The sequence below is a fragment of the Microtus pennsylvanicus genome, chromosome 5 (assembly GCF_037038515.1).
Source record: "Microtus pennsylvanicus isolate mMicPen1 chromosome 5, mMicPen1.hap1, whole genome shotgun sequence".
Taxonomy (NCBI): domain Eukaryota; kingdom Metazoa; phylum Chordata; class Mammalia; order Rodentia; family Cricetidae; genus Microtus; species Microtus pennsylvanicus.
The window spans coordinates 46465462-46535970 of NC_134583.1; the positions used below are offsets into that span (position 1 = coordinate 46465462).

The 70509-nt window shown below is 47.7% G+C and overlaps 2 protein-coding genes across 6 annotated transcripts; one reads left to right on the forward strand and one right to left on the reverse strand.

Annotated features, from left to right (window-relative positions):
- Positions 1-25658: 25658 nt before the first annotated feature.
- Positions 25659-30039, forward strand: Smpd1 (sphingomyelin phosphodiesterase 1). The gene is made up of 6 exons (XM_075971762.1): positions 25659-26101; positions 26512-27284; positions 28203-28374; positions 28591-28667; positions 29012-29157; positions 29276-30039. Exons 1-6 carry the CDS (start codon positions 25796-25798, stop codon positions 29683-29685), a joined length of 1884 nt encoding a protein of 627 aa, XP_075827877.1. The 5' UTR covers positions 25659-25795; the 3' UTR covers positions 29686-30039.
- Positions 30040-30140: 101 nt separating this feature from the next.
- Positions 30141-53872, reverse strand: Apbb1 (amyloid beta precursor protein binding family B member 1). Of its 5 annotated transcripts, none has more exons than XM_075971763.1 (15): positions 53777-53872; positions 53451-53609; positions 45731-46465; positions 39306-39481; positions 39152-39208; positions 38988-39073; positions 38812-38875; positions 38298-38447; positions 37815-37942; positions 37296-37410; positions 37066-37150; positions 36742-36825; positions 31097-31212; positions 30777-30953; positions 30141-30695 (listed from the first exon to the last, which is right to left on the reverse strand). In XM_075971763.1, exons 3-15 carry the CDS (start codon positions 46449-46451, stop codon positions 30528-30530), a joined length of 2127 nt encoding a protein of 708 aa, XP_075827878.1. In that variant the 5' UTR covers positions 46452-46465; positions 53451-53609; positions 53777-53872; the 3' UTR covers positions 30141-30527. The 5 variants fall into 5 exon arrangements, with proteins under 5 accessions (XP_075827878.1, XP_075827881.1, XP_075827880.1 ...); XM_075971766.1 differs by lacking the exons at positions 45731-46465; positions 53451-53609; positions 53777-53872 and adding exons at positions 40245-40284; positions 40420-40503; positions 40863-40914; XM_075971765.1 differs by lacking the exons at positions 53451-53609; positions 53777-53872 and adding an exon at positions 53112-53269.
- Between the last annotated feature and the right edge of the window lie 16637 nt (positions 53873-70509).

The following is a 70509-nucleotide window of genomic DNA, read 5'->3' on the forward strand; positions in this document are numbered from 1 at the left end:
AGGTTAGACCCTGCCAGAACCTCGGTTCTAACCTCAAAAGACCAGGGGAGCCTAGAGGGAAAGTTGAGAAAACTTTTTTAGTGGTGGTGCACACCTTTAATCCCAGCACTGCTCACAAGGAGGCAGGAAGATCCGGAGTTCAAGGTGAACCTCAGCTGTTTAGAGTATTGGAGGCTAGCCAGGACCACAAGGCACACTGTCTAGGGAAGAAGAGGGAAACCAGACAGAAGACTGGTCAATTGCCAGGCAGTGCTAGCAGGAAGGGGAGCTTGACTCCACCACAAACGCCTTTGAAATGTGTCTACATAATTCTTTCTTTTCCAGAATCTTTCTTGGGTTTCTCTGTGTAGCCCTGGCTGTCTTAGAACTCACTCTGTAGGCCAGCCTGGCTCCAAACTCACAGAGATTCACCTGCCTCTGTCTCCAAGTGGTGGGATTAAAGGCATGTGCCACCACCTTAACTGCTGAGCTATCCCTCCAGCCACCACCAGCACCAGCACCAGCACCACCACCACCACCACCAGCAGCAGCACCGGCACCTCCACTGCCACACAGATGGGGAGACTAAGGCTTGAGGTGTACTTTCCCAGTGTCCAGATCCCAAGAAGGGAGAGATGAAACCTGTGTCAAGAGCACATCACCTTGAGTTGTTCTTTTCCTTCCTGGGGGAATCTGGCTCTCCTGGAACTTGGCACTTCCTGGTTTCACGCCACCCCACCCTCAGCCTGAGTCTCTGTTAGGTGACATTGACTCACCAGAGTTCTTAGACTGGCTTAGTCCTGGGTCAGACCCTGGATCTCTCCGGCCATATATGGTTTTGTCTTTCTAAGTTCTCCACCCATTGACCATTACAGCTCAATGAGCTCATAACAGTCATCAGGGCCTAGACACTGCTGCAAGCATTTGTACCAAAGCCTCAGTACAATTTGTACCATTGGGATCACAGTCTTACTGGGAGTTTTATGGGACTGGAGTTGTCATCTCTGCAGGGCATGACCAGGACCCACCCATATGGCTGCCATCTTTCCCATTCTCCAGACCCCTACGTCCCAGTTGGTCACCATCACCTCACCCCAATGCTGTGCCACCATAAGCAAACTAGACTTTATACCATCACTATTCCAGGTGTGGCCTAGGCACCACTGACAGTCCTTACCTGTTTGCTATCCATCATTGTAAGTTCAGAGGTTGATAGCTGCGTGTCCCAGAACCCGGGAGGCAGAGAAAGGGGGATCTCTGTGAGTTCAAAGCCAGCCTGGTACACACAGTCAGTTTCAGTATGCAGAGCTACATAATAAAGAGACCCTGTCTCAAATAAACAAATAGCTCAAAGGTTGAGAGTAAATATTAAGAGACTTGTATAAAGCCAGGTGTGATGGCGCACACCTTTAATCTCAGCACCAGGGACATAAAGGCAGGTGGATTTCTGTGAATCTGAGGTTAGCCTGATCTACATAGCGAGTTCCAGGACAGCCAGAGCTACATAGGAAAAAGGGGGGGGAGAAAAGACAAAAAGAAAGAAGTTTGTATAAAAAAATTGATAGACTAATAGTATGTGGATTCAGATGTGGTGGCCCATGACTGTAATTCCAGCACTTGGGAGGCTGAGGCAGGAGGATGCTGAGTTCAAGATTAGCCTTATTTTCTACATAGTGAGCACCAGACCAGCACCGCATAGCAAGACTGTCTCAGAAAGAACAAAAACCATGATCTGGGGTTACAGCTCATCCTGTGGGTGACTTGACTAGTGTTGTATAAAATCCTCAGCATCTTGAAAACTGACATGAAGACACATATCTGTGATGCCAGCACTCGGGAGGAGGAGGAAGGTAGACCAGGAGTTCAAGGTCAGAGCTGGGGATACAGCTCGGTTGGTAGAATGCATTTCCAGTGTGCAAAAAAAACAAAAAAAAACTGATTGCCAGCAACACATAAAACTGAGAAAAGCAGCGCATGCTTGTGATCCCAGTGCGCAGACACAAACCCTGCTCCATGTGGACCAGCCCAGGATAGACAGATCCTGAAAAGACGGTCAAGGTCATCCTTGGCTTCATGTTGAAGCCTTTGACTCAAACTAAAAAGACTAACAGTATGTAATTTGAATCTTATAATTTAAAATTCTTCTAAATGCACTCTAGAATTCCAAGATCCCAAAGGAGAAAGAGGGCATGGTGGGAAAAGCTGCTGATCTCTGAACCCAGTCTGCAGATACACCAGGGCTAATTTGTCAGCCTTAACAGGTGTGTAACAGTTACACATGATTTCATCTTAGCAGAGCTGAGGGAGGGGTACACAGCAACATTATACTCTGAAAATTCCCTTTAAATCTATGCTCAAAGTTGAATTTTTAATTTTTTGAATGATTTATTTTTTATTTCATGTGTATGAGTGTTTTGCCTGTATGTCTGGGGATGCCAGAAGAGGGAGTCAGATCCCCTGGAATTAGAATTACAGGCCATCGTGGGCCTCCTAATACCGGCTCTGGGAGCTGAATTCGAATCCTTAGAAAGAACAATTTGTGGTCTTAAGTGCAGGAACATTTCTCAGACCTTAAAAAGGAAAAAAATTTTAATGAAACTAGTCTTCTACGACAAAGTTTTGGAAGCATGTTCATACAATGGATTTGTCATGGTACCTTTTATGAATGAACACCATGAACACTGGGTATCAAAGGCCAGACAACAGAGCCATTGCACCATACATACAATAGCTAAAGCCACAGCACACAGGGCTAGAGAGGTGGGTTGGTGGTTTAAAGTACTTGTTTCTTGTGCAGAGGACCTCAGTCCCCAGCACCCACATGGTGACTCATAACCACAGAATAGACCCTGTCACAACTCTGGACCAAGTATGGACAGCAGCAAGAGACTGGGGCATCCCAGTGCGTAAGGACGGGTGCTGGGCCAGCCTGAATATCAAAGTGCCTTTATTTGTAGGCTGGAAGAGCCCCTGTCTGGCTGTGTCAGGATAGGACAAAGCCTGGGTATGTGATTCGGCCCCTTTCTCGAGAGTTCCGGTGGTGCCGGGACATGGGCTAATTCTGTTTCCCAAGGTCTGGCACAGACATCCCAGGAGGATCCTAGCTTTTCTGGGGTGTGTGGATGGCAAACACCGCTGATTCAACCATAGAGGGTAGCTAGGCTACACTTGCAGAGAGGTCTGTCCAGACCTCTGGGCTGCTGACCCTTCTGGGATATTTGCAATGGACCCAGGCAGCTTAAGCCACACACAGAATCCTGTCTCCAGAGGTTCTGCCTGGAGACATCTCCTCAGAGAGTCTTGTGAGAATTCATCTCATTTCCCCTCCCTGATCCCACTGTAACCACAGAGGCAGAGCCTGCAGCTGAGCCTGTCTTAACTGACCCTTCTCACCCTAGGGACAGGCCTCCTGTGCCGCCATCTGGTTCAGGCTTCACGCGAGGCCACAGTGCCATCTGCTGGCTTTTGTGAGCCTTGCTGGCCATGCCAGTAACAGGCTGGAGTTGGCCAATATGAAAAGCCTTCTCCATTTTCAGTTCAGGATTAAAGAAAGCGGTTCTCCCTCAGATGCCAGGCTTGGAGGATCAGAGCGGCCCTCCAGGTCTTTCATCACCACGGCTTCTTCCAGTCATCTGCCCTGGATGTACACACTCATACTCCAGCCCCACCCCAATAGTGACCAGGGCTCCCTAGGTCGTGAACCCTGTGGTCAAGACCTCTTACTGAGCACCCACAAAAACCAGAACTCCTTGTTCCAGCTCCGCAATGGTAAGGGAGCTGCAGTCAAACTTCCCTCCAAGACAGTCAGGCCATGCAATGACAGAGACCTGTGCTCAAAACCACTAAAGGCCAGGACCCCTCAATGAGACTCTGTAACCCAGTGACTGAAGGACTGAAGAGCCCACTCTGTTAGGTACCTAGAGGTCAATACTTGAAGGCCACTGCACATTCAGACTGGCATATAGGACTGACAAGGTCCTATTTGGTTCCCTGTCTATCACCCTGCCCCTGGACTCAGCGGAGACCAGTGCACAGGGGTACCAGTGTACAGGGGTCCCAGCTTGTCCTTTCTGTGCTCTTGGCACCATGCCTCAGAACTAGTACAAGCTGTGCTCCAGTCTCTCTGCTAGAATGATCTATCCCTTCGTAGGAAGTCTGGCTGGAGAAAACCAGACTGCATCTTCCAGCCACCTGTTCCTGCTGCTACCTAAGCCTGACATTTGCTGGCCTTTGTCTCCTAGTCCCAGATCTCTGTACTGTGTCAGCTGGCTGCCCAAAGAGTCCATCAAACCTCAGATGCCTTTTTACAGAAGCCAAGAACCTGTCAATCCCAGCACCCCTGCAGTGCCTCCTACCTGCTTCTGGAGCTGGCTTTTCTCCTCTTTTCCCTACAGATCCTAGCACATGCAGGCTTTCTTCCCCAAACCCTCATCCTGCTGAGTTCACTTCTTTATTCAAACAAGGGTCAAGCATGCACCACGTGCTAGGAATCCACCAGTGCAGCATAGGAATGCAAGGAGCAGCAACAAAGCAGGGACATCGGGGTTGAGAGTCAAAGGATGAAGAGGAGTTGACTAAAATATCAAGGGGTAGGGAAGTATTTGCAGAAGGAACCACAGATACAAATGCACAAATTCAGAAATGATGTCCCGATGTGTCTAGGACATAAACTGAGGGCTAGGGAGAACGGAAGAAAGATTGGAACAGGAGCAGGTAGACAAAGGTTAACATTGTCTGAAATGTCTTGGAGGAAATAGTATGAATTTTTTTAATTTTTCATTTGATCAGTCAAATGACATTGTGGAAGTTTGGAGAAGAAGAAACACAAATACAGTCAGGTATATCAGTCGGTTCAGCTACTCAAACCATGAATATTCACTGAGTGTTGAAGTGAGTTCAGTGGTAATCCCACCTCCTCCAAACTATGTGTTCTAGAGCCTGTGATTGCGACTTGCTGGGAAAAGAGAGTCTGCAGAAAACTAAGGGGGCCCTAAAGCCAATGACAAGTCTCTTCACACGAGACACCCACCAAACTAACTTTGATGGTCTATGCCTGTAATCCCAGCACCTGGGAGGCTCAAGCAGGGGGATTTCCATGAGTTCAAAGTCATCCTGGACTATACACCAGGCAATAAATGGGGCTACATATAACAAGACTATACCCCCAAAACAGGGCAGACCAGGATATAATTAGATCTGCTGATCAAGTGCTTAGAAAGGATTCAAAAACCTTGGGTGAAATCTCTAGGGCCGCGTAGACCCAGTGTGGGGGTGCACACCTGTGATCCCAGCATGGAGGAGGAGAAGGCAGGAGGTTCTGAAATCCCAAGTCATCTTGCTACACATCACATTTTAGACCGGCTCAGCCTACATGAGACCCTGTCTCCAAAACAAACAACAAAAGCAGGCTCACAACGGCATAGAGGGTCAGGCAAGGACAGTGGAGAGATTGGCACAGCCATACCACAAACTACAGAAGGCCAAGCGAAGGGTCTTTCCTTGTGCCCTTTGGAGGGATGTGGCTCTGATAAGTCTTTTCTGTTTTTAAGCCTGGACCTCAGAACTATGTGTGAATAAGTTTCCACTGCCTGAAGCCACTGGGCTGTGGTTATTTGTTACAAAGTCCTCAGCGGCTGCCCTGGAGCAACCATGTGCTGGGATTGGCACTGAGCATGCAATCCACACAAACGCACACTCTGGATCTTATCGTTGAACAAACTTCATTTGCTCAATAAATATTTGCTTTAGTGCCTATTAGATGCCAGCTACTGTTCTAGAAACTAGGTTACATGAGAGAACAAAGGCTCCACTTCCACGCAATTAATTCCACATTGGCAACTCCTTCATTTATTAATCTCTGGGTGGCCTGATTCTGGTTGGAGACTCGGTCCTTTCTCTGTCTTCTGTGGTGCTAAAGATTGAATTCGGGGCTCTCAAAGGCTAGGCAGGCTCTGCCACTGAGATCCACCTCCAGCCTTCTTTCCACTGTTTAGGACGTTGTCACAGTCTCTCTCTATTGCCCCAGATTGGCCTTGAACTCACACTGTACTTGAGATTCCCCTGCCTCAACTTCCTGAGTATCTGGGTGCCTGGCCACCAGGCCCCACTAAAGATTCAGCCTTTCTCACCACCCATGTGACCTACTCCTTATATTGAACTCTGTCTTGGGGCTGGACTGACGACTCAGCAGTTACAAATTCTTACTGTTCTTGTAAGCTCCAGCGCCTAAGTCAGGTCGCTCTAAACTGCGTGTAACTCGAACTCCAGAAAACCTAACACCCTCTTCTGGCCTTCTCAGGTAGCCCCACACACAGTGAGCCTACCCCCTCACGGTGAGCCTACCCACTCACGGTGAGCCTACCCACTCACTCACGGTGAGCCTACCCATTCACGGTGAGCCTACCCACTCAGGGTGAGCCTACCCACTCACTCACGGTGAGCCTACCCACTCACGGTGAGCCTACCCACTCAGGGTGAGCCTACCCACTCACTCACAGTGAGCCTACCCACTCACGGTGAGCCTACCCACTCACTCACGGTGAGCCTACCCACTCACTCACGGTGAGCCTACCCACTCACTCACGGTGAGCCTACCCACTCACTCACAGTGAGCCTACCCACTCACTCACAGTGAGCCTACCCATTCACGGTGAGCCTACCCACTCACTCACAGTGAGCCTACCCACTCACTCACGGTGAGCCTACCCACTCACTCATGGTGAGCCTACCCACTCACTCACGGTGAGCCTACCCACTCACTCACGGTGAGCCTACCCACTCACTCACAGTGAGCCTACCCACTCACGGTGAGCCTACCCACTCACTCACAGTGAGCCTACCCATTCACGGTGAGCCTACCCACTCACTCACGGTGAGCCTACCCATTCACGGTGAGCCTACCCACTCACTCACGGTGAGCCTACCCACTCACTCACAGTGAGCCTACCCACTCACGGTGAGCCTACCCACTCACTCACAGTGAGCCTACCCACTCACTCACGGTGAGCCTACCCACTCACTCACGGTGAGCCTACCCACTCACTCACAGTGAGCCTACCCACTCACGGTGAGCCTACCCCCTCACGGTGAGCCTACCCACTCACTCACAGTGAGCCTACCCACTCACTCACAGTGAGCCTACCCACTCACTCACAGTGAGCCTACCCACTCACTCACAGTGAGCCTACCCACTCACTCACAGTGAGCCTACCCATTCACGGTGAGCCTACCCACTCACTCACGGTGAGCCTACCCACTCACTCACAGTGAGCCTACCCATTCACGGTGAGCCTACCCACTCACTCACAGTGAGCCTACCCACTCACTCACGGTGAGCCTACCCATTCACGGTGAGCCTACCCACTCACTCACGGTGAGCCTACCCATTCACGGTGAGCCTACCCACTCACTCACGGTGAGCCTACCCACTCACTCACGGTGAGCCTACCCATTCACGGTGAGCCTACCCACTCACTCACAGTGAGCCTACCCATTCACGGTGAGCCTACCCACTCACGGTGAGCCTACCCACTCATGGTGATCCTACCCACTCACTCACGGTGAGCCTACCCACTCACTCACAGTGAGCCTACCCACTCACTCACGGTGAGCCTACCCACTCACTCACGGTGAGCCTACCCATTCACGGTGAGCCTACCCACTCACTCACGGTGAGCCTACCCACTCACTCACAGTGAGCCTACCCACTCAGGGTGAGCCTACCCACTCACGGTGAGCCTACCCACTCACTCACAGTGAGCCTACCCACTCAGGGTGAGCCTACCCACTCACGGTGAGCCTACCCACTCATGGTGATCCTACCCACTCACTCACGGTGAGCCTACCCACTCACAGTGAGCCTACCCACTCACAGTGAGCCTACCCACTCACTCACAGTGAGCCTACCCACTCACTCACGGTGAGCCTACTCACTCACGGTGAGCCTACTCACTCACTCACAGTGAGCCTACCCACTCACGGTGAGCCTACCCACACACAGGCACACACTGATACACATAATTTAAAATACAATATTTATAAATAAATTCTATCTTACTAGTACACACAATGTGGTTCATTTTCTCACAAGACCCTAATCATCTAGATGTAGGATGAGGTATTGCATTCAAAACTGTGTTGAGAGAAGATCCATTGAGCACCAAGAGGTGCAAAGGGTTTCAAACCATAGGATAAAGATCTGTACATGCCTGGCACAGTGTCATACACCCTTAATCCCAGCACTCAGAGGGTAGAGGCAGACATCACTGTGAGTTCAAGGGCAGCCTGGTCTGCACAGCAAGTTTTGAGCTACAAAGTGAGACTCTGTCTTAAAAAAAGGAAAAGAGACAGAAAGACAAGAAGAAAGGAAGAGAGGGAACGAGGGAGGGAAAGAAAGAAGGGAGTGAAGGAAGGGAGAGAGAAAGGGAGAGAAGGAAAGGGGACAGAGGGAGGGAGGAAAAGATCTGGGGCTAGCATTGCATTTCAGGGAGAAAGAGGATGCTGTGGAGTCCTGAAATACATCTGAGGGTATAAAAAGAACAACGCATAGCTTCTGGTCTGGTGGCACAGGCATGTGATCCTGGCCACTACGGAGAGTGAGGCTCAAGACCAACCTGAGCTACCTATTCAAACTGTCTCTAAAAATGAAAAATAAAAAGGGATTTGGGATTCGCTTCTGTGGCAGAGCACCTGTCAAACATTTGGGAAGAACTGAATTATGTTTCCTATAGTCCTAGAACTTAGGAGATAGAACTTGGGAGATCAGAAGTTCAAAACTAACCGCAGCTCTCCAGGTCATCCTCAGTTATAAGAGACCTTGTCCAAAAAACGTTACGGACGGGAATATAGTTTAGAGTACCTGTTAAGGTTTTGGCCCCTGGTCCCTTTAAGAGACAAGCTACGCTCACTCCCTCCCCATCCACTGAGGCAGGCTGATCTTCAGCTTCCGACCTGAGCTCACTCTCTTTTCCATCTTCCTCTCAGAGAGGCAGCTTTGCTTCTGCCTCTCTCCCCACTTCTCTGCTTCCCCCCTTCTGTCTCTCCTCTTCTCCTCTTCTCTCTCTTTCTCCCCCTTCTCCTTTACCCCTTCATAACCCCCTGAATAAATATTCAACCTCACTCTGCAAATTATGTCTATCCATGTTTCTGTCTTCTGCCTGCCTGCCATGTGTCTCCCTGCCTGAAACCAGCCATTGTTCAGGGACCAGCAGCCATCTCTGCCTGGGACTGGCTGCTCTCAGGGACTGCTGCCTGCCACCTCATGGCCTGCCACCACTGCTTGGGCCACTGCTCTGGGACCGGCAGCCATCTCTGCCTGGGATTGGCTGCTCCCAGGGCCCCTTGTCTGCCGCCACATGGCCCGCTACCACCATTTGGGACCTACAGCATTTCTGCTGCCTACTGCTGCCAGGGATCTTGAAGCATTTTTTTTTTAAAAAAAATATAAAAGTACAGGTTTGGCCTAGTAAGAAAAGAAAGGAGCCAAGTAAGCAAAGTTGTGGGGTAGATGGGGCTATCTCTCACTCAAACTCTTTAAATCAGGAGTTCTTCACCTGTAGGTCTTGACCCCTTTATGGAAGGAATGACCTTTCCACAGGGGCCACACATCTGATCTCCTGCATATCAGGTACTTACATTAGGATTCACAGCAGGAGCAAAACTGCAATTATGAAGTAGCAACAAAATTTGATCTTATGGCTGAGGTCACCACACATGAGGAACTGTATTAACGGGGTCACAGCACTAGGAAGGGTAAGAACTGAAAGACCCCAGGTGTAGGGAGACTCTCACTCAAGATAACATGACCACCCCAGTAACTCACGAGAGACCGTCCTTGCTGCAATCACAAGAGGTTTATTTGACAGGTACCAGTGCACTGGGGCCGAGACTCATAACCCACGCAGGGGAAGAGTTCGACCCCAAGTCACTGGGAGAAGAGGTTTTTAAGGGAAGAAACCACAACCCAGTAATCCGAAGGGGGTAGGGAGGGCATCATAGAAAATTCCAAAAACACAGTGATGATCACAAGGGGGCAACTCCCTGTTTCTCAAGATTATTCTCAAGATTATAATCAGCTAGTTCCTGAAACAGAGTATTCCAAAAACACCAATGATAATCACAAGGAGGAAACTCCCTGTTTCTCAAAATTATTCTCAAGATTATAATCTAACTTTATCTTCAGCTAGTTCCTGAAACTGTACCCGCTAATCCTAGATTTCTGATTCTTCTCTCCCTGCTTAGATTTTTGGCTCTATTTTTTCCTGCTAGGGGGGTCTGGATTTATCCAGGTCTTTCAGAACCACTGCTTTAAATGGCTCCCAACTGGGACCTTTATAGTCACTGCCTCCATCAGTTCTTCACTTGGGCTCACTCCATTTCTTATCCATTCTCAGCTGTCCAGTTGTGATTTCCTCCAAGGTCTTCTCCCTTGCTGTTCCCTCTGCAGGAGTATTTCCCCCAGTTAGCTCATCCACAGCTCCTTTGACTCTTGAAGACTTCTAACCCATCTGCTTGACCTGAATACACACTGAACTTCCCCTCCCCTCCCCCACCACCCCAAAAGCCACACTGTTTCCTCCATAGCAGTTATCACCCTGCTGAACACACACCGAGCTCCCCCCAGCCACACTGATTCTCACCCCACTGAACACACACCTGGTCAGCACCATGGTAACGAGGATTTCTTGATATTTGTTTACATATTCTCAACACCGAGAATTGTGTCTGTCGCATTACAGGGTTCTCTTCTAATTTACCAACTCAAGAAATTAATTCACTAGGAGTGTGATCTGATGTATAGACCCTATATACATGTCTCTTTCTCTCTGTGTGTGTGTGTGTGTGTGTGTGTGTGTGTGTGTGTGTGTGTGTGTGAGAGAGAGAGAGAGAGAGAGAGAGAGAGAGAGAGAGAGAGAGAAGGGAGGGAGGGAGGGAGGGAAGAAGGAAGGGAGGGAGAAATGCTGCCAATTAAACCCAAGACTTCTTACAAACATGCTATCACTAAACTATATCTTCAATCTGATATCCAATTTCAAATAAGGCCAGCCATGATAAGCTAAGTATGGGCAGGTCACCCAAAAGGAAGTTCTTTATTTTTAACTATTATCACCTGCCAGAGTAGAACTCAGCCCTCCATAAATTTAACAAGAGGCCCGAGTCTCAGTAGTTTACCCTGAAGCAATACCTGGTAGCAGAAAATCACAAACTTAGATTACCCGACCCCCACTCAAGAGCAGACCATTCAAAGGAAATGCCTGGCATTCCCAGGGCTGTAGATGGGAACACCTGCCAGCACACATTGACCGGGACACCCTAGACAAATGTCAGCCAATCAGGGGTCCTGAACCTCAGAAACCCATCACCCCCACCTTTACTACTGTAAAACCCTATTCTAATTGAACTCAGGGCTCTTCAGTTATTCCAATAGATTGGACATGCGGAGAGAGTTAAGGTAGGTTTTGGAGAGGGTACGGTGGTGGAGCACGCCTTAGTTCCAGCACTCAAAAGGCAAAGGCAGGAGGATCTCTGTAGTTCGAAGCCAGCCTGGTTACATAGTGAGTTCCAGGACAGCCGGGAATATGTAGAGACCGTCTCAAAACAAACAGATAAAAAATAAGATAAATTTTGTAGGCAGAAAAAATACAATTCAGTAATGAAGTAAACTTAGAAATAAAAGAGAGAGTGTTAGTGTCTCACAGGATAAGGAAGGCATCTCATCTCCAAACAGGGAAGACTGTACTGGCATCAAAGTCAGAGAGGGTGCATCGTTACCAGCCCACGCACTAAAACTGACTGGAATGACATGGGGAATATTAGCAGGGTTCATGCATGAGAATGAAGTTCAAATTCATGAAGTGTTCTGTATTTTAAAAAAGAAAAGCAGGGCTGGGTGTAGCATCACACACCTTGAGTTCCGGCACTGGGGAGGTAGTTCTAACAACCTTGAGGTCAGGAACACTTTGCATAGGAATTTGTGGCTAGTTTAGGTGACCAGAGATTTTTACCCAAGACGGTTTTAGCACTTAAAGTATTCTAAGGAATACTTTCACAAAATGGCATAACTATAGCTCAGGGGTCCACTACACCAAGAGACTTCAAGGTATATATATATTAACTCTAGCTACGAGGTCTAGCAGAAGTCCCAGCCTCTTAGGAGGTAAGAAATATTTCCATAACATTAGTTCATTACTAATGCACATAATCCTCGGAATCTCTGGTGCTTGCAGCCAGCTGCTGCGGTCCAATGTGTCACGCCACGTTTAGGTGAGGGTTCACACTAGCAACAGCTCCTGTTTTCTTTCTTATTGTTTTTTGAGACATTCTTCCATAGTCCAGGCTGACTTAGAACTCTCTGTGAAGCTGATGCCCTTAAGCTTCTGCTCTTGCTGTCTCCAGCTCCCAAGTGCTGGGTATAACAGGCATGTGACAGACACCACATCTGGTATTGGCATTCCTGTTTCTTCTCTTCTGAAAAAGGAAGATCGATATGGGGAAAAAAAACAGAATCCATAAAAGAAGAGTTAAACTTAAAAAAAATGCATTCCAATAGCTGCCAAAAGGGGAAAAATAAAACTAGAAAAAAAATAATTGAAACATCTGTTTTGGTTTGGTTTGGTTTGGTTTGGTTTGGTTTGGTTTGGTTTGGTTTGGTTTGGCTTGGTTTGAGACAAGTTCTCTAAAGACTTAGGCTGGCCTTAGTTAAACTTGTTGTGTGACTGAGGATGACTTTGAACTCCTAACCCTCCTGCCTCTGCCATGTGCTGACTAGCTCAACATGGGAACTACTATCAAAGGTTAGTGTCTTTAGTAGAAAAGAAATTCTTAGAAATTTGTAACACCAACAACCAGGCTGGAGAAGTGCCTCAGGGGTTAAAGAGCCCAGACAAAGCCCGATTGTGGCCTCTATAATCCCAGAATTCCTACAGAATGGAAGACAGAGAGAGAAGCTGGAAGGCCAGTAGCAATCAACAAGAGACCCTGTTGCAAAAAGAGTGGCAGATGTTAGCCAAAACCCTGCTTGTGCTCTTACCTCTCTGTCTGCCTCTCTATACATGCATACATACATACATACATATATGGTTGAATGAGGTTTTCTGTCCTGCCCAGTTCCCGCAATCGTTAAGTCTCAAAGAAATCACACAGAGGTCTACATTAGTTATAAACTGATTGGCCCATTAGCTCAGGCTTCTTATTAACTCATAACTTATATTGACCCATTATTCTTGTCTATGTTAGCCACATGGCTCGGTGCCTTTTTCAGTGAGGCAGTCACATCTTGCTTCTTCTGTGGCGGGGTCACAACTGCATCCTCTTCCCAGAATTCTCCTGTTCTCATTGACCCACCTCTACTTCCTGTCTGGTTGTTCTACCTATACTTCCTGCCTGGCTACTGGCCAATCAGCATTTATTTAAAATATAATTGACAGAATACAGACCATGATCTCACACCACATACATACATACATATGTATACACTCATATACTATATTTTGCAAGAAGAAGAAGAAGAAGAAGAAGAAGAAGAAGAAGAAGAAGAAGAAGAAGAAGAAGAAGAAGAAGGTGGTGAGAAAAAACAGGAAAGCAGGGAAAGCAGAGAGGAATAGAAGTAAGTGAAGAGAAGGGGAGGAGAAGAGAAGGAAGAGGAGAAGAGAAGGGGAAAGGGGAAAGAAGAGGAAGAAAAAGGGAAGGGAAGGGAAGGGAAGGGAAGGGAAGGGAAGGGAAGGGAAGGGAAGGGAAGGGAAGAGGGAGGAGCAAAAAAGGGAAACTTCACCTTCATTGCCAGCCTTCATCATCTGCATGATCTTTGACCTTCCATTCATTTCCCCGCCTCTCTGTCCTACACAATGTTTGGCTTTCAACATGCAGAAGAGCCTTATGAGGCATGAAATGAAGATGAAGTAAGTTCTGCCTGCCTAGTTCCCTTGCACACAGGTCCGCCTGCACACGACGCTGCAGTAAAGCTGAACCGTGTTTCATCACCCCCATTTGGAATCATTCCTCAAAGCAGATGGTTTTACTTATTCTGACTATGACACCAGCGTGGAAGTAGAGCAATATCCCCACATATTCAAACATTTCCAAATATCACTAGGCTTCCCTAATCAGTCGGCCTGTGTCTGCCCAGGGTTCTGTTTTCTATCTTTGCTCAAATCAGCAACTTCTCAGCCCTAATGTCTGCTTGTGTCTTTTGTGCTAGAGCAGTGGAAACCTGTCATTCTATGATGTGGGAGGTTCTTCTGTATATGTGTTGCTTTTATTGGTTAATGAATAAAGAAGCCGCTTTGGCCTGCAGCAAGGCAGAATAGAGCTAGATGGAGAATGCTAGGAAAGAGAAGGCAGAGTCAGTGAGAAGCCATGTAGTCATTGCAGGAGACAGAATGCCAGATGAAATCTTACTGGTAGGCCACAACCACGTGGTAATACACAGATTAGTAGAAATGGGTTAATTTAAGATATAAGAGCTAGCCAATAAGAAACATGAGCTAATAGGTCAAGTAGTGATTTAATAATACAGTTTCTGTGTGGTTATTTTGGGTCTGGGTGGGCAGGAAACAAATGAGCAGTCTCCACCTACAAATCTAAAGATAGGAATTAAAGCCACACTTGTAAGATAAGGAACTAGATCACTTCCTTGGTTATTTAAAATACTTTTTAGATTTATTTATTTTATTTTATGCGTATGGGTGTGCTGCATCCATGTATGTCTGAAGTACTCAAAGAAGTCAGAAGAGGGCATCTTAGATCCTCTGCACCATGACCCCCAGCAAGCACCATGCCATGATTGGTACAGAAACATCCAAGTGAGGTGAGAAGAAAACTCAGTTCAGCTTGACTTAGACCAGCTAGTTCAGTCTTCTGGAGTCTGGCACCAGGCAGTTTATTTTAAACATATTTATATTAAGTACAGTTTTGAAAAAAGGCTTCCTGGTACCCCACATGCACAAAAATGCTTAAGGCATGACTATATCAAAACTCTTGCAAATCACATGTGACCTCTACCATAAAGATGGGCTCTTTGGTTTAAGGGCCTAGGATCTGGTGTAGTGTACAACCAAGAGAGTGTAGAAAGTATCAGGCTATCCAGTATATGTGGCATCTCCCTAAGGATGGGTTCCACTGACTGAGAAACAAAGCTAAAGATAAATGCCTAGGGAAGGAAAGTCTAGGGTAAGTATTCTGGGAGATTTGGGTGAGGATTGCACTTACGTATAGCAAAGGTCACCAGGTGACAAACAAGATCCACTCCCAGCCTTCTGGTTGGAAAATGGGTACACATTTCCTCCATTGAGGAGATGATCCTTCATGACTAATGGCCCTGGTTTCTTTAGAACCTATCTGTGAGCACTCATGATGTATGTGCTGGGAAACAAACCTGGGTCCTCTGCAAGAACAACAGGTTCTCTTAACTGCTGAGCCATCGCTCCACTCCTCACACCAATACTTCAGTCATTTTTTGAATGTCACCAGGTTACTTATTTTCTGTTATTGTTTCGGGGTTTTGTTTTGTATTTTAGACAGGGTTTCTCTCTTTAACCTTGGCTGTCCTGGGACTCACTCTGTAGACCAGGCTGGCCTTGAACTCAGAGACCTCCCAGCCTCTGCTTCCTTGAGTGCTGGGATTAAAAGTATGCACCACCACCGCCCAGCTCCAGTTTACTTCTTAACCACGCAAGGAGTGGAAGAAATGTCTCTGATTCTGGTTTCAAATTACCCATCCTAAAGGCCAGAAAGGTAGTGTTAATCCCACCAAGAGAGAATAAGTCCACTATTACAGTTTAAACTCAAATTTGAAGCAAACTTTAATTAAATATTGGCCAGGTTGATTGACTTTCTGGCCAGATCCATCTCTGGTTTTCCAGAAAATGGCCGCAAGTCACAGTGTGAAGGGGCTTAAAAGACAAAATCCACAATTTGCTGGAAGCAAGCATTTGTCCTGATGCATTTCCTGCCTTTAACCTCCTGCCCACATGTGATCAAACACATCCAGTGTGGCTGCTTAGGAGTGAAAATGTGTGTCTTGTTATCTTACATAGTCTCCAGCATTGCAGGAACTGTCTATCCTGGGAAGGGGGCTTGCAGATCAGAGGCATTTTTGTTTCATGGATCTCTTAGGCACAGTAATTAAGACAAAACTAACTTTGGCTCTCACTGTGGTTCATCAGCTAAGAGTATTTGCTGCTCAATCATGAGGACTAGAGTTCAAATCCCAGCACCCATGGAACAAGCTGGGCTTTCTACAAACACCAGCCCTGAGGGAACCAGCTTTTGGTCTGTGGCATGCTCACCCTGCACATATCTGTACACAAATAACAATAAATAAACCTCTTTAAATGATAACAAAATGAACAATTCCTTGGTTGTTTGCAGCGTGACATATTTTCCACTTTCATAGTCATGTCTAACCTCTGAGGCATGCTGTCTGAAAAGGTTACGTGGCATCTTCAGATCTGTGACTTTTTCATAAACTTGAACTAAATCGTGGCTTGGACAAGAGTTTCACAATGAGTTGTGGGGAAAGAAGATGGGACAGAGTCACACAGAGGGAGTAAGACATCAATACTGGGTTCAAGACAGAAGCTTGGGCAACCAGGAGGAACCCCAGACTTGGATTTCTCCATTGACTGACTGTGGGACTTAAATGAACTTAAATCATAGTCTCTCTGGAATGTGGTTCCTAAAAATTTAACCTCCTTTAGGGACTTGTGACACTTTTATTAAATTTTCTGATCCTTCCTTTTGTTTTTTTGTTGTTGTTGTTGTTGTTTGCTTTTTTTTTTTTTGCTTTATTTGGTTTAATTTTGAGAAATGCTTTGCTGGATAGTTCTGACCATCCTCACACTCAGTGCCTCTTTAGATGAGACTAGTGGGGTACAGGCGCCGCTACACCCACTTCCCCACTTCCTCTTTCAGAGATTCTTTTCTAAATTATTAGTGTGTATATGTGTGTACCTGCACCGGGGGAGGCAAGGGTAGGTGCGCCAGTGTATGTGGAGGTCAGAACACAGTTCAGCCACATTGTGGGATCCAGGGGTTGAGGTCAGGTTATCAGGATCTCATGTAAACATCTTTATTCTTTTGTTTTTCTGTCTGTTTTATGAAGTGCAGGCTCATAACTTGGAGCTTTAAGCACGCTAAAGCAAGCACTCTAGTAGTGAGCCACACCCTGAGCCCCTAGCTTTGCTTTCTTTTCATTGGGTTTGTCTCTGTGTTTTTGAGTGTGGTCTCACTATGTAGCTCTGGCTGGCACGGAACTCACAGAGTTCTTCCTACCTCCTGGTTGCTGGGATTAAAGGTGTGCACTTATACTCCTAACCCTCAAGGTCACTGTTAATGGTAAAAAGTAGAGAGGAGCCAGATGGTGTCACAGGCCTTTGATTCCAGCACTCTGGAGGCAGAGGCAGTGCATCTTTGAGTTCGAGGCCAACCTGGTCTACAGAGTGAGTTCCAGGACAGCCGGTGCTGCACAGAGAAACCATGTCTCAAAAAACAAGAGAGAGAGAGAGAGGGAGAAAGAGAGAGAACAAGGGAGGGAGAACAAGGGAGGGAGGGAAGTGGGTGTGTGAGGAGGAGCTGCTAGCTGTCATTTTCAGCTCTCTGTTACTCAACATGGAATGTAATACTAAGGGGGAAATAACCAACAGAGCCCAGAGAGAACAAAGAGTGAGACATAGAACATCGCCAGCACTGCTGGGAACAGTGTTTTCCTACTTCCTGGCTGTGTTATTCGAGACAAGTTACTTAAGTCTCTGAACCTGTTCTGCCATCCGTAAGAAAGAGGCACGCCACACAGTGGGTGTCGTGTGTGACTTCTAGGGCGTTAAGGCAGGAGACATGGAGAGGATGACTATCACGTAGGGCTTATTTGTTAAAACACTGGCATTTTAATCTGCGCGGTTCCTAAATTATCTGTCACATAGAAGGCAAAAATCACTGTGGGTGTTGCCAAGGCAGAGCGGGTGTTGTGGTGGCAGAGGAATCAGAAATATGAAAATATCTACCGAGTTGTGAACCCATTACGGTAGACAGGCTTGATCCTGGCAACCTGAAACATGGCGACGTATGGAAGCAGAGTCCGTGTGAAGCCGTGATTTCATGAGGAGCATCACTACATCCTGCTCTTCAGCCCCAGAGTTCCTGCTGTTCAAGTCCAGGAGTAAAGACGGAGGACTGGGTCTCCCCTGTTGGTGGGGTGCTCATCTACCACGTGTAAAGTCCTGGGTTTGATCCCCAGTGCTGCACAAATCAGGCACAGTGGGCATGGTGGCACATGCCGGGAATTTCAGCATTTGGAAGTGGGAGGCAGGAGAGAGGAGTGGGAGCTGAAGGTCATCTTCATCTACATTAGAGCTCAAAGACTGGCCTACGAGGGAGCCTGTCAGTGGAGGAAGGGAGGGAGGGCAAGAGGCCCAGGAACTGAGAGTATCTATGGCAGAACTATAGTGTTCGATTATACAGTATGGTTTACATGGACAGGAAGCCATGGTGGGATAGATACCCAGGAACAAAAGAAAGGGAGAAGGGCTGGGCATTGGAAGGTGTTTGTGGTACTGACATTAGACCTAGGGCCTTTCTCATTCTGGAGGATCCCTAGCCCTGCTTTTACTTTTTTTGTTTGTTTGTTTGTTTTTGGCTTTTCGAGACAGGATTTCTCTGTGGCTTTGGAGCCTGTCCTGGAACTAGCTCTGTAGACCAGGCTGGTCTCAAACTTACAGAGATCGGCCTGCCTCTGCCTCCCGAGTGCTGGGATTAAAGGCATGCACCACCATCGCCCGGCCCTGCTTTTACTTTTTATTACGACACAGGGTATAAGATTTTTCAGGCTGCCCTTGAAGTTGAGTTTGTAATCCTCCTGCCTCAGCTTCCTGTGTAGCTGGAATTACAGGCCTTTCCTAGCACACCCAGCTAGACTAGATGGATGAGGTCAGAAGACAATGGTGGAAAAGTACCTACCTCTAGGGCTCAGCTTCTTCAGAGACTAGACACGGTGAGAGATTAAAACTCTCTGGCTTTACCAACTGGATCTCCCCTTGTTCAGCCCTCGGGGTTGAAACATTCTTTTCTACATTATGCTCCCATTACACATCTCTGAGTCACTAAAAATGAGCTGTCTTCATGAAACTGTGTGGCTGGCGAGAGCAATGTCTCAAGACACAGGGGAGCATCTCAAGCCATACACCTGTGTGAGGCAGCTCTGCATTGACAGCCTCCTCCAGCAGTGACTGGAGATCATCGGCAAATACTGGGGACATCGTCTGTCCATGTGAGTGCTGACAGGTACCAGCTGGGCTTGGCTTCTTTGGGTGACTGACAGAGGAGGCACAAGCTACCCAGTCATTGTGATGCCAGCTGTGACAAGACTCAGGGCTGACCCTCTCTTTCTGGATCCCTCTCCCAAAGTAAAGCAGATCTACACAGATGAAAAGTACCTCACTGAACCTTCTGCCCTGGGTTCTCCATCTACATTCCCACCACTAGAGCAAGTCCAGTTTTCTTTAAGATAAGGTGACTACTCCCAAACCTAGAACAGAATTTAGCTGGGTGTGGTGCATGCCTTTAATTCCAGCACTTCAGAAGCAGAGGCAGGAGAGCTAGCCTGGTCTACAGGTTGAGTACAAGTCAGTCAGGACTACATAATGAGACACTATTTCAAAAAAAAAAATTAGAACAGATCTTATCACATATTTTCTATAAAGCTATATATTTCTATATATTTCATATATTTCTATAAAGAGCACAAGTACTTCAGGTGTTGAGACTCATCCCATCTGTGTTGTGATTTCTCATCTCCGACACGAGTGTCAAAGCTGATACAGGTGATGCATAATGAACAAGATGGCAGTGTGCAAAAAAAAAACTATTTATTGACACTTAGATCCAAATTTCATATAATATTTTGTCTCTGTTCTCTCCCACCCCTGCCTGATAACTATGTGACATTTAATACCAATTAAATCATGCCATGTCCACTGTAGGCACACACACCTATAATCCCAGAAATCAGAAGGTTGGGGTGATGACATGCTTTGTTTGATCACACAAACAGTGACAGAACTAGGGTTCAAACCCAGGTGGTCTGAATACAAAACTTTCCTTAAGAGTTCCAGGACCAGCTTTCCTGGAGGGGAGTCTACATTCCTGCCCTGGAGTTGACTGCTTATAAATGCAGTCTCATTTCACTGGTACTCCCTAAAAATTCCACAGGAGGGAGACCTTTCCCCACCCAAACCCAAAGATGCAGGTTTTCATTTGTGGTCTCCTGGGCAGTTGAAGAGTTGGTTGGCCACCTGTATAGAATTTACACAGGTCTCCTGACAAAGAGACCCAGGGACCATAAGCGGGTACTCAACCAAATTATCTCAAGGTAGGAATTAGCTCAGGTGGGAGATTACTTGGCTATCATGCACAAAAAGTCAGGCTTGAATCCCAGCACTGCACAAAAACCAGGCCTAGTGGCACATACCAGCAATCCCAGCACTGGGGAACGTCAGGCATGAAGATCATAAGTTCAGGTTAATCCTGGATACATAGTTTGAAGTCAGCCTGAGCAACGAGACCCTATCTTTAGAAAACAATAATAAAACAAACAAAGACAAATAACCCAAATTTAACTAGAAACTTTTCAGCCCCAACCACTCTCAGAAAGTTGCACCAATCCCTGTATTGATGTTTTTTCATGTATGTATATGTATGATTATGTATGTATAACATCACATGCATGCCTGGTATCTGGGAGGTCACAAGAGAATGTAGGATCCCATGGTAGAGTTACGGATGGTTGTGGGCAGCCATGTGGATTCTAGTTTTCTGGAAAAAACAATAGGTGCTCTCAACCACTGAGCCATCTCTCCAGACCCCGAAGCCTTAAATCTTTATGCAATGACCCTTCCCCGAGAGCTGCTCATTGTGCAGACAAGCCCACAGGAGGTTCCAAGGTCCTAACATGTTGGAGAGTAAGGCAGTTCTCACCACTCTCTACACCAGCCTTGTTCATGATGACCTAAGTTTTATACTGGAACCCTCTCCTGGGACTGAGGAGGGTGTGGTGGGTACCCACGTGCAGCCCAGATTTCCGTCTGCACGTGAGAGGTGCTGCCACTCTATGGGTCATGACCCTCGGCCTCTAAGGAGCCTCTGCATAGAAGAGTCACCTCATCTGTGGCCACATCCCTTCCTGAGGCAGCACACATCCTCTGATGGACCAGTTTCAAGAAGACTGAAGCTCTAGCGTCCTTCCCTTCGCTTGGAACAGCTCTGAAGGTCGTCCCTTACGATCTGCTGTAGGATCAGCTGAGGTCTCTGGAGAGACTCTCCTCACCCACCGCTCTTTCCTTCCTTCCCTTCTCAGGTGCAGATTCTAAATGCAACCCATAATAGCCCTCCTGCATGTTCAGCTCCAGCATGTGGTCCAGAGAAGCCTGATCTCCAGGTGTTGGTACTGGGAGTTATCTAAGAAAGCAGATGCTGGATTGACTAGGGGTGAAAGGGATGGGTGCTCACCACCCAGCTGGTAGCAAAGACAGTATCCATCCCCAGCGAAGGAGCACTCAGGAAAGGTCCTGACAAACAGGGTGACTTGGTAGTGTAAGGGAATGTATTCTCTGGCTTAGTGCATTGTACTTCCTTGGTTGTTTTGTTGAGACAAGGTTATATTATGCAGTTCAGGCTGCCCTGGAGCTTACTGTGTAGCTCATGCTGGCCATAAACCCACAGCAACCCTCATGCACTGAGATTACAAACACGAACTAGAACATCTGACTTGTGAACCAGACCTTTTAGAAAAATGCAAGAAAAATGCTAATTATAAGGATAAGAGAAATAGCTAGCTATTGCTCAGCCCTGTCAATATTCTGAGGGGAAAAACGCAATAAAATGAAAGCAATTGATTGACAGAAAAATTTGAAAATGATACTCTAAGTGAGTTAGGTACGCTTCAATTGACAGAAATGATTTGAGGCCTTCACAAAGCGGGTTTTGAGAAGATGTGTATAAAGCCAGAGTCACCACAAAGTAACTGTGCCATGGACTCCACAGGACATGAGGTTTACTAAAGCAATCAGGAACTTAAGGCCAAGTAACTGTTCTGACTTCAGAGGACATGAAATTTACTAAAGCAATCAGGAATGTAAGGTGAAGGGGGAACCAGAAGGCCCTGAGAGATTATACAGGTTCTTCTATACAGGCCAAGGCTGGCCTAAGGAAATACCACTATTCAGGTGGACTCGTAGACAGCAAGAGAGAAGTTACCTTCCAAAACAGAGAGGAGGCGGCAGCATGTAACCATCTGAACATCAGAAGGCTGCTAGCATAGCCCAGCTACATGAGAACCAATCACAAAAATAGATACATGATAGATAGATAGATAGATAGATAGATAGATAGATAGATAGATAGATAGATGATAGATAGATAGATAGATAGATAGATAGATAGATAGATAGATAGATAGATAGATGGGGGGGAGGGAGAAGGAAGGGGGAAGGAGTGAAGAGCTTCTAGGGTTGAGAGTTATTTGTTTTGGTTTTTTTCATGTATCGCAAACAGTTTTTAAGACAACAAAGGTGTGTGAGGTGTAGTATCCCATGCATTTAATCCCAGCACCTGGGAGGCAGAGGCAGGTGGATTTCTGTGAGTTGGAGGCCAGCCTGGTCTACAAAGTGAGTTCCAGTAAAGCCAGATTTGCACAGCAAGACCTCGTCTAGTGGAGGATGGGGGAACAAAGATGTGTTAAAGTATGTGTTTATCTTCACACCTGTGAGAGCAGTTTTGATGGCCTCTTTAGAACTATAACACTTCTTTGAAGTAAGTGTCTGCGGTTAAGTTTACCTCAGTCTCCCCTGTGAACAGATGTACCATCTCCATCATGCCCAGTGATGGTGCATCACTCAGTGAGGTGGTCCTCAATTCTTAGAAGTGTCTGCTTTAGTCTAGCCACCAGCTTCGCGAAGATCTTTGGGCTACGCTGAAACATGCGCCTTCGGGTTTAAATAGTCTTTATGTTTATCCTGGAGGTCTTAGTGTGCTGGTCTCAGGTTCAGGTCTGAAGTTTGGGCGCTGAAGACATGGCTCAGCAGTTCAGAGCATTTGTTGCTTTTGCAGAGGACCCTGGTTTGATTCCAGGTGCCCACATGGAAACTAGCAACCATCGGCAACTCTATTTCAGGAAACCTGTCACTTTCTTCTGACCTCCCCAAGCACCATGAGGCATTCTCATGGCGCATATACATACACAAAGTCAAAATATGCATTTACATAAAATAAATAAACACATCTAGGTTTTTTATTTGAAGATTCAAACAGTCACTGATCAGAAATAACGTGGGGGTGGGAAGAATAACGCCTGCACTAAATGTATCCTTTTTCTTGTTAGCAATACAATGTAACAACTATAGTTATTATTAGGAATAAGCAGTCTAGCTGGGATTTAAAGTATATAGATGTGTGTGGCTTATATACAAATGTAGCACTATTCCTGAGCATCCTTGAGCTTTGGTATACAAAAGTATCCTGGAAAACACAGCAGTAAAACTGTACCTAACTCAGAGCCCTCAGGAAACTCCAGCACGCTATCTTGTGTGGTCATTACCATGATTGTCTGAGATGAAGTCTGCAAGGCAAGGGGAGTCCCTTGAAACTGTCCTCTAAGGAAACTGCTGGAGGGGTTTATAGCCTGGGCTCTTAGCTGGTGCAGGAGCCAAACAGATTAGGCTGCTCTTTGCTGTTGTAAAGGGCCTTTGTCTTAGCCTTTCTCACCAGCAGAAAGGAAATAGCAATAGTTTTATTTTACTTTGCTTGGAGGCAGGGTCTCAAGCAGTTCAGACTGGTCTAAAACTTGACCACAGACAAGGGTGACCTTCAGCTTCTAGTTCTCCTGCCTCCACCTCTTAAGTGGTATAGATTACAGGCACGTGACACCACACCCAGCTCAAGAATAGTAGTATAGCTATTTGTGGGATTAAAGTGAGAATTGAAAATTAGTCATTGTAAAGTACACAGATCAGTGTTTAGCACATTTAAAGAATTCAATAAATTGAGCTTTTTAAAAAATTTTTAAGTTTTTAGACATAGTTTCATGCAGTTCAGGATGGACTCAAGCTTCTCAAATTGACTTTGTAGCCAAGGGTGGCCTTTAATGCCTATTCCTGTTGTCTCCAACTCTTCCTCTATTAAAAAGGAAGAAATGGCATCCTTCTGTGAGCTCAAAGTCCCTTCTATCCAGATAATTCTGAATCAGATTCTCAGTTAGAGCTACACTAGGAAACTTTTGGCTGGCACCCACCAGTAAAGCCAGCCAGCACTGTGGAGGCTGAGCCAAGACACAGCGAGACCCTGTCTCAAAGTAAAATAACCAAATAAGATTTAAAACACTTAAGTAACTGCTTTCTGACTGGAGACCCCCAAGAGGTAAGCTAGAAACTATACCTGGCTCCATTACCAGGGCTAAGGACCTGTGGTCACAAACCCTAGGAGAGAAGCCCCAACTATTTACTCTGCTAAATAGGCACAGCATTTAAATGACTCTGGTGTCTGATTTCTGTACCCGTAGATCACAGCACATCTCAGCCCTCAACAGAGAAGCTTCTTAAGGCAGATGAGAGTTCATACAGACACCTACTCAGAGAACAAGAGACTTCCAAGTCATCTACCCTGACTAGGGTTTAAATCACATCTCTCCTCATAAGGCTAGGGGACTGAAAGAGGAGGTGAAAGATCGAAAGAGCCAGAGGCAGTGGATGACTACAAGCTGTTTTGGGGTGCAACAAGGAAGTTGTACGCAATGAAGTCACAGCGATTGTGACAACATGCACAGGATGTTCAAGCTAGACAAAATTCCAGCCTGGGTGTTGGAGCACCCAAGTCCCACACCTGGCTAAGGGAGCTGATGGCATTGGATAGCTACAAGGAGAGAAGAGTCAATTCTCTTTAAGAATATGTCTTCGGGTAAGTCACCAGACTCCAGGGCAGGCCGCACACCTAATAGTGTTGCTCTTCTAGAGGACCTGGTCCAATTCCCAGCACCCACATCTGTAACACATCAAGACATCTGTAACTCCAGTACTGAGGGATTCTACGCCCCCCCAGCAAGCATTGCACACATGGTGCACACACATACAAAATACCCATGCACATAAAATTAATAATAATAACAACAACAATAGGACAAATTTTTAAATTAAAATAAAGTAATATTAACAAAACCTCAAGTGACTCAAGGGTGTTGTAATGCTTCTAGAGCATATGGAAACCCAGGGGAGGGACATCTATGGCAGATCAGTCGGCTCAGTGAAAAGATCTCTACCCCAGCCCTTTTTCCTTGTCTCCCTTCCAAGTCAAATGGCTAGCCGAGCCTGGTATCTATTCTAGGAATCTGAAGGTAAAAAACGGGGACCGAGAAGGCTTCTAGGAGTCTCCTAAAGGCTTCCACCAGTTCCAGTCCGAAAGCCCCGGGCAGTCCCTGGCCAGCGCGCCCCGCACAGCAGTGGCTCATGGTGGCGGCACTGGTCACCGCAAAGTGCACCGGTCCACCTCCAGCGACTCCGGGCGGCCCGCAGAGATGGGGCGTGGCAGGGGCGGGATCGGGCAGGCCGACGAGCCCCCTTTTACTCCGCCCCCCAAGCTTTGACAACACTCTCCGCGGCTGCTGGGGAAATAAGAGGAACAGGAAGGGGAGGAGCTGTCTTGTGGCTGGCTGCTGAACGATCAGTCAACCACAACGAAGGGTAATCGGGTGTCTCCAGCGCTACCTGGGGCCCGAGGGCCAGTGTGGGCCTCGGCCTGTGGGGCCTGGAGGGGTATCCACTCCGGCCTACGAAGTCTAGCAATGCCCCACCACGGAGTGTCATCCGGCCAGGGCCATCTCAGAGCCGGCTGGGAGCAGACGCTGGAGAGGTCCTTACCGGCACCCAGGGTGAAACTCCTTTGGATGGGGCTGGGCCTGGTGCTGGTGCCGGCTCTGTTTGACTCCGTGGTTCTCTGGGCTCCTGCCAGAGCTTATCCTCTTCCTGCCCAAGAACATCCCGTCAAATCCAGTGCCAGTGTGTCTCCGCTCCAGAATGCCTTCGGGTGGCGGAACCTCACCTGCCAGGCCTGCAAAGTCTTTTTCACTGCTCTAAACTATGGGCTGAAGGTGAGCACTAGAAGGGAGGATTGTGGTGGAATGCTGGGGGCAGGGTGAGGGGCACTGATCTGCCCCGGGGCTCATTATACTCTCGGTAGAGGCTGCTTCCTCTGTGTTCACGGCAACCACTTCCCCACTGTGACCTTTACCCCACTATGACCTTTGTAAAATAAGAGTAAAGAACAATGCCTTGAGAAATCCTGGGCTTGAAATGATACCAGAGCTGAGCTAAAGAGTGGATAGGTGAGGGCCTGGTGCTGCCTGTCGCAAGGCACTGTGTAGGAGGCACTGAGATCTCTTTATCATGGTGCCACTGAGTTCATCCTAGCCCTGATTTAGACATGGAAGCCTGTGGAGTGGTGGCCGGGGTTCACTTGGTTCTATGTCTGACCTCTCGTCTTTGGTTCCTTCCACCACAGCAGGAGCCCAATGTGGCCCGGGTAGGCTCTGTGGCCATCAAGATGTGCAAGATGCTGAACATAGCACCACTGAACGTGTGCCAGTCGGCTGTCCATCTCTTTGAGGGCGATATGGTGGAGGTGTGGAGACGTTCGGTTCTGAGCCCATCTGAAGCTTGTGGCTTGCTTCTGGGTCCTTCCTGTGGGCACTGGGACATCTTTTCAACGTGGAACATCTCTTTGCCATCAGTGCCGAAGCCACCCCCCAAACCACCGAGCCCACCGGCCCCAGGTGCCCCCGTCAGCCGTGTCCTCTTCCTCACTGACTTACACTGGGATCATGACTACCTGGAGGGCACAGATCCTAACTGTGCAGATCCACTCTGTTGCCGCCGGAGCTCTGGGTGGCCGCCCAACTCCAGGGCAGGGGCTGGGTACTGGGGCGAGTACAGCAAGTGTGACCTGCCCCTGCGAACACTGGAGAGCCTGTTGAAAGGGCTGGGCCCTGCCGGCCCTTTTGAGATGGTGTACTGGACAGGAGACATCCCTGCCCATGATGTCTGGCAACAGTCTCGCCAGGACCAGCTGAGGGCCCTGACCACCATCACAGACCTCGTGAGGAAGTTCTTGGGGCCTGTGCCAGTGTATCCTGCTGTGGGCAACCACGAGAGCACTCCTGTCAATGGCTTCCCTCCCCCCTTCATAAAGGGGAACCAGTCTTCACAATGGCTCTATGAAGCAATGGCCAAGGCCTGGGAGCCCTGGTTACCAGCTGACGCTCTTCACACCCTCAGGTACTTACAGTCTGTGGAAATTCAGGAAGGGAGAAGAAAGATGGACAGAGGGAAAGGAAAGAACTGGGTAAACTCTGTTCTAATAAGTGTCCTCAGCATCTCCAGCCCGCCCTAAGCTGACCCCACCTTCCCTTAGAACTGGGTAAACTCTGTTCTAACAAGTGTCCTCAGCATCTCCTGCCTTTCCCTTAGAACTGGGTAAACTCTGTTCTAACAAGTGTCCTCAGCATCTCCTGCCCTCCCTAAGCTGACCCCACCTTCCCTTAGAACTTGGTAAACTGTTCTAACAAGTGTCCTCAGCATCTCCTTTCTTCCCTTAGAACTGGGTAAACTCTGTTCTAACAAGTGTCCACAGCATCTCCTGCCCTCCCTAAGTTGACCCCACCTTCCCTTAGAACTTGGTAAACTGTTCTAACAAGTGTCCTCAGCATCTCCTTTCTTCCCTTAGAACTGGGTAAACTCTGTTCTAACAAGTGTCCACAGCATCTCCTGCCCTCCCTAAGCTGACCCCACCTTCCCTTTCTTATCTCCAGCCACCCTCTTTTAGAAGTAGCAGTGCAACCTCACCACATCCCAGCTCTTGTCTGCTTAGGGCGGCTCTCTCTTAAATGAATTCCCCTCATCTTTAAATATCTCCCATTTTCCTCAACTTGACTAGGCTCATGGCATCCCCGCCTCAGAAAGGCCTTTGCTCTCTGCCTTCCTTGAATCTCTGTCCCGAATTCCCGGAGCCCTCAGCACTCTGAACCTTCTTTACTGTCGGAGGAGGCCTGTAATTACCGCTGCTTTGGTCTTCAGCTGGGATGGGAGCTCCTGGAGGTGGGGGATGACGTCATGTGTGCCTCTTCCTGGCACAGGACCAGGGGTGCAGGGCTAGGATTGTCCAAGTAGTGACACCTCTTGCTTACTTTGTTTCAGAATTGGGGGCTTCTATGCCCTTACCCCACGCCCTGGCCTCCGCCTCATCTCTCTCAATATGAATTTTTGTTCCCGTGAGAACTTTTGGCTCTTGATCAACTCCACAGATCCTGCTGGACAACTCCAGTGGCTGGTGGAAGAGCTTCAGGCCGCTGAGAATCGAGGAGACAAAGTAAGGGGGAGTAATGACCCCGGTGGAGTAGGTGCTGTGGGGGCTGGGGCCTGTGGACAGGGACAGGGGAGTGTCACTTCACTTCCTGGAACCCAGTGTTCCCTGGAGTCCATGGTCACCCTCTGATGTCCTTCAGGTAATCAATCTTCTGGCCACTCCGCCCAAGGCTATCTGTTGTTCCTAAGGTCTGCTAACTGCCCCTAATTCTCCCTTCAGGTGCATATAATCGGCCATATCCCTCCAGGGCATTGCCTCAAGAGCTGGAGCTGGAATTACTACAAAATTGTAGCCAGGTAAAAAAAAACTAGAGGGCTGGAGTGTGGAGCGCGAAGGGTTGAAATCCACTCAAGAGCAGAGTGTGGTGGCACACACCTTGATCTCTGTGAGTTCAAGGCCAGCCTGGTCTACAAAGTGAGTTCCAGGACAGCCAGGGCCATTACACAGAAAAAAAAAAACAAAACAAAAAACTGTCTTTGGGAGGGGGGAGCAGTTTTCTCAGGCACCTCACAGTCTTCTTCTCCATGGGGCGAAGGAGCTATTTAGCAAGTTGGAGAAGGACCACCCTAACTCCCCAGATCTACCCACCCTCATTTCTGTCTCCCTACAATCTAATGTCACTGTGTCTGTCTCTGGCCAGGTATGAAAACACTCTGGCTGGCCAGTTTTTTGGCCACACTCATGTGGATGAATTTGAGATCTTCTATGATGAGGAGACTCTGAGCCGGCCGCTAGCTGTAGCCTTCCTGGGGCCCAGTGCTACAACCTATATCAACCTTAATCCTGGTAAGTGAAGCAGAAGGGAACCTTCCTGAGGCTCGTGCGACAGAAAGGGAAGTCAAGACAAGAAGGTCCTCCCCAGAGTTGCCTTTGTTCCTTTTACCATGTCAACCCTTTCTTGCAGGTTACCGAGTCTACCAAATAGATGGAAACTACCCCGGAAGCTCTCATGTGGTCCTGGACCATGAGACCTACATCCTGAACCTGACTGAGGCCAATGCACCAGCAGCCTCACCACACTGGAAGAGCCTCTACAGGGCTCGAGAAACCTACGGACTTCCAGATGCTCTGCCTGCTTCTTGGCACAACCTGGTCTACCGCATGCGGGACAATGAGCAACTTTTCCAGACCTTCTGGTTTCTCTACCATAAGGGCCATCCACCTTCAGAGCCCTGCGGCACACCCTGCCGCCTGGCCACGCTGTGTGCCCAGCTCTCAGCCCGTGCAGACAGCCCTGCTCTTTGCCGCCACTTGATGCCCAATGGGAGCCTCCCAGAGGCCCATAGCTCGTGGTCACGGACCCTGTTGTGCTAGAATTCCAGGGCCCAGAGTGGGGAAAGTTCGTGTATTAGGAAAGGGACACATTCCTAAGCACTGTTGAGTCAACCAGGCAAAAACTTCTGGGGAAGGAGCCCTGTCAGCCCAGGGAGCAAGCCTTCTCATGGAGAGCTTGTTTGGCTGGATCTGGGGGAGGGTTTGGCTGCCCTACCTATGCCCAGTGTCTGGATTGCCCCTGAGGCTGATGTCCTCTCAAGGCCACAGAGCTGAGGTCTCCAGTGCTCTAAGGATCCAGACAGGACCTGTCGCCCTAGGCCTGTGCTACCCTCCAGTGAACCCTGTTGCTATCTGATCCTACCAGGCTGCTAAAATAAAGAGACTTGGACTCCAGATTCCACTGGCCCAATTTCTTCTTCCCAAACAGGGAGGACAAAGGTAGCCTGGTAGCAAGATCCTTACTGAGGAGTTCATGTGAGCTGGGGAGACACACAGCAGCGCAGACAGACTTTATTAGTGATATCAGTACAGCAGAGGTGCCCGCAGGACAGGGGAGAGGGGATCCATGCCGAGACCAGGCCCCTCCTGCCCTGCTGGGCCTTTGAGGGTGGGGCCTGGCTTGGACCAGTTCCTCCTGCTCCACCTCAAACACTGGGGATGGAGAGCCCAGGGCTGGCCTTGCTTCTGGCCCTCATGTCATCAGCTCAGTGTAATGACTTCTGTGAAGGAATTCAGTTTCTCCCGGCTCCTAGGTAGGGAACCCCAGCTACTGAGGAGGGGCAGCCTTGGGGACATGAGGCCTAGGAACAGTATCCAGGGTCCCCTAACCCCTGAGTTCCCTGGGGCCCAACACAAGCAGATGGAGGAAGGATGGGATTTCTTCATGGGGTCTGGGATCCTAGACGTTTGGGCTTGAGGGATCCCCACAACGACTGAACACCCCTGCGGACAGTCCACCCTACGCGTCTGGCAACTGACTCCGCAGGGGGTGCTGGGAGGCAGGAGGTGGAGGTCTGGGAACGAGCATCCAGACACTTCTGGTAGCGGAGCTGCAGAGAAGCAGAAGGGCAGTCACTCTCCATCTCAGCCCCTTAAGGTCACAGCGCTGTCCCACTCCCCTCCCTGCTTACCATGCATGCAGCCTGCACAGCCTCGGAGAGGCTGGCAGCATTGGGCTCGCACCAAAACATGTGGCAGCAGAAGGAGGCTGGGCCAGCAGCCATGATGAACGCAAAGGTGTGCACATCTCTGCCCACAGCCAGGAAGGAGAGGAACCGCACCCGGCACTCCCCCAGCACTGCCTCTGTCTGCAGGGAAGGCACCCAGTTAAAAAGGAACACCCCGGCCCTATCCCACTGAAGCACACCCTTCTGATAGCCAGTTCTCCCCCCCACTCGATGCCCCTCCATGGCAAAGCTCAGTCACACTTTCTCCCACCCCCGCCCTTTACCTGCTGGTGTAAGATGGTGAGAGTGGCGGGGGCCACACTGACGTGACTTGGGGTCCACTGTTCACGGCTACTGGAGGACAGAACTGACTCCAGGGCTCCATTAATCACATCCACCCCTGGAAGACACAGACACAAACATGACAGCTCTGCCAGTCAAACCCATCTCAGCAGCCTGTGGCCTGAGGATGCTGCTGTCTAGGTACTCCTCCTTGACCTCAGTGACTCCCGACCCTTCCTCTTTCTATCCTGAATCTCCAGCTTGGTTTTCTTCACTGACTCTCGCTTCAGTCCCTCTCCCCAGAGAGCTGCGACTTCCCCATCTGTTACCATGCATATTCAAACATCACCTGGACTCTTTGATACAATAGTGGCTTCCTATCAGCCAGGTTCGTCCTCTCTCTCCAGACCCAAACTTTTTTTAATCTTTAATTAATTAATTATTGTATTGTGTATTTATGTTCACTGAGGTCAAAGGACAACAGCAGGAGTCAGCTCTCTCCTTCCACCATGTGGGTCCAGGAGACTGAACTCAGGTTGTCAGGCCTAACTGCAAGTGCCTTTACCAGTTGATCCACCTCCAGGCCCTAGTTTTTTGTTTGTTTGGGTTGGATTGTGGTTGTTTTGTCTGTGAGACAAGGCTTCACTGTGACTTCAAAACCTGGTCTAGACATGGAGTCCAGGTCAGTCAAATCTACACAGTGACACCTTGACATGAAAACAGAAGAATAGTAGCTGGAAAGAGGAAGAGGCTCAGCACTGGGGTCAGATGCAGTGGTGTGTGTTTACCCAGCACTGTGGAGGCACAGGTAGGCAGATCTCTGTGAGTTTCAGTCAAGCCTGATGTACACAGTGAGTTCCAGGACAGTCGGAACTATGTAGAAAGACCCTATCTCAAAACAAACAAAAAACAACAACAAAATACGCACGCACACAAACACATCAATCAGTAAATTCAACAGGAGTGAGAGGAGAAGATATGATAATAGAAGGTGAATATAAACAAAATACATTATATACATGTAATGAAATATCATAGCAAAACTCATTATTATATATAACTAATATATGCTTATAAAAACATTCAAATAAAAAAAAGGTCTCTCTGGGAATGGTGGTGCACACCTATAATCTCAGTACTTCCACAGAGACAGAATGAACTATACATACTGAGATCCAGATCATTCATAGCTACCTTGTCTCAAAAACCAAAATCAAACAATCCCATAATGGTCTCCTTTACTTCAAAGTCCTATAAAATCACAGACGTGGAAGGCAGAGTCAAAAGGTTCGCCACAAGTTCAAGGCCAGTCTTATCTAAACAACTTTCAGTAAAAGCTACTAGTAGAGATGGGTGTGTGTGTGTGTGTTGTGGGAGGAGGGTGATTTGAGGGGAAGGATGCCCTGAAGGACATTTATTACTAATAGCCAAGTCCCCACGGGCTCTTTTCCAGTGTCCACTTTCGTCTTCCTGACTACCATCCTAGGTCTCACCTGGTAAGCCTTCTCCAGGGCATGGAAAGGACACTCTTTTTGTTGTTGTTTTGGGTTTTGTTTTTGTTGTTTTTTAAGATATATTTTGTATGTATTTGTGTGTGTGTAGTCCTAGCTGTCTTGGAACTTGCTGGTCCTGAATTCACAGAGATTCACCTGCCTCTGCTCGGGAATGCTGGGATCAAAGGTGAGCACCACCACACCTGGTTTCAGAGATAACTCTTATCAAGGTGTCTGAAGAAACCCTCTTTCTACTGTGGATTTTACGGTCATTTCAAGGACAGAGACCAAATGTGGCGGGATTCTGTTTCTCAGTCTGATGCAGCTCATTTGCTGAAGGTTTCAGATTCACAGGAATGGCATCTGAAATGGCACACTAAGGCAGCAGGGGCATACGCGTGGAATGGGAAGTCTAATAAGGCAGGAGTGCACAGGAGGATGACGACACAGGAAGGAGCAGACGGGCAGAGTCACGCTGCAAGTCGCCAAAGCAAGGCAGAATGGTGTGATGTCTCCGGCATTTAAACTGAAGCGATGGGAAATTTCAAAGTTCATGGGGGTGGAAGAATCACCAAAGTCAAATGAAAGAACAAGCGGATGATCTTGCAGTGGAGCCTGGCTTCTGAGTCGGTGGTGGGTTGAGGGAGGTGATCTAGAAAAGGCAGCTGGCTGAGTGTAGTGGTAAACACCTTTAATTCCAGCTCTTGTGAGGCAGAGGCAGGTGGGTCTCTGAGTTCAAGGCCAGCCTGGGATACAAAGAGAGTTCCAAGACGACGAGGACTACACAGAGAAACTGTCTTGGAAAAAAGAAAAAGAGGGGGGGGGGGTGGAGGAAAGGAAGGAGGGAGGGAGGGAAAAGGGGAGGGAGGGTAGCTAAATTTCATAGGTCAGGGTTAAAAACCTGCATTCCTATTCCTTATCCTGCTCATCTCTCCCCTACAGCCGCTGTCACTTTCAGATACACCGCCAATGTACGCCTCTTTGATTGTCTCTCCTCGCTGGAGTGTAATCCACTCGAATGCCAGACCATGCTCAGTGCTGTTCACTGATATATGCTGAGATTAGAACGATGCCTGGCACAAGTAAGGTATGCAAGAATAACCTAGTGGATAGATGGGTAAACCCTGTAGCTTCAGGGAGGACACTGTTTAAAAAAGGGTAGGGGATAAAGAGGGAGCACAGGGTTGGCAAGATAAATCAACAGACTTGCCACAGAAGCCTGATGACCTGAGTTTGATCCCCAGAACCCACGTAAAGGTGGAAGGAGAGAACTAACTTCTCAAGGTTGTCCTCAGACTTCTATAGGTTAACACATGCACACACACATGCACACACGAACGCATACATGCATGCATGCACATTTTTACAGGAGTGTACAGATGAAAAGGAGTAAGTAACCTAAGAACCCAATGGTCCAAAAGCCCTGTCTTTGAAAGGACAGACCCATGGAAGTGACAGGGTAGCCAAGGATTGCTTTGGAATTGTGAGGTCCTGTGTACAGCGTCAAATGAAAGGGAACAGTAATGAGTGGGGGCTGATAACTGGAAGAGTCAAGGGGGGGTTAGAAGTTGTGGGTAAGAAGGAAACCAAAGCCAAGCAAGTCCCCAGGTCCCCTACCCGTTTCTGTTCTGAGAACCTGTTTTCACCTCCAGCTCCTGTTCATTATTCCTTCATTCCTTCTTTCTTCCCCTCCTCTCTTCCTCCTACTTTGATTTCTTTTGGAAGGAGGGTCTTACTACACAGCCCAAACTAGCCTCAAGGTCACAATCCTCTTTTCTCTGTCCCTCGAGCTGGGACTGCAGGCACGCACCAGGATGTACCACGACAGCCACCATTCCTTGGAGTCCTCTCTGTCTCCTCCCACCTCTTTCCTGTTGTCACTGTCCTGGAAGTGTCATCTTCCTCCACGCAGACATTAAATACTGGAAGACTACAAAGGTGGCCTAAGCTATTTTCCCTTTCACTCTGAGCTGCCCATATTCTAGTGCCAACCTCTGGTGCCATACTTAGGATTGACTGTCTCTGAAACCTAATGATGCCCAAACTTCTATCTCAAGTCCAGATCTCTGCTCTCAGCTATGGACAAGACCAATGAACCTAGCTGCCAACCTGATTCCCACTAAGTTTGTCCAAGGGTACATTGAATTTGGCGTATTTAAAACTGAACTCACAATCCCATACCTAAACTAACCTCTGCCAGTATCTGTTACTTTTAGCTGCTATCCAGTTAGCACTCTGCTATCAAGTCAATGCCAACCACTCCTTAACGACACCTTTAAGTCATCTGTAATGCCTGTGTCTCTCACCCTACGGATGGTCACCAATGCCTACTGACTTACACTCCTTTTCAGCCCCACTGTTGTCTAAGATTCTCTCAATACCCACTGCCATGAACATCAAGATCCTCCTGCATTCCCTACATCTTCTTCCACCTGTTCAACATCTTTATTCATGGTACAACTAAAGCAAGCTTTACTATATTTGTATCTGTCCAAGAACTCTCCTGAAACATGTATGGTTTGGGCACGCGTCAAGTGTTCTCCCCAAAAGCCCATGTGTTAAAGCCTCGATCCCCAGCCCATGGTATGACTGGAAGCTCTGGAACCTTGAAGAGATGGGAACAGCAAGAGGTCTGTCCCTGAAGGGGACTGTAGAACTTTGGCTTCTTCCTCTTTTGTTCCCAGGGTGTGAAGGGAGTAACTTTGCTGTGCCAAGGGCTCCTGTATGATTTAATGTTGTCACAGACAAAGCCAAATCATGAGCCAGATAAACTGTTTCTCTTTAGAAGTTGATTACCTCAGGTGTTTTTATATAGTAATGGAAGCTGACCAATGCAAATGGCTCCCTGTAGCTCTTATCTTGAAGAAAATATTAGTATCGTAAACTGAGGGTCTCTTAGTTTGACCAGTGCACAGCCCTCAGCACAGGCCTTTACAACTTTCTCTTACTGCTTCCCAAGTCCCAGTGTCCCCTGCTCTGGACCCTCACACAGTGTCCTCTCAACTGAGCATAAGTTTCCCCTGACCTGGCCTGCCTTCATCTAACTTTAACACATCTGCTACTGTTCATATTTCTCAGCTCATTGGACACTATCACGAGAAGACTGTTTTCTTTTCTTCCTTTTTTTGCAGGAGTGAGGTAGGTCGAGGAGATAAGGTCTTTCTCTGTAGCCCTGGCTGGCCAGGTACTCATGATATAGCTCACCACACTGTGGAAATCCTGTTTCAGCTTCCCAAGTACTGGGATTACAGATGTCACTAGACCTGGCTTCACAGGAAGAATTTTCTGGTCCCCCAAATCAAATGAAGGTCTTTGGTTACACCTTGCTACTTCCTTTCCATAAAGAACTTAATTTATCATGACGTTTGTTTGATTGGTTCCTGATTACTGTACTATAAGCTCCCATAAATGCCATGAAAGTTCGGCTGTGGCCATTTTCCCCAGTGCCCAACACAAGGCTTGATACAAGGTTTCAAAGGCAATTGTTAAGTTAATGAACAAACAAATGGCAGGGTCTGTGAAAGCATGGTCTCTTGTCTCATTTCATTATCTGCAAACAGGTATTACTGTAACTGTTACACGTAGGATTATCAAGAATTAAAGAGGGTTGGAGGTTTAACTCAGTGGTAGAATACTTGCTTGAATGCCTGACGATTTGGGTTTGATTCCCATCTCCTTACACACACAATCAAATAAAATACTTTTTAAAAAGCCTTTATGTTTCACAATACCAAAACCTGTGTCAATGATACTTACCGCTTCCTTCTCTGGATGCTCACGGCTCATATTAAGACTGAACCCAGTACCAGGCTAAGGCCACGTGTTTCCATCAACTCAAATACCTACCTCCCAAGCCCATCAAAGCTCTCCCATGGGATGGGGGTTCAGGGGAGGAACTTTCCCAATGAGCCTAGCTCAGCACTCATCACGTGATAGCTATTCACTATCACATGGATAGAAACATGCTCACTGGAGCTGCAGGCAGGACACAGGGCAGGCGGGGACAGAGCTATAGGGAGATGGGATGAATTCTGAAAGGCAGGGATCTGCCTGCCACACATGACAAGGTCCAAGAGAAGCAGCCCGAGGAAGTACAGGGTGGGGACAGAGCTCTAGGACTGAGGGGTGGCCCCTGAGGAAGAGTGCACACATACCAACAGGTTTAGCAACAGGTACATTCCCGAGGTAATAGACTTGGAACTTCTGTACCAGCTCATTCTTAGGTACTGGGAATTCCACTGTGGGGAGAAGAAGAGGGTCAGCCGTTCTAGCCTGCAGCACCAGCGCAGAAGCTATGCACTTGCCCAGCCAAATCCTCGCCCCCACTTCTCCCTGCCTCCCTCTACAGAAGCCCCTCTACTTAAGTAAAGTATCCCATCTCCACGTGCTGTGCCTGCCCAGGAACCTGTGCCTCTTCTTGGGTCACCTCACCGTAACTAACAAAGCTGAGCTGGGCCTTGAAAGGCTGTAGTACTCACCTTGGAAAGGGACATCCACAAGTTTGGAGTGGTCCAAGGAGAGTCCATTCACCAAGCAGCGAGCATTGCGCCGTTCAGACATGATCTGAGGAGTGAATGGGGGGGGGATGGGATCTGTCAGAGTTACAACGCCCTGAAGATCCCACCTAGTTACCCACCAACTCAGCAACCCTGCCCACACCCTTCTAGAGCAAAGGTGACAGCTAGTCCAGGGAGTGGAGGGGCCGTGCCTTGGAGCAGATCTCATGCAGGCTGGTGGCGATGTTCTTGGCGGGTGCCTCACAGCGAAACACGTGGCACTTGAGCATCTGGGTCAGCTTATCACGAGCTACGTAGGCAAAGTCCCTGTTGGGGGAGGGTCACTTCAATGTTTCCTAGAACCATCAAGTACCAAGCCTAGCCCCCATTCCACCCTCATCCTCTCTGTCCGTGGCAGCTCCTAGAGGGCTTCTGCCCTGGTGTTCTGTAGGTTCTGTCTTAAGGAGCTGTGGAGGACAGATAGGTAAGCATGCTGAGATGGGGGATAATGCCCAGCACAGCAGGTGAGAAGGTACAGGGCATAGTAACGGAGCCTAAGTGCTTCAAAGCATCAGGTCCAGGCGTGGGAGGGGCACAGCCAAAGCAGATGGGCGTCAATACCTCTCTCTGGGTCCGGCAGCACAAGAGAGCCAAAGAAGAGATTAGAGAAGAGGATTCTGATGGTTGGGTGGATGAGCCCCCACCCCCGCCCCACAGACTCTTGTGCCCACCTTCCACTGTCCCGCCCGACGCCCCACACGCGGATGCTGACGATGGGCTGGGCATGAAGCAGCGCCTGGCTCTGTGGCTCCACCAGTTTTAGTGTCTCATCCTCCAGCTGGAGCAGCAGATCCTTTCCCTGCAAGCCCAGGAGGCGGGACTCAGTGCTACCCCAGTGGGAAGGTGGCAGAGACCCACCATCTCCAGCTCAAGGGATATTAACCATCACAGGGGAGGAGCAGGGCTTGTTTAACCATCAGACCACCCAACTGGGGGCCTTACTCCAATAAAGGTCCCCATGGCCCTTGTCATCCCCATCACAGTTCGGCAACCGCCCCTCATGGTGTCAGCCTGGGGTTACACATCCAGCCCATGGCATACTACTTAAACCAACATCCACTCCGGTAGCCTCACAACCCTCTGGGAGACAAGTCCGATCTCCCGTATCTCCCACACTCCCACACTCCCACCACCTCACCAGCTCAGGCCCTCACCTCTCCCCAGCCCCCAGACATCGGGTCATGGAGATTGTTTTTGTGGTAGGAGAGCTGACGGATACAATTATTAACTGCCACACTGCTGCGTCCTGGGGCCAGCTCCTCCTCAGTCATCTCCACCCAACCTAGGGAGCGCACGGCGAAACACTGCCAGACACAGAAGAGGGTCAGGGTAGATCTGAGATAGAACTGGAGGTGCCTTGGACAGAGGACAGAGGGGCTCCTTATTTAGAACAGAAAAGGTGGGGTGCATTCCAAACCAAGATGGAAGCTCCACACACAGGACATGGCAGAAGAGACGCCTGCTGATCCAAGCCTTCAGAGTCCCCAGGAGACCCTTGGGCCAACTGAGTTAAATACCGAAGGTGTCAGAAGACTGCCCAGCTCGGACACACAGCCCTGTGATGAGACTGGGAAGAACTCTCCATCTGAGAGCTGGCTGAGACCACAGACGCCCTCACAGCACACCATGGGGGCCTGCTTACAAAATGGGTACTGGTCTTGAACAAACCTTGATCCCTGGGTTGGCATTTCGTTGGGGCAGCTTCTCCTCCTCTTGGGGCAATGGTTCTGGGCTGGAGGCAGATGAGAACACTTGACATGGCACCCCTATTTTGGGGGTTGTCCCAATACCCCCATTCCACACAGAACCAGCCTACCTCTAGCCCACTGCGCCTGGTGACTCACCTGAGGCTCTGAGCTGGGAAGGATAATGTCCCCTCCTCAGGGTCCTTCAGCCCCAACTCCATTGGGGCCTCCTCATTGGGTTCATTCTTTTTCAAAGGAAAAAGGGATCGAGGAATTAGGGCCTTTCCCAGTCACCCCCACAATGAAGCTGGTCTTTCATTTACCTTCCAAAATTCTCCTTCCTCAAAGCCTTCTTGGTGAGCAAAGCCGGTCCAGGTGAGCTGGAGAGGGGATGGTACAGGGTTGGTAGTGTCACCTCGTCCTAGCACCACAGCCCCTTCCACCCCTGGCACGGAACAATAAGCTGCTGAGTCTCACCTGGGATTCCTCTTGTGGGCTGCTCCCCTGTGAAGGCGAGGCCCGGCCTGGGGGCTCCCACTGGGTGGTCCCTGTTGGGATGTGCCAGTAGTAGGTCCCTGAGGTGTCCTGGACCCTCATCCATCCAGCTGGCAGATCGGAATCCGTCTCGAAGGCGTTGGGGTTCCAGAAGGAATCTGTCAGGTAGGAGGCTCAGTGAGGGTCAGCCCACCCAACGAACAGTCAGTAGATGCCCAGTCCCCTTCCCAAGCCCCGATGGCTGGGAAGAAGGAGCCAAGGAAGGGACAGTATAGTCCCTGCTTGCTTGTTGAGTCACCAGTGGTGAGCATGGCTCAGACCTCCTCCTGGGCCCTGCTGCTGCCCAATGTGGCCACATGGAGGGCAAGAAGGTAAGAGAAGGAGGTTGAGTGATCCCAGTTCACCTCCTCATACATCGAGCATGTGCGTATGTCTGGCTATATAAAGGTGCACACACTGACAGTTCCTGTCCATGTGCACACGGAGCCACAATATATGTAAGCCCTATTACACACCTGTGCAGCCATAAATAGTGCACAGCACATAGAAAATTCTGGAAGGTATCACATACAGGTGTACTTGTAAGTTCAGCAGCAAACATAGCAACACCAGTTACATACTCATGTAGAGCTTTGTGTATATACATACATACATGCATACATACATATATACATACACACACACATTATCAACCCTGCTACCTCTGTGCAGTCACTACACACACACAGACACCCCCACCCAGACCCCCACACACAGGCAAATATGTCATGCATACACATACAGACTACGTATCTGTGATATACACCCCTCCTCTCCTGGATCTAAATCACTCCATCCTGTCACCCAGACTGTGTGCCCTCCACCTCTGTTCTCTTTGTCAGCCCCGCCCCACATCACACCCAGTCCCATGCTGCCCCTCACCTGGACTGTTGTCCTGCAGGATGATGGCCAGGAAAAAGTCCTGGGAGAACATGGCGCTTACTCCCTGCCCCTCCTGCCTCCACCCTCCCTCCTCACATCCCCTTCCAGCCCAGCCAGCTGGGCTCACAGCCTGGTGCTGGGCTGCAGAGAAAAGCTCATCCCGCCCCCTTCTCACCAGGGCAGAGCGTCTGCCAGACAAGATCCTCCTCCGCCTGGAGTTCTCAAGGGAGGGGCCAAGACCACCATACTAGGGAACCTCCTTGGGATGGAGATGGGATGAGAAGAGAGGCTCATGAGACCCCAGCTCCTCCTATTCTACTTTCCTTACCCTGGTTCCCCTCCTCAATCCTGAGTCTCCATCCCATCCTCCAGCAGTGACATCAATGGCACAGTTAAGCCAGTTTTACAAACACCAGGAGACTCAGGCTCCTGGGAATAGCTCAGCCACCTGGGGCCCTGCAGAACCTATGGTGCTCAACATAAACAGGGTGTGGCTTCCAACAGGGATCCCTCCCTTATCCAGACCCTATCCAGCACTTTCAACTAAAGGGTGGTCTTTGAGAGCCTGAGCCCTAGCAAGATTGAGAATTTGAGGCTTCCCAGCACCACCCCCCTCACCTGCCAGGGCCCAGCTAGGTTGCAGCGTCTCCTCGGCAACCGCAGCAGCACTGGGATGGCTGGGAGCGCCCAGACTGCTGACGTGCTTCCCGTTACCAAGGAAACCAGGAATCCTGACTGGTCCAAGAGGCAGCACTGAGGGACAGGCAGTCTAAAGACCCAAGCTGCTGGGTACCAAGACACAGAGGGGCTGGGAGTGGGTGTGGCTATGCCAAGGTGTCTCCGCACCTGACATGAGTTAGTCAGACGAGGCGCTCCGCCATCCTCAGCCTGCAAATGAGGTAAGTCCGCAGACACCCAATAAAAAGGAGTCCTTTGTGCCCATCCACCTTCTAGGCAGCCATCACTGTCTCCACCCTCACTATCCCACTCTACTGAGGTTCAGCAAATGTGTGCTTTCCCCCAGACCCTCCCCCAACTCCCTTCAGGACTTTGTTGCTAAAACCTTCCAGGAACACCAACCCCAAGGGCCCTTGCCCTCCCCAGCCTGCTTCACGGTGGGTCGGGCATTTCTGGAATGTGGGGAGCAGTTTACGGTTCCCCTGACTGAGTCATGCACACCAATCCATCTGCCATCCCTGTCAGCCCCTGCCTTCCTGCTTCAAAGAGCTTCATCCTTCCGATCTGTCCTGGAGGGGGCAGCTCCTCCCGCCTTGACCATCTGGGAGGCCCTTCTGGAGCTTGGCACATCTCTCTCCAAGCACAACCCAGCTGGGGCCTTTGCTTCCACACACGCGCATTAATTCCACAACCGTGCACTTTCCTTCAGGCACTCACGTGATCCAGATATCATTATGGCCTCCTCCCTCCCTCCCTTCATTCATCCATGAATGCCTTAGTGGCTTAGGCAGGCAAACTAGTTTGCTCAGGAGACCATGATTGTGTAGCGCTCCTCCTCCCCTTCCCCCTGTGCACATCACTACTACAGTCTGACAACCAGCATGCTTTAATGTAGATTACTGCAGAAGCCTCTCAACTGGTTTCCTTCTGTCTCTACTACCAACTACAGCCTGAATGGTTCTTAGGAGATGCCAAACTAATCAGGTTCCTCTCCAGTCTAATACTCTTAACTGCTCTCTCATTACCCTCAGGACAGAATCCAAACCCCTCCTCGGGTTTTAGGTGCTCTTAAGAGCCCCTAGTTGTCTGCCTCTTAGCCTTGCCTCTGACAACTCCCTCGCTCTCTTCCTTCCCTCCTAGGTAATTACTATTACTATTACTAGCTATATTACTCAGTCCACCTTCAGACAACAGTGTAAAGGGAGCTCTCACGGCAGACCCATCTTCCCTGCTCCCTCAGGATGGCACGACGCCCTCCTTCTGCTCCTCTACCCACCTGCTTATCATCACTGATTATGGCTGTCTATTTCTGTCTCCTCACCAGACACTCAGCATTCACAAGTACCGAGAGGGTAAGAACATCTTTGTCCTGTCCAGTCTGTTCTCAGCATTCAGGACAAGGCCTGGCTCAGAGTGTGTCTCCAACACAGGTAGGAAATTCATTCATTCATCACCCATTCACATTGCTCACACAATTCACACAGTCCATTCATCACCCATTCACACTGCTCACACAATTCACACAGTCCATTCATCACCCATTCACACTGCTCACACAATTCACACAGTCCATTCATCACCCATTCACACTGCTCACACAATTCACACAGTCCATTCATCACCCATTCACACTGCTCACACAATTCACACAGTCCATTCATCACCCATTCACACTGCTCACACAATTCACACAGTCCATTCATCACCCATTCACACTACTCACTCAATTCACACAGCCCATTCATCACCCATTCACACTATTCACTCAATTCACACAGTCCCTTCATCACCCATTCACACTATTCACTCAATTCACATGGTCCATTCATCGCCAATTCACACTATTCACTCAATTCACACAGTTCATTCATCACCCATTCACACTGCTCACTCAATTCACATAGTCCATTCATAGCCAATTCACACTACTCACTCAATTCACACAGTTCATTCATCACCCATTCACACTGCTCACTCAATTCACACAGTTCATTTAGTCAAAAACTACTTTGTGGAGATCTCAAAACTGGGGGAAAAACTTTTGTTCTATCCTACCCCATTTCTACTTAGCAGAAACCCACCATCTGCGGCTCTCATAAAAGAAGAAACACATCCAAGAAGGAACAAGCAGTAGCTGGACCCCTCCTATCCTTGGGACTGGCCTAACACCTCTAGGTCCAACACCACCTGGACTCCAGGAGTCCCCTCTCACTCCTCCATGGCCTGTTGAGATCACTGGCCATGCCCAGCACACCCTTAGTCCTTCTGTATTGCTGCCCTCCCTCCGCAGAAGATCAGAAATGCTGCCACCAGTGACGACAACCAGGCCTCTATTTGGCCAGCGACTCCTGTCCAGGGTAGCAGGGGAAACCAACTGTAATCAGCAGTGAGGCGAGCCTCAAAGAGACACATCTGACCTGCACAGCTCTTCTGAAAAGCCAGAATTAGTTACTGACATTTAGAATTTGGGAAGTTTACATTGGAATCTAACTTTCGGTGTGTAGATTCTTTTTTTCTCTAAACTCAATCCAGTAAGTAAGTAGCTTGAGTAAAATGAAAGATGCTCCCTTTACAGAGAACGAAGACACTGGCCACCAAAATCCACTAACAGCACACAAGGAGAAACAATTAGACTTTACCTTTGGTATCGTACCACCTATGAGGTGCCCTCCTTGAAAAACAAAACAAAACCAAAAGCCACCAAACCAGAATCTGACCAAGGCTCTAGAACAATCTACTAGTTTACACAAAATACAGAGGAAGAATATGTTCAAAACTATTTGGAGAAAGAAGCTAAAAAGTTCAGATCATGGAAAACTCAAGACAGAAAACATACTGTGTGCACAATCAACAGAAAAATAAAGCAAACGTTTATACACGTTCAGGAAACTTCAAAGTCAGGCATTGTGGCTCACGCTATAATCCCAGCACCTGGGAGAGGCAAGAGCATCATTACCAGCTGGAAGCCAACCTGATCTACATAGTGTGTTGTTAGTTCTAGGTATCTAGGATTATAAAATGAGTCCCTAACCAAGCAAATAAATAAACGAATAAACAAAATAAAAGAAAGAGGAAAGGAAAGAAGAGCCAGTAAGATGACTCTTCAGGTAACGGCGTTTGCTGCCAAGCAACGCCCGAGTTCAATCCCCTAAACCCACATGTTAGTTTTTATTTTATTTTTTGGTTTTGTTTTGTTTTGAAACAGTTTCTCTGTGTAACAGTTCTGGCTGTCCTGAAACTCACTTTGTAGACCAAGTTGGCCTCAAACTCACAGAGATCTGCCTGCCTCTGCCTCCCATGTCTGGGATTAAAGTGCGCCACCATTGCCCGGCAAAACCCACATGTTGGAAAGAGAGAACCAACTCCTGAAAGTTGTCCTCTGACTTCCATATGCATGAGTATGCATTTAAAACAAAAAACATAACCACTGGGGCTATTTGGATATCAATTCATATAGTTCTCATCTTTTCAGAAGGCTAAGTGGGACAATTACCAGACAACTGGGAGTATGCTAAACACACAGATAAATATAAGCAAAACCAGGCTGGATATGTAGTATGGTGTGGTTCACGACTACAATCCCAGCACACTCAGGTGGAGACAAGGACCCAGCAAACCTAGGGTCAGCTGAGGTTACAGAGCGAGACTCTTTGAAAGGAAAAGAATTAAACACACACACACACACACAAACCTAGACTGAGGCTCAGCAGTGAATAAGGCATTGATACAGCAAGACTAGCTATGCATTGATGTTTATAAAAATGGGTGATGAACAGGTCAGGCTGTCATCTCTACTTCTGTATGTGCTTGAGAACATTCAGTTAGGCTTTTTAAAAAGAGAAGATAAAGAGCTCAGGTATCTGTAATGCATCTCCCATGCCAGCATCCATTTAGTAGAGTGTAGACACTGTTAGCACCTTGAGAAGTCAAAGTCAGAGTCTGTCTCCGCATCTGTCCTTCCAGGAAGAGAACTTAGGTCGAGTATGCTAAGCAAGTGAGCTATCATTAACTCATACCACCCCCCACTGAAGCTTTTCTTATATCCTCACCCTCAGATCTTTTGGGCTGTAGCTACAGCCACAGTAGGGAAATCTCTACTCTGTATAACATTAGCAAATACAGAGTCCCAGCTTTATTAAATGGGTCACATTTAGTGATCAATCTTTGTTCTCCAATATCTATCTCCCTAGAAGGAAGCACAAGTTTACTCTCTTTGTCCCCTAACTTTTGGCCAATATTTCATTCCTGAAATGGCACCCTGGCAACGGCCAGCATGGCACTCTGCACAGGGCATGTGGTTCATAAGCAGAAACGAACCCTCCCAGTTTGCAGAGGTGGAAAGTGGGAATAGACATGACTATCCCAAGTCCACCTTAGTGCTGTGCTGTGCACAGAGCTCACTCAGGTCTGGACTCAGAGCTGCTTTAGCTTTTAGCTGTTATGATCCAGGACTATCTGTGACCCTCAGGAAGCTACGACACTTGCCGGGGCCTTTTTCTCATCGTTTGTATATGGACATAGAAAGAGTATCTATGTCACAGCATTATTGTAATTATAAGTACCACAATGCTGACCAGAGGGTCAGTTTCTTAGTAAGTGCTCATCAAAGCAGCTAGTCTACACATTAACCACGACAGCCCACACAATGAATAGACAGATACACCCTTCACGGCATGCACGACAGACAGACCTATGGCCAAGCACCCTCTGACTGAGGCAGCAAGCTCTGCACCTCATTCTTGGGCTGGCCCTGGCTTCTGCACGACTCCACGCCCTCCCATACTGCCACATCTAGCTCCACATGGTACCTGTGTCCTCTGGGGAGCCATAGGACGGGCTGCCCTGGGATAAGGTGGCCCAGCTTGAGTCCTCATCACTGGCTGCACTGTTCCGCATGCCAAATAGGAGGCTAGCACTCTTGCTATGTTCCCGGGGGCCATCCGTGAGGGTCTGGGGCCCAGAGGGGACTTCCACACTCTCCAGGGGCTCAGGCAGCCCTGGAGGAGAAGACAAGTCCTCCTCTTCCTCTTCTTCCTCCTCGTCTTCATCATCCTCCTCGGCCTCCCCTGCTGCCTTCTCCTCTCCTTCGTCTGGTCCCTGTTCCTGGGTGTTGATGATCAGGCCGGGTCCACACAGCCCTCGGTTGGCTGCATTGTGAGCTGAGAGCTCCAGCTCAGAGTATAGATGAATCAAGCCTTTGGGACCCAACGGTGCTGTCTCAGCCTCCTGGCTGGCCTCTTCTGCCAAGGTCAACGTCACATTTCGGTTCTGGTCTCGATGGGCCGTGGCAGCCCTCCGAAGCTGGTTCTGGCCTTCCTTTAACCACTTGGCGTTGGCGGGGCCTGGTTCAGGCACACCACCCTCTCCCATAGCATTGCGAAGGTCCTTGGGTACCACAGCTGTGGCTTGCAGCTTGGCGTTCAGCAGCTGGTTATGGGCAGCGTGCAGGGGCAGCGGGAGGCTGAGTGCAGGGCCTCCGTGGCTGTTGGCATTAATGGCCGATTGGCTCAGGGATGATGGAACAGACATGGCCTTGGCAGATCCTGCGAGACAGGGAGGAGAGACCATGTTAAGTAGTCCTGTTTCTGACCCAGTCTTAGGTTCTGTCTCTCATCTTCTTGTGCTCCGTAGGCCAGCACACACCAATACATGCCCCATGAGCTACATTCCCATCAGACTGCAGCCCCACCCCCACCACAAGCCAGGCCCAGCTCTGCGCTGTCCCTTCCCCTGGTGTTCTGGAGTAGCACAGTGGTGCCTGCTTTCTCCTCATCACCAAAGGCAGAGTGTCTGCACAATGGCTCTCTGTGCATCCCCATGCCCCACTTGACCAGCCGGGGCTCACTGTGCCAGGGACATAGCCAGCACAGGACAGGCTCGTGTGTTTTGGATACTAGACACTGACTATCCCTTCCTTCCTGCCACGGTGTTATCTGGAGCGCCCTCACTGCCAGCCCCCTAGGCTGTATTATAAATCACTAATACCAGCCATCCCTCAGCCCATTCGACAATAATGACTGGCTAAACAGGACAGATGGGTGTGTAGAGATGGCAGACAATGTCCAGGAGAGCAGGCCACAGAGGAAGGGCCTTCAGCTCCAGTTCTTGGCTATACAGAGCCTTAGCTTAGTAGAGACAGTGTTTGTCTGTGAAATATCTCACCTAGGGCACCAGTCTCTGCTGCCAGTCCTTATAATGCTATGGTCCCCTCAGGAGCCTCTGATCTGGAGCCTCCAGCCTTTCCAGTCTTTTTGTGCAAGGATCACTTTATCAGAGAGACCTTCCCTATACATCTGTTTTTTAATTGCAGGCTACCTCTCCCCAGCTTAGTAACCCCATAGTCTTCCCAGGCATGAACCATCATCTACCAAGATAATTTATCATTTGTGTTTGTTTATTTGTTTTCATTTTTTTTGAGACAGGAGTTTCTCTGTGTAACAGCCCTGGCTGTCCTAGAACCAGGCCGGCCTCACACTCACTGAGATCCACCTGTCTCTGCCTCCCTAGTGCTGAGATTAAAGTGCCTCCTGGCTTCGCCTGTGTTTGTTTACTGACCTCCTGATGGCTAAGTTCCATGTTGGTCAGGATTTTGCATTACTGTTGTTGTTGTTTAAAATGTTGCATTCCCAGCCTCTAGCAATGTCCTGGCATAGAGCAAGAAGCAGGAACCTGGCGATTAGCAGTCACCGAGGAAGTGTACAGCCTGCCCTCACATCTCCCCAGACCCCAGTTATGCTGTGCTCTGGATCTGCCTGTCTCCGCAGTGGTTTCTGGTACCTCAGTCACACTCCTCCAGTCTGTATGTGAAGGGGATCCCTTGCTTCAGTATCAGCCACTTCTCAGGTGTCTCCCACACACGCACCAACCAGGTTCTAAGTATGACCTATCCTCAAGGGTCCCTGGACACCCCCCACAGCCCAATCAACCCTTTTCACTGTCAGTGACCTGTGCTGGCTATCCTGTGACCCCTTGCCTTTCTTGGAACCCCCACACCAGTTCTTCCTCCTTGATCACCCACTACACAATTCCTCCGCTCTTAATTCTTCTCCCTGCAGCCTACTGTTACTCTCCCGCCCAATAGCATCACTCGAAGCTCTCTCCTCCTCCTGGACCCTTCCCAGGCATCAGGACCCCCACTACACACCTCTTCCCCCATCTCCATTCTTTCTTGGCCCTCACCTGCCTCGGTCTTCTCTGCTGCCCATATGGAGTGCAGGTGTTACAGTGTACCTGAGCAAGGCCCCCCACCTCTCCAGGCTTGGCCCAGGACGTGGAGACAGGAGTCACAGCTTGCATCTCTACCATTTCTAGCTCCTGAGAATGTAGCACAATGCTAGGAACGTGTACAAAACAAATGAAACAGGTTTCTGTGCATGTGTGTGCCTCACCTTCACATTTAACTAAACTGTTGGGCTGATCCCTGTGGCTCCACCTGGACTGTGAGCAAACCCATGGTCGCTGGAATCAATGGAGGGGAAAAAATAGGCAGTTCTGTCTCCACCCAGAGCCACAGTAATTTTCCAAAAATGGAAACCACATTGTGTCACTCCCTGGTTGACAAAATTAAAGGGCTCACCACTGACTTTAGGATAAGGCCTGAGCTCAGTTTACAGGATACCTGAGAGGCCACTGCAGCCAACTCAGCCCCTCTCAGCCCCCATCCCGTCACACCTTATATTCAGCCATATGAAGTACGAGAGGCTCTGGAACACATCAAACAAAACCCAAGTCTTTGTTTACACTGTTCCCTCAGCCTGGATTCCTCACCTACTTGTAAGAACCTCTTCTTGTATTTCAAACCTCTGCTCAGCTGTCAGGGCTCCCAAGCAATCTTCCCTGAACTTTCCTCACCTAAAAAGGACCATCCCCTCCTGTGTTCCACAACACCCAGTGTCACACGCTATAGGAATATATGGCACTCTGTCTCACTCAGAATTACAACATCATCAAGGACAATATTTGTGTGCCTGCCAGAGTGGCCACTGTGTGGAAGGGAAGGATGGATGAAGGGGACAGACACTGGGGAACTAGAAACCTGGAAGTGTGGAACTGGCTGGGAACAGATACCAGAAAAGTCTGTATAGCCACCTTAGGCTTGGGTAGGCAAAGGGATCTTAGGGAAGGTGCTGGAAAACGATGAAGGAGCCCTGAAAGGCAGGATGAGACAGGAGTCCCGGTCAGGTGAGGCTCAGGTCTGTGTAAAGAGGGAGGAAAAGAACACTTAAACCAATGCTGTGGCTTAATGACTATCCAATGGCAGCTGAGACACCATGCCCCTGGACAGCTCATGGGACTTCAGGAAGGACATGTTCTCTGCAGCAGAGGTGGACAAGGCCATGTTTCTAGGTCAAGCTGAGGCTGACTTTCGTGACACTGGGAAGTGTACCTGCAGAGAGCAGACGTTTTGTGGGTCAGGGAAGAGTCAGGTTGACTTTAAGGAGTCGTGACCTTTGGCTCCAGGGCAAAAAGCATTGAAGTAAGAAGTGAAAAGTCTGTTGCAAGTGCTGAGATCCAGCTGTCTAGCCTGAGGCAACGTGACCACCACCTTCTTACTTATGAGAACAAACAAACAAAAAAAAAAACTACCTAGTTTCTTCAAGAACAAACACAACCCAACTCCTTTCTCACTGGGGTTATCCATAGTTGGGGCATCTCAAAGGATAAAAAGGGGCCAACATGGCTCATTAGGTAAGGGGGCTTGCCAAAAAGTCACAAGACCCAAGTTTGATTCCCAGGACCCACATGGTGGAAGGAGAGAATCAATTCCATAAACTGTCTTCTGGCCTCCATACCTTCATACCTTCACTGTGGTGCATGTACACCTATATCCCCCTGACACACACACTCATATCCCCCCATACCTATATCCACACACACACGCACACACCTATAACCCCACAAACACCTACATCCCCCCACAATAGGACATGGATCCTCCCCAGGAGGAAGTCACACTCTAGGGAGTCACTGTATAGCTCCTTACCGCATAGTAGGACACAGACATCTAGAACAATTACTGGCACCTATATGTACCTTCTTCTTTTTTATTTTAATTATGTTTATTTATGTATTTTGTGTGCGGTCACACCCTCGCCACAGCACACGTGTAGAGGTCTAAGGGCAACTTTCAGGAGTCTGTCTTATTCCTCCACCACATGAGGCCCGAAGAAGGAACTCAGATCATCAGGTCTGGTGGCAAACACTTTCATCTGCTGAGGCCATCTCGCCGGCCCACGAACAAGCCCTTTTTATTGACGATGCAGTACTAGAGGAAGAACAGGACACCATCAGAGCCTGGGACTTTCTGCCTGCGCACCAGTCGGAATTCTCCTGGATCATCTGTCCTCTCCCATTCTCTGTCTCCTCTCCAAACTCACAGGAGAAAGGGAAGCCATTTGGGGAATATCCTCAAACATCCAAACTCACAGGAGAAAGGGAAGCCATTTGGGGAATATCCTCAAACATCCAAACTCGATGAATCAATCTGTTCTCCTTTCTCTTTTTGCCTAAACCAAGTGCTGCACCTACTACTTACATTCTCTCAAGGTAAGAACAAGATAGTTCTTAGCCTGACCTTCCCCTGAGCTCCTCAGTGCTCTTATCTCCCAGCTCACTATGGCCAGCCTCCTCTTCCTTTCTGGCTTTTCTACCCCTGCTTCACTGTCAGCAAGAGAGGTAAAACACCTACTAAGGTCAACATGGCCTGTGGCATTTAACCAGTGGATGCTTAGTCGGCATGTGTACTCTCGGGAGAATTTAACCCCTTGAGCCCCCACCCAGTGCTCATTCATAGCTCCCCTGTGCTATATTCCTGGATTTCTTTCCATGCCTATGGGTACTGTTTTCTTGGCCTGTTAGACTTCCTTGCTTGCTCATCTTCCTCTCACCCATTACAGACTGGGTTTCTCACAATTTTACTATACCCCTTTCTCTTCCTTGTCCTGTATTCAGTAGAAGTAGTCATTCATGTGCACAGATTCGGCTGTCACCTATACAATGATGACTTCCAAATCTCAAGCTCCCTCACCTGAATTCCAGACACGTACAATCAACTCTCTACCCAACAGCTCCATCTACCTCTCCCAAAGGTCTCTCAAACTAACACATTCATTCCGGTTTCTCATTCCTGTCCCCTCATCTCATTCTTTTCCGGGGGCCATGTTATGAAATGACCGCCCATTCTATTGTCCAGTATTGAACAATCCTAGATCCATGTGTCACCCTTGCTGTTTACAGTAAATTCATTCCTAGACAACGACCTCGTTCTGAGAAAAAATTCTGGACTTATCCACTCTGTAGTACCTCCACTATCAACCATAATCTGCGCCAAAGTCAACGACCTTCTGGTCAAAATCCTTAGTGTTGTCTAAATTGTCCTGTTAGCTTGCCCGTGGCCTTCCTCCCCTCTGGGAGGAACTCTTATAATTGACCTCTCCAACCAAAGCAGCTTTCTTTGATTCCTGGAAGGCATCATGGTCTTTGTTCTACATGGTTTCTCTTCAGCCCATTTCTGGGACTTCATTATACTAACTCCCCCTTTACACTCTAGTCAAACTAAGCAATTCCTCAGAGCAACCTTCCCTTGACCCCTTCACTCTGACCCCCAGCCAGTCTAGCTGCCATTCTTGAGGTCTGTCAAAGCACTGTGCATCTTCCTTCATGTTTACCCCTTTCAATGCCATTCTCGTTTGACGTCTTCACAGACCCTCATTTCTCTATGGACAAGAGCCAGACTAGTCTGTTCTTTGATTACATCCTTAGTGCCTAATGCTGCGCCTTGTATATATCAGGGGCTCAAATCCTATCTGCTGAATGAATAAATGATCAGATGCATTTTTAAAATGACCATTACGAATCCAATGCTGATAATAACAGCTAAGGGGGGTAGGCAATGGGGTACGATTGGAGCAGGGGATGGCATCTAGAGTAAGTTTGACAAGAGTTGGAATCAAGTGAAATTAACAGACCCGGGAATTACTGAAGTAGCGGGCAACACAGAACCAAGTGAAATTCTGTGGAGGAGGGAGGGAGTGTAGCTCAGAAAACCAGTGTGAGCAGAACCTGAACTGAATGGACAGCTGCCATTTTGGGGTCTGAAGGAACAGCAGATGCGGAAGTAAGGTACAAGGGGAACAAGAGACGTGAAAATTAATTCACCTTGGAGTCTACAGGTTTGAAACTCCTGTGGGATGATGAAAAGGGTACCGGGGCCAGCTGGGCATATGTGAGTTTGAATTTCCTCAGAGTGGTCTGGGCCAGGCAAATAAATCTGGGACTGGACAGTTTATGTATTAAATTTAAAGAGCTGGAAATAGAGGAACTGGTAAGGGAGAAAGGACAAAGTGAAAGACCGCAGCTCAGGCCAGAACCCAGGGCCACATATGCAGAGAAGAGAGGAAGAAGAGAGCACCAGAAACTGAGAAGCAGCAGACAGTGCCTAGGAAAGAAACCTGGAAAACCTTCAAGGAGACTGAACTGACACAAACCAGCTGAACGCTCCTCAAAGGTAACAGCCTCTCGGCAATGGGTCCATTGAAGTTACAGGGAGGGCTCCGGTGACCTTGCCTGGAAGCTAGGGTGGACGTCCGAGACAGATGGAGTGGATTTTAAAAATGAATGGGAAGTTGGGGGTTCAGAATGCAATAGACAAGCAGAACTCAGAAGAGGCTGGGAATAACCTCTGAAATGGAGGGGGGAAACTGCTCCGAAGAGCACTCAGCCACTGCTAGGCCTCTCTCTCCGGTTGACGTGAGAACCTCGCCGGCCCCAGGGCACACCCCTCGGTCGCTGAGGACAACAGAATGCAGCTTGACAGATCCCAGGCCTGGGACTCTAGACTGGAATCAGGCGACCTGGCTCCTACCCGGCTCCAAGTCCCCTTCCCAGCACTAGACCTCCCCTCCCCCACTCCTCCACCGCCCCTCGCTTTGCTTCCCCTTCACCCCCCACCTCAAGGCATCCTGGAGGATCAAGCATAGCTATGGGGAGAGGGTCGATGTGAGAATGGAAGTGAACCCTGCGGAGGGTGGTCTGCAGGCCCGCGGTAGGAAGGCGACGCTGGGATGAGGCAGGGGGATCAGGCCTGGTCCGGGGACCTAGACCCTGAGAGGAAGGGGCTGCAAGGGGTGCAGGCTGCTGAGACTGGGGATCCCGCTCCCGGGGCTGTGCCGAGGCAGGGGCAGCTCCTACCTGTGCGGCGAGGCCCCAGGCCCAGGTGGCGAAGGTGGCTCAGGCTGCAGGGCTCCCGCTCCGCCGCAGCTTCTCCATCACAACATCCCCCGCCCAGGAGCGCGCAGACCGCGGGGCCGCGCCCCGAGCGGCGGAGTCGCGCACGGGAGGGGGAGGGGCGCCATCTTGGCCGGGGCGGGGCGCGCTTGCCTCGGCGAGCTGCACTGGCTGCGGCTGCCCCAACCGCACCCTGCAGACCCTTGGCCCTCTGCGAGCCCTGCGGCCCATAGCCCGCATGGCTGGCTGCATCCGGCTCCCAGGACCGCTACCCAGCTCTCCCCTTCCATGCCACCAACTCACCTTTTGCGTCCGCGAGGCCCTGGTACTGCACAGACGCCGGGAGACGCTCCTGGAGCTTGGAGCCTGATCCCCACTGGGGCGGTGCTGAGACCGCGGCCGCGCCTGGAGAGGCTGGCAGCCGGCTGCTCTCTGGCTCTTGTGGCAGCACTCCCTGACGTCCTGGGGATAATAATAGCGCGTATTTATTGACCGCTTGCTCTGTGCCAGGCTCTATGTTCAACCGTTTGCATGCATTCATCCTCAGATCAACACTATGCAATTCCCACAATTGTTGTTCTCGAATTTGAAAGGCAGGTGCTGACATTCTGAAGGGTAACGCGACTTGCCTGCAGTCACAGAATAAACTAGACCATAACTAAGATATTTCTTAACACTCCGCTTGTGTCTCTGAGCATAAAGCGGTGACACAGTCCCCCACCCCGGCTCCCGTTAGAAACCCACTAAAGGAAAGTGGAGAACGAGAGTGAAAAATATGAGGAAGAACTGCTGGGTGCTTGCTATATTTCTGTTCGCTGCTGGCCCTGAGTGGGCAGTGAGGTAGGTCTTAGCAGTCGTCAGATCGCTGACCCAGATCCCATCAATAATAAAAAGAGGCAGAACCCCTAAGAGCATGGTCCCCTGAGCTTTAATCGTGAACTCAGAGCATACTGAACAACTGATTGGAGATGCATCTAACAGTGCCCAAAGTAAATTCAGTATTTCATCTTGTGTTTGTCTTCTAAGGAATTTTCCAGAAATGGAAAAGTACATGCACACGCACATACGAGCACACACATGCCCATGCGAGCACACACACACACACACAAGATCTGGATGAATGATCTTTATTATACCCTGACTAGTTCAAAGCAGGTACTCTAAGGTTGTCTTTGAATATACTCTTATTTATCTTGTGGAACATATAAACTTTTTTTAACTTTTTGTTGTGGACGTTTTCACATATGTGCAAAAATAAAACAGTGTAACAAAACCCCCAAAGCCCATCTCTCAAAAGTTCATGGCAATCTAACAAGGGCCTATAATATATAAACCATGTTGGTTCCCACGCAGGACAAAAGGAACCCCAAATGAATCTGGTTTAGCACCTGACCGGAGTCCTTGAGAAACGAGCAAGGTTTTTCTAGAAGGATAAGGTATCCTTCTCATTCATTCGTTCACTCTCAACAAACAATTATAAATGTGTGAGGCACTGTCCTTGGTGCTAAGAACACCCAAAGGAACAAGGTAAGAGAGTTCCTGTTTCCATACCATTTCAAAGTTAACAGAAAGAAGAGACACCAAACAAGTAGTTAGAAACATGGTGTCTTAAAGAAAATGCACAGGGCACTGTGTGGGTAGGGTTAGTCCAGCCTGGGAGGTTTGGAAAACCCACACAGGAAGTAGAATTTAAATGAGAGATAAAGGTAGTAAATATTACGCTGGAGAAGACATTTTCAAAGCAGCAGGAGGACAGGAAGAGCATGGGCGCTGCTATAGTTAAAGATCTCCACCCAAACTCACGTTGAGTCAAGAGGACAACCTGAGTTATACATAGAAAGGTCCTGCCTCAGCCCCTCCCATCCACCCTGACCCCAGAAGTCACAAGGGTTCTGCTTTCATACACAAGTTTATCCATTCATGGGTTAATGGAATAAAGGGTTATATGGAGGACAGGTCTGTTATAAAAGCCAGTTGGTTGCGCTCTCTCTCTCTCTCTCTCTCTCTCTCTCTCTCTCTCTCTCTCTCTCTGTGGGGGTGGGGTGGGGTGGGGGGTTTATAAGACATGGTTTCTCTGTGTAGCCCTGGCTGTCCTGGAACTCACTCTGTAGACCAGGTTGGCCTCGAACTCAGAGATCCTCCTACCTCTGCCTCCCAAGTGCTGGGATTAAGGGCGTTACTACCACAGCCCAACCAGGCTGTGTCTCTTTTATGCACTCCCTCCTCTTACCCTGTGCCATCTTGAAACCATGCAGAGTCCTAACAGCAAGTTGAACCTCACCTTGATCTTGTACATCCAAGACTTCAGAAATAAAAATTGAACAAATCTTTATTATCTGTAAATTACCCAGTTCATGGCATTTAGCTATAACTACAGAAAACAGACGAAGGCAAGTGTTAATGGCGCAGAAAATGGCAAAAGGGATGGAACAATGCCAAATCAAGTTGGGTCTTGTATGGTCAGTTGGATGTTCAGAACTTTAAGGGCAGTAGAAAGTCCTCAGAGCTTAAAGTGAGAGAATGGCAGATGTGGTCATCTGAATATTGAGGGAGAATAGATAGAAGCCCAAGATTGCAGGGACTGGAAGGATGGTTCAGTGGTTAAGAGAACTAGCTGCTCTCCCAGAGGTCCTGAGTTCAATTCCCAGCAACCACATGGTGGCTCACAACATCTGTAATGAGGTCTGGTGCCCTCTTTTGGCCTGCAGGCATACATGCAAGCAGAATACTATGAATAATAAATGAATAGATAAATCTTTAAGAAAAGGTCAACCTTGGAAGGGTAGGGGCCAATTAGGAAGCAGTTAAGGTGGCCGAGGCAGGAGATGATGAGTAAGGACCATACAGTGGGATTAGGAATGGAGAAAATTGCAAATCAGGAGGTAGCAGTCACAGAAATTAGTGATCAATTAATTTGTTAGGAATAGACTTGGGGGAGTAGCTTTTAGATTTTTGCTTTGACCAACGAAAAATGTCAGAATATCACTCACCTAAAATGGCCCCACCAAAATTTTCTTTCTAAGTCTCATTGAACAGGAAGCTGAGGTATTCCAGGAAATATTTCCAGATAATCCCAGAGACACAGACAGTCTGATGAGAACTGTTACTTTTCTGTAGCTAGGCTATAAAATACCGTGACCAAGGCAACTTGGGACGTATCTAGGGCTTAACAGTTCTGGAAAGAAAGAAGCCCATCATCATCATGGCAGGGAGCATGGGCGCAGGTGGACAAGGCATGGTGCTGGCATTGTAGCTGAGGGCTCACATTTTGATCATCAAGGCAGAGGACTGACAGGAATGTCCCCAGTGACTCGCCTCCTCCAATAAAGCCATGTCTCCTAAGTCTTCCTGAGCAGTTCCACCAACTGTATTCAATCTAATGGCCTAGGGGACCATCCTCATTCAGACCTCCCTAGTCTAATTAGCTATAGTACAAGAAAAAAAACTATGTGTTGCCCATGTCATCTATATGGAAGAACAGAATTTTCATCCATATTAACACTTTTAGGGGAAAATAAAACAATGTTTCACTACATGTGACTATTGGGGGGTTTATTAATTTTTACTTATTTATTTATAGAAACATTTTTGCTTATTTATTTTGTGTGCATATAAGCGTGAGAGCTCATGCAAGCTATGGTGTGTGTGTGTAATACAGGAGACAATTGTAAGAGTTGGTTCTCCCTTCTACCATGTGGGATGCAACTCAGGTCATCAGTCTTGCACCAAACCTTTACTTGCCTGAGCCATTTTGTGAGCCCAAATATTGTCTTATATTATATGATTTCTTGTATTTAAAGTAATAAGCCTTAGTACTTCTGAGTGGTGGGTTTTGTTTAGAAAATCTATAGAAATCTGGGTGATGATGGTGCACACCTTTAAACCCAGCAATTGGGAGGCAGAGACAGGCAGGTCTCTGAGTTAGAGGCCAGCCTGGCCTACAGAGCAAATTCCAGGACAGTCAAGGCTACACAAAGAAACCCTGTCTGGAAAAACAGAAATGAAGGAAGGAAGGAAGAAAGGAAGGAAGGAAAGAAAGAAAGAAAATCTATAGAACAAGATATTCTCCTATGCTACATACATGAGGTGGAATTCAGAAATCAGACTGCAAGCCTGTCAAGGACTTCCTTAAGATACTTCAGTAGAAATATCCTAGGCCCCAACAGCACTAAGGTAAAAAAGCCACAAAGGTCTCAAATGCCAGAGATCTGAACTCTAGAAATGCCAGGGCTTAGGGAGCCAGCAAAAGAAAGGACAAGCCAGGAAGGAAACTGAGAAGAAACTTGAGAGTAAGAGAGGAGAGGAGAGAAATTAACAACATGGACCCGATCCAAAGAGGGAGTTCAAGGACATTAAACGGTCAACAGCATCAACTTCTGCAAAGATTTCCAATATGGTTGAAGCAGAAACAGCATCCTTTGAATCCAGCATGGTGAAGGTTGCAAACCCCCATGATCCACATCAGCAGAAAACTGAGGTGCTCAGTGTGGTGAACTGAGCAAACAGAAAGTAGATAAGCAAGTGAAGGACTTCCATGTGAGAAACTCGGAAGAAACAGGAAGTAGAAGCTGGAAAATGATTTGAAGTTGGAGTAAGGTTTGGGGCCAGATGTGATGGTGCACACCTTTAATCCCAGCACTCTGAAGAAAGAGGCAGGCAGATCTCTGTGAGTTAGAGGCCAGTCTGGTCTACAAAGTGAGTTCCAGGACAGCCAGGGCTACGTAAAGAGACTCCATCTCAAAAGAAAAACTGTCTGGTTTGGGGAACTGCAGAGATGACTTAGTTATTAAGTACACTGTTTACTCATCAAGAGAGCCCTCAGCACCCACATGGTAGCTCACAGCTGTCTATAAGACCAGTTCCAGGGGATCTGATGCCCTCTTCTGGTCTCTGCGGGCACTGCATACACATGGTGCACAGACACGCTGCCAAACACACTTATAAGCAAAAAACAAAATAAATCTTTTTAAAAATTAAAAGGTTCTAGTTTTGTGGCATGGAGATTCCTCAAGAAACTTAAAACAAAGCTCTTGAGAAACGGAAGCAGGAGGATCTCAAGTTTGAGTCTAGTCCTGTTTCAAATTTTATATATATACATTTAAAAACTAAAGAAATGGGGAGGAAGTGGCTAGAAAGATGGCTTAGTAGCTAAGAGCACGTGTTGCTTTTGTAGCAGAGTCGAGTTTGGTTCCCAGAACCTGTACCGGGTAGCCCAGGAACACCTGTAACTATAGCTCCAGGAGAGCCTACTACTGTGGCCTCTGGGCATAGCCGTACATAGGTGGCACACTTACACAGACACAGATACTTTGTTTGTGTGTGTTCTTGTTTGTTTGTGACAGTATTTTTTGGTGTACCCTTGGCTATCCTGGAACTTGTAAACCAAGCTAGACTTAAGCTTAGAGATCTGCCTGCTTCTGCTCCCTGAGTGTAGGGATTAAAGTCTGCACCACCTTATCTAGTTCACATTAAAAAATAAGAGATTTGTTTATTTTTATTTGTGTGTATTGGAGGAAGAGTAAGGCCAGAAGGGAGCTTTGTATGCCCTGGAGCTGGAGTTACAAGTAACTGATGAGCTGCCTGGCATATGAAGTTCTGGTTTGGAACACGAGTGTTCTGGGAGAGCAAGATATGCTCTTAACTGCTGACCCATTCATCCAGCCCCCACATAGATAAGTAAATCACTAAACTAAAACTAGAAATTGCATCTAACCCAGAAATCCCACTCCTGAGAATAAATACCTTTTACTATTGGCACATTTTCACCAATCCTAACCTCAGTTATGTGACCCTATCTGGGAAAGCCTTGGAGACCCGCCCTTCCTGCTCTTTACTTATATAGGGTCTTGGTCCTACAACCCATCTCACAGTGGGCTCCAAACTCAGAACTACACTTGCATAGCGAATGTAGGGTATAGGGTCTGAGCTCACTTCACGGTTTGAAAATCCAATCCCTGTGTTCAAATACCCACCAATTCATGAGTGCAAGATCCCATCAATCCCTGGGCTTGTCTCCAGCTCAGGACTAGAAATTCTACCAATCTCCATCCTGGAAATTCTGCTCTTCTGCCCCTCCCTACAAGAAACACTAAATAAAGCCTGCCTCCTGCTCAGTTTTCTGCTGCTTCTCACCCAGCAGAGGCAGCTACTCTCCTGCATCTTAATATCTGTGTAAGGTTTGTTGTGTGATGTAACTTTGTGGCATCCTTGACTCCTGGCTGCCAGGATACCTTTCCCCTCAGAGCTGCAACACTTACAACGATCAATCAATTCTGAGATGAGCACATGGCTAAAGAAGAACAAAGAAATCAGGTCCAGGAATTTTCCTGGAACTATCAAGCTCAGTGTAAGCCTTGGCAGGCATCTTGTCACTAAGGAGGTGGTGCCTTCCTGACAATGAGGCCAGTATGAGAGAAAACAGCAGGGCTCAGAACAGAGAGGTCTGATAATAACAACTTAACATCTGTATTGCTCTCGGCTTGAAGTCAAAATCTGCTTACATAGGTTTTAGCCACATAAATCAACAGATTTTTCTCTTTGCTTCTATGACTTCATGTTTCGTTTTTTACAACATATGAGTTATGATGGATGTAGGTATGGCAGATTTCACCTGTTGGTACTCACCCCAACACCCACTTGTCTGTAACACCCCCGGCACCATCTAAGCCTAGGGTCTGAGAACCACAGCTCGTGCATTTCTCTGTCAGCTTGGTCCCAGTTAAGTCTGAAGGTAGAAGCAAGTGAAATCTCTCCCTCCTTTTCTATCCACGTCTCCAGCCACATCAGCCGTGGTCCCTGAATATCAATCAGAAATAAGGATGGATCCAAAAGTATCAGCAGTACAAGCCAGTTCAGATGTGTGCACCCCAGGTTCTGCATCTTTAGGGGATACCTCTTCCTGTTTTGCTCCTCTAAACCATGATTGGCAGTTAGCTTCCTAGTGTTTGGATAATGCTGTTATCCCCTACAGGCATCTCCAAACTCAACTTTGTAACAACTTTTTCGCTTTAATTTCTTGTCTTCTTGGAATGCCCAGAGTGGTTTCTGTAGCTGCATTGAACAATTATTGATGCAACACATACTCCTAGTTTGCACATTATTGCAGGGCTTACACACACACACACACACACACACACAGAGAGAGAGAGAGAGAGAGAGAGAGAGAGAGACAGACAGACAGACAGACAGACAGACAGACAGACAGACACAGACACAGACACAGAGAGAGACACAGAGAGAGCTCAGAGACTGTCAGTGTGGTGGTGGCACATGCCTGTAATTCCAGCACTTGGGAGGTAGAAGCAGAAGAAAAGGGAGTTCAAAGCTACCCTTAGCTGCAAAGAGAGTTTAAGGCCAGCCTGGACCAATCCAAACACCAAACAAACATAAAACAATTCAGAGAGATTAAGTTTCCCAACAGAGAGTGAAGAAGCTTAGCTGGTGTTTGCAGACAGACATGTCAAGCTCCAACATTCTCTTTCTCTGACCTCAAGGTAGATTTTGTTATTTCCTTCTCTTTTTGGGGGGAGGGGGGTAACAGAAGAATTTTTATTGGGTAAACAGAGGCCTAAAGGTGGGTTTCTGTCTACCAGGCATCTCCCTTAAACCACCAGGAACCTCCCTTAATCCGCCCCGAAAGTCAACTATGTTAGTCAAGGGCATCTAGTTCTAGTCAATTCGTACAGGCTGTATCAACTGTACCTGCTGTCATATATAATCTGCCTGCTTTCCCACAGTTTTGCTCTTCTCACACACACACCTAGAGATGGCTTTGGCAGTTCCATCCCCAGGAAACCTTTTTTCTACACACGGAGCCATCTAGTTCAGTGGTTTCACAGTCTCCTCGCACACATCCACATTTTGGAGGAATTTATTTAGGGAGATGTTGAACAGTGGTGGAATCAGAGAGGCTTCACCTGATGCTTCATTTAAATTGAGACTCCCCAATAAATGAACTGCTTTCTGAGTGCTCTGGGCCCCGCCCCCAGCTGAGAACCCCAGGGTCACAAATCTCAGTGCAGCTTGAGGATGATGACAGCAGCAGCAGGGAAGGCCTCCCGTTTGTCTCTCCCAGTCTAGATTCTTTGTGCTCACACAGTTAACTTCACCCCAGATTTTCATTATTGATTACTGTAATAAAAACTCCAACTCTGTGTCATGCCCATGAGATTGAATTTTAGACAGTAGCTTTCAGTCTGAGGAGTTCTGAGTCTTCATTGTTCCTTCTATATGCCCCCAAAGGATGTACCAATGATTGGAGAGTTTAGCAGAATTCTGAGCTCCCAGAACCCTAGCTCCATCAGCATTTCAGACTTTTACATTCTGAGATTAAACAATATTAATTTCTTTTGGAAATGGTCTATGTTCTAGATATTTTCTTTCTTTTCTTTTTCTTTCTTTCTTTTTTTTTTTGCAATGTTCCTTCTGTTTCTATTGTGTGGAATAATTTGAGGAGTATTGGTATTAGTTCTTCTCTGAAAGTCTTGTAGAATTCTGAGCTGAAACCATCTGGTCCTAGGCTTTTCTTGTTTGGGAGACTTTTGATGACTGCTTCTATTTCTTCAACAGTTACAGGTCTGTTTAATTTGCTTATCTGGTCTTGATTTAATTTTGGTAAGTGATATTTATCCAGAAAGTTGTCCATTTCCTTTAAGTTTTCCAATTTTGTGGAGTACAAAATATGACCTGACGATCCTCTTTATTTCCTCCTTGTCTGTTGTTATGTCTCCCTTTTCATTTTTGATTTTGTTAATTTGGATATTCTCTCTCTGCCTTTTGGTTAGTTTAGATAAAGGTTGTCTATTTTGTTGATTTTCTCGAAGAACAACTCTTTGTAGTAATATGGGCGATGGCGGGGCTGCGTCCCCAGCACCCCGCCCGCACGGCTAGCTTTACCCGAAATAATTACACGGAAACTGTATTCTTTGGCCCATTCCTATCTAGCCTCTTCTAGGCTAATTCTCACATATTAATTTAGCCCATTTCTAATCATCTGTGTAGCGCCCCTAGGTGTGCTTACCGGGAAGATTCTAGCCTAAGTCCATCCTGGGTCGGAGCTTCATAGCGTGCGTCTTCCCTGGAGCAGGTAGCATGGCGTCTCTCTCTGAGGTGTCTGCTCCCCAGCGGAGAGCTGTCGAGTCTGACCTCACTTCCTCTTCCTCCCAGCGTTCTGTTCTGTTTACTCCTCCCACCTAAAGGTGGGCCTATCAAATGGGCCTAGCAGTTTCTTTATTGCTTAGCCAAAGAAATCAACAGATTGATATGACACTCCCACATCACTTCCCCTTTTTCTGTTTAAGCAAAAAAAGGAAGGCTTTAACCTTAACATAGCAAAATTACATATAACAAAACAGTTATCAAGTAAAAATTACATCAGAAACATTTATACATATAACAAAATTGACCGTAAATCTCTATCAATACAAATTATTCATACCTATATCAACTCTTTGTCTCATTGATTCTTTGTATTGTTTTCTTTGTTTCTATTTTGTTGATTTCAGCTCTCAATTTGATTATTTCCTGTAGTCTAGTTCTCTTAGGTGAGTTTGCTTCTTTTTAAAAAAATTTATTATGTATACAGTATTCTCAGTATTCTGTCTGCATGTATGCCTGCAAGCCAGAAGAAGGCAATAGATCTCTTTACAGATGGTTGTGAGCCACCATGTGGCTGTTGGGAATTGAACTCAGGACCTTTGGAAAAGTAGGCAGTGCTCTTAACCGCTGAGCCATCTCTCCAGGCCCGAGTTTGCTTCTTTTTGTTCTAAAGTTTTCAAATTTTCTGTTAATTCACTAGTGTGGGATTTTTCCAGCTTCTTTATGTAGGTGTTTAGTACTATGAACTTGCCTCTTAACACAGCTTTCATTGTGTCCCATAAATGTTGTGTGGTCATTTTCATTGAATTTTAGGAAGTCTTTACTTTCCCCCTTTATTTCTTCCTTGACCCATTGATGATTCAGGTGAGCATTGTTTAATTTCCATGTGTTTGTGGGTTTTCTGGAATTAGTATTGCTGTTGACTTCTAGTTTTAAACCATGGTGATCTGATAAGGTACATTGGGTTATTCCGATATTTTTGTATTTATCGAGGTTTGTTTTGTTACTGAGTATGTGGTCAGTTTTTGAGAAGGTTCCATGAAGTGCTGAGAAGAAGGTATGTTCTTTTCTGTTTGCATGGAATATTCCATAGATGTCTGTTAAGTCCATTTGAGTCATAACATCTATTAGTTCTCTTATTTCCCTGTTCATTATTTGTCTGATTGACCTGTCTGGTGGTGAGAGGGGAGTGTTGAAGTCTCCCACTATCAGTGTGTAGGATTTAATGTCTGATTTAAGCTTTAGAAGTATTTGGGGCATAGATGTTTAGTATTGAAATTTCTTCTTGATGGATTTTTCCTGTGACTAATATGAAATGACCTTTTTTGTCTCTTTTGACTGATTTTAGCTTGAAGTCTATTTTGTCAGATATTATGATAGCTACACCCGCTTGGTTTTTAGGTCCATTTGATTGGTATATTTTTTTCCAACCCTTTACTCTGAGACGATGTCTGTCTTTGAGGTTGAGATGTGTTTCTTGTATGCAGAAGAAGGATGGATTCTGTTTTTGTATTCAATCTGTTAGCCTGTGCCTTTTTATGGGTGAGTTGAGTCCATTTACATTAAGGGATATTAATGACCAGTGGTTGCTATCTCCTGTCAATTTAGTTTTCATCGTTGGTGATGTTAATTTGTGCATTTTTTTCTTCTTTGGGATTTGCTATAGTGAGATCATCAATTGTCTGTGTTTTTGTTGGTGTGGCCATCTTCCTTGGGTTGGAGTTTTCCTTCTAGTATTTTGTGTAGGGCTGGGTTTGTGGCTAAGTATTGGTGAAATCTAGATTTGTCATGGAATATCTTTGTTTGTCCTTCTATGGTAATTGTCAGTTTTGCTGGGTATAGTAGTCTGGGCTGGCATCCGTGGTCTCTTAATGTCTACATAATGCTTGACCATGACCTTCTGTCTTTCATCATCTCCACTGAGAAGTCAGGTGATTCTGATAGGTATACCTTTATATGTTACTTGGCCTTTTTCCTTTGCAGCTCTTAATATTCTTTGTTTACTCTGTATGTTTAGTGTTTTGATTATTATGTGATGAGAGGACTTTTTTTGGATCCAGTCTATTTGGTATTGTGTAAGCTTCATATATCTTCATAGGCATATCTTTCTTTAGGTAGAGAAAGTTTTCTTCTATGATTTTGTTAAATAAATTTTCTGTGCCTCTGAATTGAACTTCTTCTCCTTCTTCTATACCTATTATTCTAAGATTTGGCCTTTTCATAGTGTCCCATATTTCCTGAATATTTTAGGTTAAGCTTTCATTAGATTTAATGTTTTAATTTTTATTTAATTTAATGAGTCTCTTTCCTCTATTGTATCTTCAGCACTTGAGATTCTCTCTTCCATTTTTTGTATTCTGCCGTTCATGCTTGCATTTGTGGTTCCTGATCTTTTTCTCATGATTTGTGTTTCAATAATTCCTTCGTCTTGTGTTTTCTTTATTCTTTCTATTTCAGTTTTCAAGTCCTGGGTAGTTTCTTTTACATATTTGAGTTATTTTTCTTGGTTTTCTTTAAGTGATTTGCTGATATCTTCCAATTTTTTGTTTGTCTTTTCCTCAATTTCTTTAAGGGAATTTCTCATTTCTTCTTTAAGAATTTCAAACATTCTCTTAAAGTTATTTTTTAGATCATTTTCTTCTGGTTCATTCATATTTGGTTGTTCAGGTCTTTTTGTTGTAGGGTCTTTAGGTTTTACTGGTATTGTGTTGCTCTTTGTGGTGTAGTGTCTAATCTTATCTTTTCTACTCATCTTTTCCTCTAATAGGTGTGGTTGGGGCTGTCTGAGATTCTGTTGAATAATCTTCTAGGTGCCAGTGAATCCAAAGCTCTTGGTTGTTCCTCATGGTACAGTCAGTGTCACAGTTCTAATTACCCCATTGGTCACTCCTGTTGCTGGAGATAGCTTAGCGCTCCTGTGCTTTGGTCTGCTCCCTTGGAGCTTGCTGTCTCAGGCCTACTTTGGCCTAGGTTGCTGGCTTTGATCTGTTTCTGTAAATCCTGGTCTGGATCCCCTCCTGCAGAAGTCCCTGGCTTGGAGTTGGACTTGTTCTGGTGGAGATCGCTGACTCTGGATCTAGTCGCTGGCTCTATCCTGATCCGCCCATGTCCTAGGACTAGGTTTGCTCCTGGCTTCTGCTCCTGGTAGAGCTTGTTCTGTCTGTGTCCTAGGTAGCTGGTTCAGTCCCACTCCAGTTCCGGTGGAGATCACAGACTCTGAGTCAGATGGTTGGCTCAATCCTGGTCTGCCAGTGTCCCAGGACTGGGTTGGCTCCCAGGACTGGATTTGCTCCTGGTTTCTGCTCCAGGTGAAGCTTGTTTCTCCTTCTCTTTTTATAGCTAAAAGTGACAGTAAGGCAGAAAAATGAAAGTATTGTGTTGAAAGTCATTCAAATGCTCAGTTCTGGTGTTCAGTCTGGGAAGCAAAGCATGGCTTTCAGGGACTAGAAAACAGTGAAAAGGGAGAAAAGCAGAAACAGGGTAGGAATGGGGTGTGCATGGAAGAGGATAAAGGTAGGTTAGGTGGTGGTGGTACACGCCTTTAATCTCAGGGCTCGGGAGGCAGAGACAGTGAATCTCCAAGTGTTTGAGGCCAGCCTGGTCTACAAAGTGTGTTTCAGGACAGCTAGGGCTACACAGAGAAACCCTATCTTGAAGGGGAAATAAAGGAAAAAGAAAAAAGGTAGGCTAGGCTCATGCATGGTATAGTAGTTTGAATAGGAATGGCCCCCATGTGTTTGAGTGTTTGAATGCTTGCCCCATAGGGAGTGGCACTATTAGGAGGTGTGGCCTTCTTGGAGGAAGTGTGTCACTGTGGAGGTAAACACAATTTGAGGTCTTATATACTCAAGCTACGCCCAGTGTGGCATAGTCTATTTCTGCTGCCCACAGATCAAGATGTAGACCTCTCAGCTCCTTCTCCAGCACCATGTCTGCCTGCACGCAGCCATGCTCCCACCATGATAACAACAGAATTAACCTCTGAAACTAAGCCAGCCTAAATTAAACATTTTCCTTTAGAGGGGAGAGGAAGGACTGTGAGAGCCAGAAGGGCCAAGGACACCACACACACACACACACACACACACACACACACACACATCAATTAACCTGGATTCATAGGAGCTCACAGAGACTGAGCCACCAGCCAGAGAGCACAATTACTAAAGACCCAGAGACAGAAATTGGGGTTCAACCTGAAGGTCAGAAAAGCAAAACAGAGCCGGGCAGTGATGGTGCACACCTTTAATCCAGTACTCGGGAGGCAGAAGCAGGTGGATCTCTGTGAGTTCGAGGCCAACCTGGTCTACAAGAGCTAGTTCCAGGACAGGCTCCAAAGCTACAGAGAAACCCTATCTCAAAAACTAAGAAAAAAAGAAAAATAAAAGAGAAAAGAAATAAAGAAAAAGAAAGAGAAGCAAAACAGCTAGTCACTGACTTACCTCTACTTCAGTCCAAATCTCAGAATGAGACTGCGTGTTAAGAGCTGTTTTGGGGCAGTGGTGGCACACGCCTTTAATCCCAGCACTCAGGAGGCAGAGACAAGTGGATCTCTGTGAGTTCGAGGTCTACAAGAGCTAGTTCCAGGACAGGAACCAAAAGCTACGCAGAAACCCTGTCTCGAAAATTCCCAAAAAAAAAAAAGAGCTGTTTTGTATTCCTCTCTGGTGGTGGGATTAAAGGCGTGCGCCACTACCTGGTCTCTAAGGCTGAGCAGTGTGGCTGTTTACTCTCTGCCCTTCAGGCAAGCTTTATTTATTAAAATACAAATGAAATACTACTATAAGAGAACATGGGACTGACCTAGGCACTCTGCACATATGTTACAGATGTGTAGCGTGGTCTTCTTGTAGGACTTCTAACAGTGGGAACAGGGGCTGTCTCTGACTCTGTTACCTGCTTTAGGGACCCTTTCCTCCTACTGGGTCGCCTCATCCAGCCTCAATAGGAGAGGAGTGCCTAGTTTCACTGCAATTTGATATACCATGGCTGACTGATCTACGTGGGAGGCCTGCCCTTTTCTGAAGAGAAAGGAAGAGGACTGAGTTAGGGGGGGATGGGAAAAGAGGGGAGGCTGGTAGAAGAGACTGGGAGGAGAGGAGGGAGGGAGGGGCAACTTGATCAAGCTGTAAAAAATTAATCAATTAATTAATAAAAGTTAAAAAATGTGTTTCTTTATACATATGAGTTGCTGTGGTCATGGTGTCTCTTTACAACTATAAAACCCTAAGATGCCTGGGAAGCTGGAATTGAGGGGTTTCTTCACAGTGAAACAGTTGTGAGTGAGGAAGAGCAACAGTTTGGCCACAGGGCAGCAGAAGTAGGGGAAACATTTGCGTTCAATACCTTTCTGCAACTGAGAGGACACAGTCAGGAGTGTGGAGGATAATGGCCATAAAATGGTGCAGAGAGAGGCTGGAGAGCTGGCTCGGGGTGAAAGCGCTGGGTTTGACAGAGAGAGCCTGCCTCACTGGGAAGCAGGACGAGTGGTCCAGGAGGAATCTTGGCATTGACCTTGGGCCTTGTGCACAGGCACCTCCCTACACACTTGTCCACACACACATTCAAAAATAGGCAGACACACATACTAGACAAGCATTCCACCACTGAGTGCATGGTAGTTTGAGTGTAATGGACCCATTCTCATAGGGAATGACACTGTTAGGAGGTGTGGCTTGTTAAAGTAGGTGTAGCCTTGTTGGAGGAAGAGTATCCCTGTCCTGTGTGGGTGGGCTTTGAGGTCTCTTTTTCTCTCAAACGTCCCTCAGTGTGACTTTCAGTTGACTCCCTATTGCCTCAGCTACAGCTACAGCAGCACATCTGCCTGAGTGGCGCCACACTCCCCAGCACGATGGTACTGGACCGAGCCTCTGAAGCTGTAAGGGAGCCGCCCTAGTTAAACGTTTTCTCTGTTAAGTGGCCAGAGCCATGGTGTCTCATCCCAGCACTAGAAGCCCTAACTAAAACAGATTATATCACCAACCCTCTTATTATGTTTTATTTGGAAAAGGCCTTGCTATGTTGCCCAGACTGGCCTTAAACTCATTCTGTAGCCCAAGCAGCCATCACTGGCTTGGTGACCCCTCAGCTTCCCAGTCTCTGCAGTAAGTGGGATCGCAGGCCTGTGCCACCAGGAGCGGCACTACACCCATTATGAAGAAGTCATGGAGAGTAGGATGTAGATGATCAGAATAAAACCTCCAGTCTGGGGCTGGAGAGATGGCTCAGCAATTAGGAGTACTAGTTTCTCTTCCAGAGGACCCAGGTTCAATTCTCAGCATCCACACGGCAGCACCCCACTGTCTAGTAATGCTGGTCCCAGGGGATTAGATGCTCTCCTCTGGCCTCCACCAGCATATATGCAGTATACCGCACAGTATACATGCAGGCAAAACCCCCAAACACATAAAATAAATAAAAACAAACACCTCTACCCACCCAGCTAGAGTTTCAGGCTTTTTGGGGGGGGGGTGGCCTAAAACAAACCAGCCTCCAATCTCAGCTGATTTTGGAAGAGAATAGATTCTCAGCTAAGATCCATTGTTACAACTCTAACCAGATGGTTGTAATGGAGCCTAAATTTGGGTTGGCATCCGAGCAGAAAAGAACCAAGCATTGTAACTTCTATGTGGGAAGCATCTATTGGCCTCTGGGTGCAAGCACCATGGAGGGTCAAAGGGAAGCCAGACGGCTCCAACAACAGACTGCATGAGGTGTCATGGTGTAGGAGGTCCTTCTGCATTTGTGTTGCTTTCATTGGTTAATGAATAAAGAAACTGCCTTGGCCTTTTGACAGGGCAGAACTTAGGTAGGCGGAGGGGGGGAACAGAACTGAATGCTGGGAGGAAAAAGGGTGGAGTCAGAGAAGTCATGGATCCTCCACCTGAGACGGTTGCTGGTTAGAATCCACTGCCACGTGGCGATACACAGATTAATGGAGGTGGGTTAAACTAATATGTAAGCGTTAGCCAATAAGAAGTTAGATCTAATGGCCAAGCAGTGTTTTAATTAATACAGTTTCTGTGTGGCTATTTCTGGGCTATGCTAGCCAGGCAGCTGGGACAAACAAGCAGCCTCTCCTTGCAACAGAGCCAGGCCCCAGAAGAATCCCCCAGAGGCTGGTTCTATACATACATATCACTGTTACAGTTTTCAGTGTCGTTCCTTCTGTCCCTAGTCTGCCACTGATGCACACCTCATGTTCTTGCTTTTTCACTTGGGCTTAACTCAAGGCAATGAAATTGTGACAGCTGATTTCTACCAGAACCACTGAGAGCTACAATTTGACACCCCCCGCCCAGAAGAGAGTCCACAGCAACTCCAAGCCATCACACTTTGGATAGCATAGCTGCCCCTAAGCGCTAGATTCCTGATGCTCTAGGACCAGTTGTGGCCAATCTGCAAGTTAGGTCAGAGTCTTAGCTCTCTTCCATGCTATGCATACTCAACAGTTTCTCTTCCTACTCCAGTCCTTTTTCTCACTGTGTGTAGACTGGAATACATCATGTTCTGGGCTGGGAATGTGGCTCATTTGGTAGAGTGTTTGTCCAAAAGACACAACGTACAGGGTTTGATCTCAAGCATGGCACAAACTGGGCATGGTGTGCATGCCTGGAACTCTAGCACTGCAGAGGTCACGGCAGTAAGGTTAGAGAAGTTCAAGGACACCCTTGGCTAAATGGAAAGTTTGAAGACAGCCTAGGCTACAGGAGACCCTGTAAGAAGGAGGAGGAGAGGAGGGAAGGGACAAGGAGGGAAGGGGAGGAGGCTCAGAGGAAGTAGAAGAAATAAAAGGAAAAGCAAGCAGATATGACCTGTGGTTTGAATTAGAAAGCCATCTATGTATTGTCCTTGCTTCCCAAAGCCTTGTTTGAGCTTGGGAGTCTCAAACGAGTGGTCGGTTGAGCAGGAGAGATGGCTCAGCTTTTAAGAGCTCACAGCGCTCTTGACTGGGATCCATGTTTGCTCCCCTGCACCCACGTCGGGCATCTTATAACTGCCTGTAACTCCAGCACCAGGGGATCCAATTCCTCTCACCCATGTGGGCGCCTGCACTCATGTGCACACACCCATACACATTCCTATACGTTCTAAAATGACCACACCCATACACATTCCTATACGTTCTAAAATGAGCACACCCATTCACATTCCTATACGTTCTAAAATGGCCACACCCATTCACATTCCTATACGTTCTAAAATGATCACACCCATTCACATTCCTATATGTTCTAAAATGATCACACCATACACATTCCTATAC

What these genes read in the sequence shown, in the direction of transcription:
- Smpd1 (XM_075971762.1), top strand. Translation starts at nt 25,796, where the DNA reads ATGCCCCACCACGGAGTGTCATCCGGCCAGGGCCATCTCAGAGCCGGC. An exon ending in CTCTAAACTATGGGCTGAAG is followed by an intron (nt 26,102 to 26,511) that starts GTGAGCACTAGA and finishes CTTCCACCACAG; the next exon opens with CAGGAGCCCAATGTGGCCCG. An exon ending in CTGAGAATCGAGGAGACAAA is followed by an intron (nt 28,375 to 28,590) that starts GTAAGGGGGAGT and finishes TTCTCCCTTCAG; the next exon opens with GTGCATATAATCGGCCATAT.
- Apbb1 (XM_075971763.1), bottom strand. Translation starts at nt 46,451, where the DNA reads ATGTCTGTTCCATCATCCCTGAGCCAATCGGCCATTAATGCCAACAGC. An exon ending in ATGCCAACCCAGGGATCAAG is followed by an intron (nt 38,448 to 38,811) that starts GTTTGTTCAAGA and finishes TGTGTCTGGCAG; the next exon opens with TGTTTCGCCGTGCGCTCCCT. An exon ending in TGTCTGGGGGCTGGGGAGAG is followed by an intron (nt 37,943 to 38,297) that starts GTGAGGGCCTGA and finishes CTGGGCTTGCAG; the next exon opens with GGAAAGGATCTGCTGCTCCA.